The sequence below is a fragment of the Hevea brasiliensis genome, chromosome 6, assembly GCF_030052815.1.
Source record: "Hevea brasiliensis isolate MT/VB/25A 57/8 chromosome 6, ASM3005281v1, whole genome shotgun sequence".
NCBI lineage: Eukaryota > Viridiplantae > Streptophyta > Magnoliopsida > Malpighiales > Euphorbiaceae > Hevea > Hevea brasiliensis.
Genome location: NC_079498.1, coordinates 228,067 through 300,155, shown reverse-complemented (window position 1 = coordinate 300,155; position 72,089 = coordinate 228,067). Strand labels below are relative to the sequence as shown.

The window sequence follows — 72,089 nt, the reverse complement described above, 5'->3', positions numbered from 1 at the left end:
TTGTTGGCCAGTCACTAATTATTAATTTAAAGTGAAAAGACTTGGATAAATTTTTGAATATAATTAAGCAATTTAATGATTAAGTTAATATTATAATAAATACATTATAAAGCAATCCACTCAAATATCAAATATCCATATGTGTTTTTCTAAAATAAAGTTTGCCTAATTTCTATATAAATATTGATAAGTGTTGGTGCAGTGATGAGATTTATTACGTTCTTAATGATGATGGCCACTCTCTCTTGAAATTCTTCATTTTTTCTCAATGTTGCCGAGAGTTTCACACCCATGGGTGTGAAATTCTTCTTCCTTCATGGCTTGGGAGTGAAAAATGCACACCAAAAATGCTCTATGATTACCCCAAATGATGCCCAATCAATTTTCTTCTCTATTTTTCACCTAAAATATAGAAAAATAACAAAATTTATTTATTTATTTTTTTAAATTAACATACCTACTATAAAAATATGAAAATTAATCAAAAAAGGAGATTCAAAATAATTACAAAATAACGAAAATTAATTAAACACTATATTTACACCATATATCAAGAACTTAGTTTTGATATTTGGAGAAAATATTATTGGGAGGGACAGCCACATATTTCGAAGGGAATAGTGCTTTGCAAACTGTAAAAAGAATATAAAGAGATATCCTAATGTATCAAAAAAAAACTTATAGGTAGGCTAATATTTAATGCTATTTTTTTAAAAATATATTTTAAAGTAATTTACTAATTGATGTCTAAGTTGACTTATTCAGTGGTTAAATACATAAATTACTCGATTGTTAGAGTCATATTCAAATCACTACTCTTTTAATTTTTTTACTAAAAAAAATAGACAGTTGATACCCAAACAATTATATATAGAATTGGTTTGAGCTTATAATTGAGAGAATATATATTTTTAGATGTTATTGGAAAAGATAGTTTGAAAAACTTGTTATGCAGTTTTAAAATTCTTATTATGAAAATACATAAATTAAAACTAAAATTTAAAGATTTCAAATAAATATTTGATATATTATTATTTTAATAATAATTCAAATAATAATGCGAAACAAATGCGTATAAGATTAGAAATTGAAACTTATAAGCCAGCTTATTGAATCAAGCATGATTTAAGGGTTTGAATTGAACTTCACATAGGGGTCGATTTTGATCTCTCATCTCAATCATTGACTGAATAAATGATTTAGTCTAATAATTTGATTCTGATTCAAACCATATTTTTTAAAAAAGAGATAATGTAGTGCACATGAGAATGAGAATGTGTTGTATGAATCAAACCGTAAAAAATTGAAACTCAAACTAGAATTATCATTAAGCTAGGCTAAAATAAGCCCTGAATTGCTTTGAATTGAAACTGATTGAAGCCGCTTAAGATTAGTTATCATTTCTTAATCTTAAACAATTAATTTCATAAATTGAAATCTCGACTATTCTTATATTTAAAAAAAAAATTTTTAAAATAATAAAAAAAATTAATTATTGTTGTCGTGAAGAGCACTGTGGAATAACGTCTCGAAACGACGGCCAGAGATGAATGTTGTTTTTGTTTTGGTCTAAATTGTCAAATTCTCAAAGCTCAAAAAAGTGGTACGTAGTACAGTAAATAAGGCGGTCCATACATCCAATTGATTTCTTGGTAAGGACATAAAAGTCATAGGAATTGGGTAAGCATTAAAAATAACTTTATATAATTTAATTATATAATATATTAATTATAAAATAAAATAATTACTTAATTCAATAATTAAAAATATATATAATTCATTTAATAATTTTAAGATTTGAATAATTATTTTTTTTAATTTTATAAAAATAAATTATAAATTAGGTAGAACATGATAAACACTTTCAAAGAGTGAGATAAGATGACAGAAATTTTTTCTTTTTTTAATTAATAGTTTTGAATTCAAATCTTAAATATAAAATACCTTTAACTTAGGAGGAAATATTTTACCCCTTTATGAGTTTATTCAGTGCAAATCTAAATTAATTAGATCAACGAGCTACAAAAACCGACTGATTTCTTAAAAAAACAAAAAAAAAAAAAAAAACATGGTAAGCAGCAACAACTCCAGTGGCCCCTCCTCCTGCAGTTTTCCCATCTTCACAAGCTACTCTGTCCTTGGTTGATTCATTGATTTTTGAATTGAGCCAGTGGTCAGTGATGGACTGGGATGTACTGGCACATGCAATTATTTCTTTGTGCTCTTTATTTGTAATATTTGTAATTCAACCCTTCCTTTTTCTATATTTTTCAATTTCAACCTCACCAACGACGTGACATGTCCTCCAATTCAATAACAACTTCCCATGTCATGCCAACGTGTGTTTCAGTGTGTTTTCTACTTCCTTCATGTGCAATTAGACAAGCTTGGATTTAACAATAATCAGTGAGTTTTAAGAGGCCGTTTCGAGAAAAATATACAAAAATATGGGGCAGTTTTAAATAGTCAAGATTCTGACCGTCTATTTACACATGCACTTCCTGATTGAATGCAATGCTCTCACGTGCAAGCCACGTCTCCTTCTCGTCTTTTTACACCGCTGCGCCTACGCAGCAGGCAGAAACCAATACTCATACTAATTCTCTTGCTTTTTCTTTTCCCTCTCAGTATCTCTGAAACAAAAGCCACCAAAATCTCCTTCCATCTATGTCCTTGTGTTTCTCGACACTTGCCAATCACTTTCTTTTCTTTCTACGACCTTCTTCATCTCTTTAGACTGAATCTTTGATTGCCAGTTGCTTTTATCCTTTGAGCAATTCAAGGCAACAAGTTTGGACTTGCCTAAAAGAGTATACTCAGATGGGTCACCGATATTGCAATATGGTCCTACTCCTATCATCTTTGCCCCTGATTCTCTCCTCCCCACAGATACTTTGAATTCTTTGCATTTTAAACCTTCCTGGTTTTCAAATCTTCGAAATCTTGAATTTTGGGCCAGCACCGATATCACTGCTGCTCATTTCTTGATTTCGTTTCCTATTTCCAAATCATGCCAATCTTAAAAATCTTGAAACCACAGACTATAGTTTAGTCGGTCAAAATCTTTGACTTGTTATATCTTTTTTTTCACACGCAATTCCAAGGAGTATGATCATCCATGAATCTCACACACTAGTCTCTCATTGCAACTCCATAATTCTTGCAAATCTTTCATGATCTTGTAAATACAATAACAAGAATGATGATCAGATAACATATATGCATTAGGCCTTAACCTTTTAGTCAACTCCCACTTATTTGCCAAAACTGAAATTGGGTCGTTGACAGTTGCATATATGGAGGCAAAAAGCAGAGAGCACTGCAAGATCAGAAAGCGAGGAAATTCATCTTCTTCCTCGTCCTCACTGATCCAAAAGTACAGATTCAAGCGAGCAATTCTGGTTGGGAAGAGAGGTGGGTCTACCACTCCTGTCCCAACGTGGAAAACAAGCACCAAATCTCCAACTTTATCAATGCCAAATGCAGAATCCACCAAGTGTCCACCCTCTCAAAGTGGGGGCAAAGCTAAAGAAGCTTCGGTTTCTGCAAGAAAATTGGCTGCTACTTTGTGGGAGATCAATAACATTCCTTCACCGAGAGTTAGAAAGGATTTAGAAACGGTAGCAGATACTAAAGAGCTGAGAAGCAGAGAAAAAGTTGCAAAGTTCCCACATTTGTCAGATCCATCTTACACTCCAATTCCAGAGGTTTTTCTTCTTTCGGGTGTCTTATATACACTTTAATTTGTTTTTGTATTATTAATCTATCTCACAAAAATCATTGTCTCTGGGTTGGGCAGAAGATGGATCGATCTAGAGGAAATGGTCATAGGAGAAGGGCATCATTTGCTAGAAAGAAATTTGGGGTGACTGATTATAATGTGGGAGGCTTGGACTCTGTTAGTAATGCAAGTTTGATGGAGGTATGTTACGTTACAAGTATAGTTTTGGGTCGTTTTCAAATAATGTTTCCCTGTTTGAAAATTTTGTAGCATGATTAGGATAGAACAGGGAACATGTCCTTAGTGCATGTTTTGTAATATGTCCCTGAAAATGGCTCCACCATCTGTAGCTTTCAAAACATTATCATTTCAAATGAATTTTCTTTTTCAAAAAATAACTGATAATTTATGTACTTCGAAAATGTTATATTCTTCCTATCAGAAAAGGGAAAGAAAAGTTCAATGCTTTTGAATTTCGATCACTGCATTTCAAAAGCTCTCATTTTGTATGCTTTTGTATTACCTGACAATCTTGAGGTTGTTTTAAGCAAGTGTTATAATTCCACAAAAATGCAGATTGAAACTCATACCAAGGGCAAGACTCACAAGGAATGTATAATTGGAATTAAAACCCGTTTGAAGGATGTTAGCAATGGCTTGACCACATCCAAAGAACTTCTGAAAGTTCTGAACCGTATCTGGAGTCTTGATGAGCAGCACTCTTCAGGCATGTCCCTTGTCTCAGCACTTCGTGTTGAGCTTGATCGAGCCCGCGTCCAGGTCGATCAATTGATTAAAGAACAGCGCTTTAACCGCAATGAGATCGAGTTCCTTTTGAAGCATTTTGAAGAAGAAAAGGCAGCTTGGAAAAGCAAAGAGCGAGATAGGATTCACAATGCCATAGCATGCATTGCAGAGGAGCTTGAAGTAGAGAAGAAATTAAGAAGACAGACAGAGAGGTTGAATAAGAAGCTTGGAAAAGAATTGGCAGATACAAAGGCATCTTTGTCACAGGCTTTGAAAGAGCTTGAGAGTGAGAAGAGGGCAAAGGAGATATTGGAGCAAGTCTGCGACGAGTTGGCCAGAGGCATTGGAGAAGACAGAGCTGAGGTCGAAGAATTGAAAAGAGAATCTGCAAAAGTTAGGGAGGAGATGGAAAAAGAAAGGGAAATGCTTCAGCTCGCTGATGTGTTGCGTGAAGAAAGGGTCCAGATGAAGCTCTCTGAAGCTAAATATCATTTCGAAGAGAAAAATGCAGCAGTTGAGAGGCTAAGAAATGAGCTTGAGTCCTACCTCAAGGAAAAAGTAGCAGGTAAAGAAAATGATCGTGACTCTCCAAATTATGAAAGAATTAAAGAGCTTGAGGCTTATTTGAAGGAGATACAAAATGGATCATCACAAAGGGCTGAGAAAGAAGCAAACGTTGGGGTAATAGAAAATGGAGAAGTTCATGATGGAGATGATTCAGCTGATAGCGATCTTCACTCCATTGAATTAAACATGGACAACATCAGCAAAAGCTACAAGTGGAGTTATGCTTGTGATAGTGATGCTTTAGATAATCTGAAGCGGGTCTCAGTAGATAGAGATTTTAAGGGGAGAAAGTCTATCTCTGAGAACATTCAATGGGGAAGCATCTGTTTGCAAAGAAAAAATTCCTATAGCATGGATGGTCCTGACTGGGATTTCATTAGTAAAAGTCAGGAAAAATCAGATGTGCTTGATAGGGAAAGATTATCTGAACTTGATTTGCATTCTCAGACACGGGATCCTGAAGATGAAATTATGCAATATAGATCAGTGAAAAGCCTTAGAGACCACGTTTTATCTAATTCTAAAAGGCAACCTATACAAAACTTTGCCAGTCCAACAAGGCAGTGGGAGCCTTTGCAGGATGCTGGAAGTGCGGTTTCAGATAGTTCACCAGTGCTGCAAGGTGATTTTTTGAAACCCTAGTTAGTGGGAACAAGAGGCGAACGCCGGACTTTAACAAGTTCAAGACATTAAACCCTTTACCTATCACATTTTGCTTGCAGAAATGTTGTGCTTGCATTTCCTTTCTTCGAGAAATGTTCAAAATCTCCCAGTAGCTAATTCATTTGTAAATAGAATCATATGCAAAAGCTGTATGAATCTTACTTGCCAAGAAGCACTTTATTTATGCTGTATGTGTTGGAATTTTGCTGGTGTGATCTTGTGTTTGGTTTATTTACAATATTGTTGCAGTGCTGTTTAGTTCATGAGAATGGATGAACCTTCCCCGAATCAATGTTGAAACATGTTGAGCCCTGTGACCTACAAATAATTTACATCCAAGAATACTGCTAAAACTATTAGTAAAATTAGGTTTATTTGATCAGAAATCCCTAAAATTCACTGACAAGCCTATCATAGACATAAGAAGGTGTCAAAGATTATGCCTTTTTGGTTCAAGAATAGCATATTGCAGTTAGCATGCCGATTGCCAGGTCAGTGCCGCTTTGAGTATAATTACTGAAGTCCATTATGTTAGAAATGATGTTTAATGACTCCTAACATTCATTTGACAATTCTTAATACATACATGTTAGAAAAAGTCTCCAAGAACAAGTTTGGTGAGCTTTGTCTGCATGCTAATTGCTAGGCTAGCTACAGTTGTAGTTTCACTTTTAATTTTTGTTTAAACTGAAAATAAAAATTCTTAGCTAATAATTTCCAACATCTGGTTTAGTTGCAAGCAGGGCCACAACTTGGCCATGTAGCTTCAGGGTTCATCTGTTTTGTCATGTATCAATTAGGGAAGCACATGGTTGGCTCCAACTAATGTGAATTATTGTGCATATATAATTAAAAAAAAAGAAACACCAACCTCTTTTAGATAAAAGGGTAAAGTTTGAAGGGATTGATTTACTGGGTTAAAAAAATAATATGAAGAATTTATTTATTTGTCAGATGAAAATATTTAAATATATATTTTTTTAAACAACAGTTATAACAATAATATTAAACAAATCTAGCATGTTAACACAAGCAAAATCCTCTATTATTTCTGCCCCTACTATTTTTTTTTAATTATGATATTCTTAATTTTAATTATATTAAAATGTATATAAAATGTTATATAATTATTTTTATTACATAAATACAGCTCCATCCCCTTCTTGTCCAGCATGGGTTAGATCCCATAGCAAAGGCAAACCCTTAAATCAGGTTTTTTTTTTTATTTCAAAATGCTCATTATTGCCCATTTTATAGAGATTTTAGCCAAAATCTTAATATAATCACTACAATAGAAAATTATTATTATTATCATTATTATTTCTTATCATATTAAAAATTTGGATGAAATTCTATTAAAATATAATAATACTGATCTTGTTATAATAATAATAAGATCATGTAGAGCATAGAATGATTTCACGAGAATGCCAACAGAAATGGATTGGCCTGTTGTGTTTGGCTTCTTTGGGAATGGAGGAGCAAGGCTTAGTGCAAGATTGGAATCTTGTGGCAGACATTATTGCTGCTATGACAGGCACGTAAATCTAACACATATATATAAATCGCATAATTACGTAGTATAAAAAAGATATAGAAAAGAGAGAAAAATAACATAAGATTTAACATAATTCAACCGTAAGGTCTACGTCTATGAGCAAGATAAGAGAAAAAGTTTCACTATGATAAAAAAGAGTAAAATACAATCACTTAGAACTCTCAAACTCTAACCTCAATGTGTTTCTCAAATATCTCACAACTCGCTAAGGACAGAATATTACAATATTTATATTGGTTCATACCGCGGGGGCGTTGTCCCCACACCCCCAAGAAGATCAATGGTAGGCTTTAGGCCCAAGCCTACTACCCTGTGCCTTTCGCTATCGTCACAGATCTCACTTTTTTCCCAGTTGGGTCGCAGCGCAAAATTTTTCAGGTCGGGTCACAAAAATCCATATTCATGAAAACATATCTAAATTTCAAGTTACATGAAAAATAACAATTGCTATTGATATATGACTGAGTATTCAGTTTAAATCAAAATTGAATTATTAAAATTGAATTATCATATTTTAAAAACCAAACCGAACCGAAATGGATGAAAAACTGAACTGAATCGCTCTATTTCGGTTCGATTCAGTTTGAACAAATCAGAATTTGAATTTAAATAAATTTTTTAATTTAGACTTTATTTGCAAGTTATTTGATCTGATTTTAACCTTGATTTGAACCTAATAATCATTAATAAATAAAATTAAATAATATATATATATATATATATATATATATATATATATATATATATATATATATATATAAAATTCATATAATTCATAAATTTTTTATAAAAATAAATTAATTTAAAAATCAATAAAGCAATTCGATTCGATTTGGTTTAATTACTTTTTTTCTCTTAAAAACCAAAGCGAATTGAAATAATCGAAATTCTTAAAATGCAAAATCGAATCGAACCGAATTATTTTAAATTCGAATTGAATTACCGAATTAAGACGTTTCAGTTCGATTTATTCAGTTAAAAGGGTGGCTACTTGAAAGAAAGGAAAAGATGAAAGTTATTTTGATGGAGCTCTTAAGTGTTGCTTCGGTGAAGCTGAATAATGGGCTGCTCTTGCGTGGCCTCTCGATTTCATGGGAAAGAAGATAAATGGCAATAGAAGAGGTCTAACAAGCTTGTTCCCTAATGCTGACTGCTGAAGTTAATGTAAATGGAAACTTCAGTCTGGTCAGGGACATCCGCAGGTTGATTAACCAATAAGTGCATGCTAATATTGCTCTGACCTTCCTCTTGGATTGCATTAGCTTGGGCAACCTCCTCCTGAAGCCATTAGAGATATTCTTTTCCAGGATATGATGGGTATAGCTTTAACTAGTATGCCTTAGTTGTTCGGATATCTTTCCCCTAGGGAGAAAAACAATCAAAGACCTCATCCTTCAGAAAATGAAGGATATGCAACTGATAATACAAAGCAGAGTCCAAAAGCAGTCAATTTTTAGGGCCTTCCAATATGGAAATTTCAAGTCAAGGTCAGTCGGCAAACATTAAGACAAAAGAATATGTTGTTGAAAAAAGAAAGAACTAAGAGCATTCTCATATTAATTCTTAGTTAATTTGTTATCATAATTTTACAACTTGCATCCAATAACTAGAAGAACACAAGATATTTTCCAAACAAGAAGAGACTCGTCAATAAAGGCAGATATGAGGCATTTACACCTCTGTAATGAAGATGGTGTTGCCCATTCAATTATTAGTGAAGGCAATTGCTTGCTGTCGCTGATAAGAGGGTAACTATCTATTAGAGCTTTCAGCTTTTGCAGCTGCTGATTTGAAGGTAACTGCATTTGTTGGATGGTCCCTTACAGTCAAGCTAAGAACTTCAGGCCTTGAACAATGCCTAACCACATCAAAGTCGAACTTTGCCCATGCTATTTCTCCAAGATCTAGGCATGATTTGATTTTTATCAAAATCAGAGCTCCAGTGGCAAAATGTAAACACAACCAAAATTAATCCTATGCTACAGTCAAGCAACATAAATGTAGCATAGGAGGATAGGAACACTCTCAATCATGATCTTCCAAAAGACATTCATATTTACAACAAAACTTACAGACATAGACAGGCACGGAAAGAAAATCTGGCCAATTAAATCATACTTTTTTAGATAATAGTTGAAGTTTGTGCCTTCCTTTTAACAGGCAACACTATAGCAGAATAGATAATGATACAGACTACTCTAGAATCAAACAATGAACAATGATATTAAGATACAGGTAGTAAGACTCTAAAATTGCATCATTTTCCTTCAAGATGTATTCTCTATCTCATGTTTTTGGAGTAACTTCCCATCCCAAAGTACCCTAGCCTCTATAATTTTCTTAATTGAAATATTTTAATCTTAAAAACATTAAACAAATTAAGTATTGCAGGAAATTCTGCAAATCAACAAAGTACTCAGTGCAGGTGATACTTTGATCTACAGAAACATATAAACTACAGAAAAATGAGAACAGTGGCATACCTAGGTCTGCTGAGATTAGTGCCTCCCCATCAAAACTGGGTCCCGCTAAAACAGTCCCCAAGGGTGAAATGATAACACTGCCTCCAGCACAGACAACAAAATCTGGTGTGAGGTCTTCTTCTATTCCAGAAAATATGTACTCTGGAGTAGGTGGGTAATCTTTCCTTCGGCAGAACTGATTAGCAGATAGCACAAAACATCCACCTTCAAGAGCAATGTGCCTCATTGTTGCTTGCAAGTGTCTCTGGCATCCGCAGTTGGTGCACGATATATCTCAACGCCTAAACAATAAATTATCACAAAGTAAGATGGGATGGGATAAAAGATTAGGGTATAATTGTTAAGGGTATAAAGAATAGAGCTGTCTAATTCCAGCCAAACAAAAATGTTATGCATTTCATAATCATATGTCAAGCAAAATAATGCATGCTTTCAACCACAATCACCTTGGTGCAGAGCACCTCAATTATTGAGATGTAATTACAAGGACTGCATATCATTTAACAGCACAAACCTAAACAGATGTTATGGATATAAGAGATCTTGGCTACAGTTGATTCTTACACTCCAACTTTACAGGACTAAATATGCAAAAAGTGAATAGAAGTATACGAAAGGCAGGAGACAGAATAATGAATATTAGGGCGAGAGGGCGAGCGAGCAGGAGGAGAGAGCCTTTTGAAGAGAGGCGCTATAACCTTCAGCGAAAGAGTAATCTAAAAACTAAGGCAATAGAATACTCCCTGCCTAGCAGGGGAGAGGCGAGGCGAGGCGAGGCGAGAGCCTTTTTGAAGCGAGGCGCTATAACCTTAATTGTTTAAATTATATATATATATATATACTTTTAAATAGTTGATAAGTAAAAAAACATATTAAAAAGAAAAAAATATGATTTACACTATGTTTATATCTAAATAAAAGTGCATAACCGTATTTCCAAATTTAATATAAGATACAAAGGAAAGTATGAGACTCAGATAAGAGAAAAAAAAAATGCAGCATATAATATTTTTTTTTAAGTATAAGATACAAGTGAAAGTATGAGATCAGAAATTAAAATATATAGCATAAGTAAAAACATACATAATAATAAGAGATGTTAAAAAAAAAAAATAATCATATATTTTTTTTTAGATGTGTATATGAAAAAGTGACGCTATAAAATTATACATAATAAATAAAAATTAGAAATAAGTCATAAGTCACATAATAGAAAATATAAATTATAGAAGTTCGGACATTAATACATAAAAATAAGTTGTAAGTCATAATAAACAAAATGCAATAAGTACATAAAAACTTATAACTAAAACTACTCATAATCAAGATTTCCAAAATCATCTTCATTTTCAACAACGGCCATCACAAATTCTTTCTCCTCTTCATCATCAAGGATGGATCTGCTGCATTGAGGCCAGGCCTGATGATGATGGGGTTTCGGTGGTGGTGTTGATCTTTTGCTCGATCGAATCATAACGATTTGGACTCCAACGCTTCTACCAACATCACCCTGTGTCAAATACGTTCCCAACTGATGAAGGATGCACCTCTCTACGAGGCCTAAATGATGATGGGGGTTTTGGTGGGTGGTGTTTGTCTTCTGACGGATCTCGATTCGATTCGATTTTGGAAAAAACTCGGCTCTACCAACATCACCCCAGTCAAATCGTTATTCATGAAAACAAGAGAATCATCATCATCATCATCCCCATCACCTTTTCTAATTCACCAAGCAACCATTCATTACTCTCATCAATATTTGCCAAATCAATATGTGTTGTGATATCCCAAAAAAAGTGTGTGTGTGTGCAACGCCTCTATTGTACTTCATATATATAAAATTGTCAAGCGTTCTTAAAAAAAAGATTTCTTTTCTTACTATGAAGTCATTCATTTATTTTACAAGAACAAATAAGTTAAACTTCAAACTCAAAAGGTTCAAGATAAAATAACAAATTAAGATATATATATATATATATATATATATATATATATATATCTATATATATATATTACATGCTCAAAAATACTCCAATTTTTTTTTGCAACTTCACTACTACATGTTAGACTAACCCCTACAAAAAAAAACTTTTGTAGGTTTGTTGAAGAGAACCATATTTTTTCCCCAAGCGGCTATTAAAATATAGAATCAATGATTGTTAAATTCATGATATAAATTAATAAATGAGCAAAATGAAAAATTAATAAGAATTAAATTAATAACGATTTGGTTTTTTTTGTTCTTGCTAATATAGAAGGAAAAAAAAAAAAGGTCCTCGCAGTACCTTGTATTTCTCAATTTCATCAAGAATTATATCAACTTTTGCTGAATTTTTTCCATTTTATGAATGCATGAAAGCAATCTGTATTTGACCTCTTCATCGATTCAATTCTCATCTTATTTGGATAAAAAATTCATGATTCAAAAGTATCCAAAGAAGATGCAAAGGATGATGCAATTGAAGTGACCATCTCGCATCAATAATCTCAAAAATCTTGTATGTTCTTCTCATTGCCATTTGTGAGTTGGCAATGGCTTCTTTAGCCCTGCTTTATTCTCTTCATTGCCATTTGAGAGAGTTGGCAATGGCTTTTAGCCCTATCCATGGCTTCATAAATATATCCCATATTTTTTTTTTTTTTTTTTATCATCACAAGCACAACACAAACAAGAAGAGGAGAAACCTTAGATAAACAAACAACATGATTCAAAAAAACTCAAGAAAAACCTCTTTCCTTTTTTTTTTTTTTCTCTCTTAGCCCATTTACTAGTTGTCCAACTTTTCGAAGTAAACATTTTTCTAATGTTGGCTTTTGAAGATGAATCCTTCCCATTAGTAAACTTCCACAACATATTTAGAACTCAAAGAGCCATATATATGAAAAACCAAGCTCAAACGACTTTGCAGAATGTTTCTTTGAAAACATGGATCTTAAAGATATCCTCCAACATCAAATCTATACAATGAGCATGCACATGAGTGAGTAGATAGAAAAAAAAAAAATTGCCAATATTCTCTCTGTCATAAACAAGTAGAAAAATTCATTCCATTAATAATAAAAATAAAATGATATTTTTTTAGTAATATAAAAATTAAATAAAATTTATTTAACAAAATATTATTTGATGCATTTATAGAATAACTTGAACTACTTTTTTAGGATTATTTCTTTCAGCAAACATTATTTGATGCATTATCTGTAACAACTTGAACTACTTTTCGGGATCAATTTCCATCAATTCTTTCTATCAAACTAGCAAACAAATGCATTGTCTTTGATTCATCACTTGCATCAACTGATTTAATAAATACACTTCCTTTTTGGACTATTACAGAGATTAATCAAGGTTCTCCCTTTTCTATCTATCCATCCATTACACATCAATGTACATTCATAATTTTCCCATTCTTCTTTATGAGACTCGAGAAGATCATTTATGATTTGCACTTCTTTGTTAAGTACCGAACTCTAACCTCATGAAAACTTGGAGGTTTCATTTCTTTCCCATAATTTCCTTTGCTCATCATTTCCCCAAAGCTACATAATTCACAAGATTAAAAGCTATTCCTACATCATACATCCATCATATGGGCACACACACACACCTCAGCTCTCTTTAACTTTTTTTTTTTTTATTTTTTCAAATCAATAATTTTTTTTTTTTTTTTTTCAAAACAACAAGGTCTAAAAAAAAATAGCCAATAGCCCTCTACTACTGGTGGGTGGGTAAACTTTTTTTTTTTAAGCACTAGTAATTGTGAACTTCCAAATTTTGCCTTTTCTCTTTCACGCCAATTTCTTGCATCAACTCTTCCTCTTCCTCATTTTCATCTAATCCCGGTACTTCAACATCATCAAATTTAGGTGGTCTTTCCATATTCATAATTGATTTTGCTCTCTTTTTTTTTAAAAAAAAATTCATTTTGATTTTTCACATCTCTGACATTTTTTTGGACAAAATTACATTTTTGTAACTCCAAAGAAGATGTTGCTTGATTCTATTAATTCCTCCTTTATAAACTTTCATACAGTACATGCATTGAAGATCATTGGTATTGTTTTCACTAACTTGAATTACATGTGCCTATTCTGGGTCCGTTCTTCTACTACTAGCAGAAGATCCAGATGTATTATTCTTATCACCCATTTATAATCTAACAAAAAAATTAACAAGAATAAAAAATAAATTAATTAACAACAAATTAACAATATCCAATATAAATTAAATAAGTAATTAACAAGAATAATAAGTAAAAAGTAAAAGAGTAAACTAATTAACAATGCCCATATAAATTAAACAATTAATTAATAAGAACAAAAAGTAAAATCATAAATTAACAATGCCTATATAAATTAAACAATTAATTAATAAGAACAAAAAGTAAAATCATCAAATTAATAATAAATTAATAATACCATATAAAATAAACAACTAATGTCTAATTAACAAGACAAAAGTAAAACTAACTAATCTAACAACTAATTAACAATGATAAGAAGTAAAAAGTAAACTAATTAACAACAAAGTAATAATGTCCATATAGATTACACAATAGAAAAATAATCAAATTAACAATAAATTAATAATACCCATATAAAATAAACATCTAATATCTAATTAACAAGAAAAAAGTAAAATTAATCAAATTAAAACTAATTAACAATAATAACAAGTAAAAGGTAAACTAATTAATAATAAATTAACAATACCCATATAAATTAAACAATTAATTAACAATAATAAAAAGATAAAAAATTAAATTAACAATAAATTAATAATACCTATATAAAATAAATAAATAATTAATAAATAATGTCTAATTAACAAGACAAAAAGTAAAACTAATCAAATTAATAAGAATAACAAATAAAAATTAAACTAAATACCAACAAATCAACAATACTCATATTAATTAATCAACTAATTAAACAAGAATACAAAGTAAAATAATCAATTTACCAATAGCCAAAAAATTTAAATAATTAATTAACAAAAATAAAATAATTAAATAAATAAATAAATAAATAAATAATAATAGCTAATTAATTAAAAGGAGGAGAAGGAAAAAAAAAAAAGAAAATAAGAAGAGAGAGAGAGAGAAGGAGAGAAAAAAAAAAAAAAAAAAAAAAAAAAGGAAAGGGGAAAAGAAAGGGGAGTGAGATCGAAGAGAGAGAAGCAGAGAGTAAAAAAGAAAAGAGAGAGAAAAAAAAAAAAAAAAAGGGAGGAGATCGAAACGTAGCAAGCGCACAGCAAGGGGAAAGAAAAAAAAAAAAAGGAAGGAGAGAGAGAGAGACAGGAGGTGAGAGGAGAAAAAAAAAAAAAGAAAAAAAGAAAGGGACATAAGAGAGAGAGAGAGAGATCGAAGCGGGAGAAGAAGAAGAAGAAGAAGAAGAAGAGAGAGAGAGAGAGAGAGACAGAGAGAGAGAGAGAGTACCTGTTGTCGTCGTGTCGTGAAGAGAGTCGTTGTGTGATGAAAAAAAAAGCGTGAGGGTGAGGAGAAAAGTGTCTCTCTGGTGGAATGATGTCATCAGTGCACGCAGTACGCAGATAGGTTTATTGACTTTTTAATTTAAAAAAAAAAAAAAAAAAAAAAAAAAAAAAGCTTGCTCTTTCGTCGCGCCGCGCCGCGCGCGCTCTGCGCCCGCCGCCTCTCTCACCGCTCCTCCTCCCAAGCAGCGAGCACGCGTTCGGGCGAGGCAGCGCGCGCCTCGCCTCGCCTGGGCGCCTTTGATAACACTGGAATAGATGAAAGTAAATGTGTCATTTTTGTCTGCTTAATACAACTCAACTCAACTAAACCTTTATCCCAAAAATTTGGGGTCGGCTATATGGATTGACTTTCTTTACTTTAAATGATTTTGGGTTAAATCCTCAGAAATGTATAATGCTTCTAGGTCATGTTGTGCTACTCTCCTCTAAGTCAATTTAGGTCTACCATTTTCTTTTTTTCTATCCTCTAACCTAATGTGCTCTACTTGTCTAACTGGAGCCTCCGTATGTCTATACTTCACATGACTAAATCACCTCAATCTCCCTTCTCTCAACTTATCCTCAATTGGCACCACTCCTACATTTTTTTTAATACTCTCATCACGGACTTTATTTAGTCTCGTATGATCACTCATACAACTTAACATTTTCATCTCTGCAACTCTTATCTTAGACGCATACGACTCCTTCAGTGCCCAACACTCACTACCATCGCATGGCTGTACGGTAAAATTTTCCTTTCAACTTATTGGGAATCTTGCGATTATATAAAACTCTCATGGCACGTCTCCACTTCAACCATCCGGCTTTAATCCTATAACTAACATCCTCCTCACATCCCACATCTACTTGAAAGACTGAGCTGAGATATTTATAGTGACTACTTTGGGACAGTACCACTCCATACAAACTAACTGCTTCCCTATCACCAGTTTGGCCTTCATTGAACTTGCAGTGCATGTATTCTGTCTTCGTTCTACTTAACTTAAAGCCTTTTGACTCTAGAGTACTTCTCCAAAACTATAGCTTTCTACTGACTCCTCGCGTCTCATCTATCAGAACAATATCATCCGCAAATATTATGCACTAAGGAATACTCTTTTGTATATGTTTCGTCAATTCATCTAAAACTAATGTACAAAGGTAAGAGCTTATAGCTGATCCTTGGTGTAATCTAATTGAGATCGGAAAATCTCGTGTCCCCTTTCACTGTGCACACAATAGTAGTTGCTCCTTCATACATATCTTTTAACATTTGTATGTACCTAATAGATACCCTCTTTTGTTCTAACACACTCTATAAGACATCTCTTGGAACACTATCATAAGTCTTCTCAAAATCAATAAAAACCATGTGTAGATCTCTATATTTCTCCATCAAGCTTCTAATGAGAAAGATCGCTTCCATAGTTGAATGACCAGGCATGAAGCCAAATTGATTGAGAGAGATAGAAGTATCATGATGTAGTCGATGCTACACAACTCTCTCCCACAACTTCATAGTATGGCTCATGAGTTTAATTCCCCTATAGTTCGAGCAACTCTATATGTCTCCCTTATTTTTAAAAATAGGTACTAAAATACTCTTCCTCCATTCATCAAGCATTTTCTTTGAGTTTAGAATCTTATTAAATAATTTAGTTAACCATGCCACTCTCATATCTCCCAAACACTTTCACAATTCAATTGGTATTCTATCGGGTCCACAGGCTTTACCCACTTTCATTCTCTTAACTACTTCCTTTACTTATAAAGATCTAATCCTTACAGTATAATTCACATTCTTTTCTATTGTTCTATAGTCTATATTCACGCTATTACCATTTTGACTATTATTAAAGAGATCATTAAAATAATTTCTCCATCTTTCTTTAATATCCTCATCTTTTACCAATACTTTTCCTTCTTTATCCTTAATACACCTAACTTGATTGAGATTTTGACATTTTCTTTCTTTCTTCTTTGCTAATTTATAAATATCTTTCTCCCATTTTTTAGTTTCAAGTTTCTCATATAACTTTTTAAAGGCTTGTGCTCTTGCTTGACTAACTGTCTTTTTTGCCTCTTTTTTTGCTATCTTATACTATTCATATGCCTCATTATTATCACATTTAGGTAATTTCTTATACCATTCCCTTTTTCTCTTCATTGCCTTTTGTACTTTCCCATTCCACTACCATCTCTCTTTTGAGGGTGGTCCATGTCCTTTAAACTCTCTAAGTCGAGAAGCTCATTTTTGAACTTCACTTGCTTTACTCCTCTGAACTCCCACTACTTTGTTCGAGCTACACTATTTCTTCTGACCTTACTTGAATTGTTCCTAAACTTGACATCCAAGACCACTAACCGATGTTGACTTGTTAAAGTCTCTCCTGGAATGACCTTGCAATCCTTGCATAGAGCTCTATTTGTCTTCCTGATTAAGAGAAAGTCGATTTGGCTTCTATGTTGCCCACTTTTGAAAGTCACTAAATGTGAATCTCTTTTTATAAAGTAAGTATTTGCTAGTATTAGGTCGTATGCCATAGTAAAATTCAGGATGCTTTTTTCCTCCTCATTTTGACTGCCAAAGCCAAAACCTCCATGAACATTCTCATAACCTTGCCTATCACTTCCTACATGTCCATTCAAATCTCCACCAATGAAAATATTCTCTTTATTCGGTATGCTTTGTATTAAATCATCCATATCTTCCCAAAACCTTTGTTTACTCTCACTATCTAGTTCTATTTGTGGGGCATAAGCACTAACTACATTTATTGTTTCTCCTTCTAGTACTAGCTTTACTAGTATAATTCTATCTCCTACTCTTTTCACAGCTATTACAGCGTCTTTCAATATCCTGTCTATGATTATGCCCACTCCGTTCTTATTTCTCTCTTTTCCGGTAAACCACAATTTGTAAACCACTTTCTTGCTTTTCTCTCCTACTCATTTACTCTCCTGAGTGCAAGCAATATTCACCCTTCTCCTTTCCAAGGTATCCACAAGCTCCATTAATTTTCCTGTAAGTGATCCAAGTTTCCAAGTACCAACCCTGATCCTCCTTCTATCCTGTTCCTTCCTAATTTGTCTCATTCTATGATATCTTCTATTATTTTCTATGTCTATCTTGTATTTTGTTCTACAATCTATTCTACTATCTGTCCTATGGACTAACTTCTTTACCCACACCTGTCCATAATGTGGGAACCTTGCTCACTTAACACCACACCCGGGAGCCAGTATGGCACGTCGTTTTCGGTGAATGCCTTACACCTTTGCATATTTCTCACTACACCTGGTGAACGCCTGATACTGCAGAAAGCCAAAGAGCAATTCTAGAGCATGGGCATAGGCTTTGGAGCTGAATCACATTACTGATACACATTTCAAAGAAATCTTAGCAAAGCCTTAGTAAGTGAAGAGAGGGAGAGAGAAGAGCGGAACATTAATATACATAAAATAAAAAAGGATCAAAGCTAAGAACTTAACCAGGACACAGCACAGTATTAACCTTGAACTTGTTGTACAACATGACTGGATAAAATTGCCATTTCTAGTGAGGATTCAATGCTTATATTAACAGGCACGCATAAATCACAAATGCATAATAGTAAAGTAGGCATGCAACACAATCATAACGAAAAGTGTGAACCTAGGGATAGACACCTGATTACATTAAGCATAAAGTACACACATGAAGTAATTGTCTGACAAACTACCAATCTACAGAGGAGCTATCTTTCATATGATGCAGAATTCCTGTCCTTCGCACATGCTCACAAAAGGTTCAAGCATAAAATGGGAAGAAGGCAGACGCATACAACACATGAGATAAAGGAAAAGCCATAAGATAAATCCTCCAACTTTGTGTAGAAGAGGACAAAAATTCATAAAACAAGCACCATGACTATTGACAAATGATAATTGATAGCAATTGCTGATATGGTCTTATAATGATATTAATAAGGTAACTGGATTGTTTGATTAAAATAGCTTACCTTTACTATACATAGCTGTCCTCAGAAGTGGCATTCTATTTTCCTAACAAATGGCGCCACCAATTTTCCCAATTGGACTGTCAATAACAGGAATTGTTGACCCATCTCCAAATCCCCAAACTATACGCTCGGTGCCTGTTGGCATGAGTTTTCGATGCTTTCCCAGGTAATGACCTTGAGAATCAAAGAACAGCATAGTGCAATAGAGAGTATATCCATCCCTCTCTATTACAGCCATCACTAAATATACCTTGTACTTTCCAGCCATAGTGGCCAAGCGATCCACTTCATGACCTGCAATTATTAGAATCTTAGTTATCCATATGAAGATTCATGAAAAGCTTAAATTAAAGTCCACAAGTTATGAAGATGATGAGGTAATTGGTTTGTTTTTAGAAGATGCAAAGAAATTTAGGCTCCATTTGTTTTAAGACAATAAATTGTCCGTGAAAAATATCTTGTGGAAAATATTTTTAAAAAAATATAAATTATTTTCTGTTGTTTAGTAAGATATTAAAAATTAATTAGAAAAAAAAATAGCATTGATTAGCCAAAAGCCTAAGTGGTAAATAATAATAATAATAATAATAATAATAACAACAATAATAATGATAAGAATTGAGGAAAATGAATCTGTAGTTTTTCAATGTCCAGACAAATGAACTCCTCCACATAAAACATGTATGATATTTTTCTAAAAAACGTCTTTTTTTTTTTTTTTTTTTTTAACAAAGGGAGCCTTAGAATCAAATCCATGCTCATCCTATGAACAGTGAATAGAAAAGATGTTCAATTTCCAGCTGTTTGTATTATTAAAGAAAATAAAAGAAAAAGAGAACAATAGAACACAATAGTCCTCCTTCCTTTAAGAATGATATGAATGGAATTGCAGAAAGAGTTGATTAGGACAAAAAAAAAAAAAAAGTAGAAAGCATGGAAGCAGCGATAGTAAAAAGAAAAGTTACCAGTGACATCAATGGCTGCAGCATGATACTTGCGGAACTCTTCTCTGCCTTTGGGAGTTCTGTTACCAATGGGAGCACCAAAAATAGAACCACGAGGGTAACCGCCAACAAATGCTTCGGGAAACACAACCAGCTGGGATCCGTATCCAGCTGCTTCTGCCAATAATCTCTCTGCCTTATCTGCATCCAAGCATGCGTAAGATTTAGATAGAAAAAAATTGTTGAAGCAGCGGGTGCACGTAGAATAAGTTTTGAATCGTGGTAAATTATTAATTTTAAAGTATTAATTATTTTTATTAAATTGTTATAAGTTTATAATAATATATTTATATGATATAATAAAATCTGAAACCTGTAGATAGTAATTCTTGAAGATTTCTCTTAAAAACTCATTATATGAATCAAACTTAGAGAGAGTAAAAGAAAAGAAGAAGAAGAAATAGAAGTAGTATATTAAAACTCATTCATATTTATAAATGATGAAAAGTCATAGCTATTTTAGAGAAATATATCTATTTATTTTCAATAGATATGACTATTTATTTAAATTGGTATATCTTCTAACAGATTTGATTATCGTTTGTTAAAAGATATATCTTCATCTATTTATTAACAAACGTATATGTTCGTAATTTATTTATGAAAATTAAAATAAGATAATTATTTTATTTCACACACATACGTGCCATAACCAAATAATATATATATATATGATTTTATATATATTTTCACTTTGTCCTTTTCATGTATTTCAACAATGTACGAATTCTTTCTCTCTCTATTATCTAACTGTTGACCCCATGTAGCTCAAAATAAGCATTGATTTTGATGATAACAAAACTCAACTAGAATCTATCTAACTCAATTTCAAGTGATGTGTAGATTCTTTATCTTATTCATAAAAAAATCTTTGAAGTTGCATCTAAGGAGGAAGGGCACTCAAAAGCATCTCAAGATGAATCTAAGTTGAGAAAGAACAAGATTATGAAAGCTAAGACTCAAGTTGAAGGTATAAAAGTCATAGAGTTTGGAATTGAGTTTTAGGATTTGTGTAAAAAGAATAGATGAAAGTTTTAATTAATTGGAGCTCAAAATTAATTTTTCTTTCAATTACTTTATAAAATTTTGTCTTATCATAACCTTGGATATTTCTATTGGAATATATATTTTCCTCAAGGTCTAAATCAGATTTCTAAAAATTAATTTTTTTTTGAAAAATTTGAAACAGGTATCTAGTAAATTAGTTTGCTAAAATATTAGTTTGTTAATGTTTTTGTTAAAATTATAGTTTGCTAACTAGTTTGCTACAGTTGCCAAAATTTTATTAGTTTCTAAATGATCAGAGTTATTATACTTCGTGCAAAAGACAAAATAACGGCTAATTTGCCTAAAATAATGTGTGTAACATTCTAAAAGGTTTCAAACAGTTTAAAATGATTTGGGATTATAAATGCACTTTCTTTACTTCATTTTACACTTAATGAAAGTCTACAATTGCTCTCCAATATTGATATTTCATTTATTACTTTCATTCAAGAGCTTTAAAGTGTTTGAGCTACCATTGACAAATCAACTCATCTCTTCTTTATAGTTTGATTTGTATTGAGTGAGAGTGAGTGTTAAAACATTAAATTGCATTTAAGAGAGGTTGTACAAGCACCTATTGAAACTTGTGGGTGTGAGTGCTTGAGATAACACTTGTTAGGATTTCAAGTTACCTTTGTAAAGGCTTGGTGTTAAAGAATTTATAAAGGGTTTTTGGTCTCTTGCCTTTAAAAGAGTAAATAGAGGAGAGAAGACTCAAAGATGATTCTTTGAGAAAGTGGATATAGGCTAGTTAAACCGAACTACTATAAAAATCATTGTGTTTAATTTTTCTAACTCTAATCTCTTTAGTTTTGCATAATTTACTATCCATACATGATATTGGATGTTGAGAACATTGATGATAGATTGAGTTGATATATTTGAAGATATATTAATTAGGTTGAGAAATTAGTTGAATATTTTTTTATGCATGTTGTGTTAAAAATTGCTATGAATATTGATTGAGGCTTGAATTGTAATTTAGGAATACATTCTTGAAACACATATCACTTTTACTACATATAGGAGCACCTAGTAGAACAAAGCCATAATTTTTTATTAGGCCACAAGCAATGATCGTAAAATTATTTTGGGACAACACAAACATGCAAGCTATTTATAACAATATCCCACTTAGCATGTATTGTTAGATCCAATTGTTTCATGTATAATAAAAAGTATCTTTCGATTTAAACTTTTCCTTAGTATAAGTATTTCAAAGTTCTAAAGAAATTATGGTGGCCTTAGTTTAAACCTAGATTCTTATTAAATAGAATCAGAAATACTATACACATGAATCAATTAGTTCAAATTAGAAAGTTCACCAAAATTTTAGCATGGATATGGACTTGTGCTACCTCCTATTTTCATGAATATTTACAAAAGTTATTCTCACTTTTTGTTGAAGCGGCACCACTTTCTATGTTCATATAGGTGAAGTTTCCTTTGTAATAATATTAAACTTTATTAAGAGTGTAAATACTCATCCTCATTCTATTAACTTAGTACATTAAGTACTTAATTACAATATTTACTAATGACTTGTTGTTACCCTTTAAACTTTATTTAGTAATAATACTATAAAATAGGGTTCTCATCTTTAGTAAATTTAATGGAATATTTTTAATCCTAATCCAGCACATGCATTTTTTTATCATATCTCTCGAGAGCCTTTTTGTAAACGGATCTGTCAGATTATTATAAGACTTGACATAAGTAATAGTAATAATTCTTTCAGAGATTAATTGTCTCACATACTCATGTCTTAAGCTAATATATCTAGACTTTCCATTATAAATTTTATTATAAGCTCTAGACATTGTTGCTTGACTATCACAATGTAAGGAAACAGCAGGTATCGGTTGTGGCCACAACTTGATATCTAGTAAAAAATTTCTCAGCCACTCTGCCTCCTTACCAGTTGCTGCTAGATCTATAAATTTTGATTTCATTATAGAATGGGTTATACAAGTTTGTTTCTTTGATGCCCAAGAAATAGCACATCCTCCTAAGGTAAAAACCTAACCGGAAGTTGATTAATTATCATTAATACTAGTTATCCAGCTAACATCTGTATAATCTTCTAATATAATTGGAAATTTATTATAAAATAAATCAAAGTTTATAGTTCTTTTTAAATAGCCAAGAACTCTTGAAATTGCTTTCCAATGTTCAATACTAGGCTTGCTAGTGTATCTTGACAGTTTACATACTGCAAAAGTAATATCAAGTCTAGCGCAATGCATAACATACATTAAGCTACCAATAGCACTAACATACTCAATTTGTGCAATTGCCCTGCCAAAAATTTCAGTTAATTTGGAAGAAACATCATATGGAGTTTTTGCTTATTTGACTTTTAAATAATTAAATTTATTTAATATTTTCTCAATATAATGAGATTGGCAAAGAGTAAAATCCCCACTATGTTTCTTTATTTTGATACCTAAGATTGTATCTACCTCTTTTAAATCTTTCATTTTAAATTTTGAGGTTAGATACTTCTTTGTATCATTCATACCTTCCATATTTGTTCCAATTATAAGCATGTCATCAATATAAAGATAAATTATTACACCAAAATCATCTGTAAACTTGGAATAAATACATTTATCAGCACTATTATGTTTAAAGCCATATTTCAAAATTGCATAATCAAATTTCTCATGCCATTGCTTCGGTGCTTGTTTTAAACCATATAAAGATTTAATTAATTTACAAACTTTTCTTTCATTCCCTGAAAGAACAAATCCTTCAGGTTGCTCCATATATTCTTCTTCTTCTAAGTCACCATTTAGAAAGGCTATCTTAACATCCATTTGATGTACATATAAATAATTTATTAATGCTAAAGATAAAAGTACTCTAATAGATGTTATTCTAGCCACTAGTACATATATATCAAAGTAGTCAATTCTCTCTTTTTGTTTAAAACCCTTTGTAACCAATCTAGCTTTAAAAGTTTGAATCGATCCATTGTGTTATATTTTCTTCTGAAAACCAATTTACATCCTATTGGTTTGAAACCAGGTGGCAAATCAACTAGAACTCATGTATTATTAAATAATAATGAATCCATTTCATCATTGATTGCCTCTTTCCAAACAGTTACATCCCTTGTAGTCATTGCCTCTTGAAACGTTTTAGGATCATCTTCTACATTTAACAAAACTGGTATTTTATTATGCACAACTAACCTATTGTCTTCTACTAGAAAAACAATAGCTTGAGAAGATATAAAATCTAGATGTAAATTCTTTTCTTTTCTAATACGTTGTCTTCTTCTAATGAAATTAGAAGAATCTAATTTTCTTTTGTTGCTAGAAGTCAATTAAAAATTAATATCAATACTAGAACCATTGCTTTGACTTGAACTATTAATGGGCTCTTGTATAGAGTCATTATGAAATTTATTTTCAAAAAATTCTGTCACACCTTACCCCTCCATAAGGCATAACATGATCCCGTAGTATACCTAATGAATTATCGAACTTTACCTACTGATAACCCATTAAATATACTACAAGGGATTTTAAACCAATTTCCAATCATTTTAAAATGTAAAGTAATATTGAATAATTATTAAAAGCCTTTAATTGAAGTTGTAACATAAGCTACAATTTTTAATTAATTCAATGTTACGAAAATTTTATAAAAATTTCGGCAGAGTGCCGACTAAAAATAGAGAAAATAATTCGTCAAAACCTGTTAAAAATACTTCAAATATGCATATAAATACCCACAACTCCATTTAAGGTCAACACAATACAACACATTTTCAAACAATCTCAATCTCATTTAATTTAGTGCAATTCAAATATAAAATTTGTAATTCCAAAAGGAGAGAACAAAATATTATTATTACAATTTTGATTGTAAACTGCTCATCTAGTTCAATAGATACATATGAACAAAAATTTACATCAAAAGAAATTTATAAGGGTATAAAATGTTATACTCGTACAAAACCCAAAAATAGATTTTTGTCCTGCAACTTTAGCAGCTCATTTTGCCGCTTTATCCTTCTCCCTATCTGCGACAGCAAGAAAAAGCCATCGCTAAGTAATTTTACTCAGTGGTGCACAATAATAATTTCTAAAGCCATAAAAAATATAATCATTCATTGATAATAAGAAGTTAATATTTTTACAATCACAGTTCACAAATGTTGTCAAGATTTTTAATAACAATTTATTAAAATAAATTGTTAACCATGGTATTGCCAATAAATACACAACTTAGGTCATGATACAAAATTTCATGATTAATACCGTGTTGTACACCATGACAAAGCAATCTACAACCTCACTAACCGAAATTAATGAGGGAGGTGGCTAGCTAGCTATATGAGTACTCATCCGATCTCGATCTCAACCTCAAATTGGCAAGCCAGAGAGGGAAGAATAAAATCAATCTCAACTCCATAAATGGAGGAAGAACACAATGAAACTGTCATGCCAAGTGTGATTTCCAAATCACATTCAAATCACATAATTCAAATATTTCATATCAATCACAAATCATATTTTATTTCAAAATTCTCATTTACAAAGTAGGCAATACACTATTTTTCAAATAAAATTCTCAAAGCCAAAATAATCACAATTTATTTATAACATTTATTCAAATGGATTTTCAAGTAGAAAATAAAGAATTAAAATTATTGTGCACAAACCTCTTATGTTTGCCTTGACTTAGTTCCCTCTTCCTCCTTCCTTGGAGGGATTCTTTTCGATTGAAACACATAATTTGAAAGTGTTTCAATACCCATTCAAACCATTTCTAATACTAAATCCAACAATTGAATTTTTTCCTACTTAATTTTACTCATAATTTTTCCTAAGGGTTGAGTTCTTTACATTTGGTGTATTTGTGATTACTATTTACTTAACTATTCATGTGAAATGTTGACTTTTTCATAATTAATAGGTATACCATTTCTAAACACATGGTCATGCCACATTTTGGGTCATAAATTTATTGGCGTTGGTTGCCAATTACAATTCAAGGCCTATTAGATGAAATTTCAAAATTTCAGATTTGGTCACTTAGGTTTATTGTTCCATTAGACTAATCTATAATGGAAATTTGACTAAACTTTATTCATCAAAGTTGTTTCTTAATGTGTCTAGTTTAATTCTCTTTTTTAATCACTCCATTTGGAGTTTTGTAGGTCAAGTTATGGCATTTTTACCATAACTGGCGGGATTAGTGATTTCCAGATTTTCTGAGTAAATTTTGGTTTTGGTAGTTTTGGTGACTTAACTTTGGTTAGTAATTTGACTAGGTTATGGTCAAAATTTGAGTTTGTATTCTTCATAAAAGTTATTCTACTACGTCTAATCTTTTCAATGGTTCAAAAATCAGGTCATTTGGACCTCTCTACATAAAGTTATGACTATTTGTATATGTACTGTTCATTTAGTCAATTTTTCCCAGAATTAGGACACCAATTATGGATTCAATCTAATTTTAGACCAACTTGTGGTCACTTTTTAGGCAAGGTTCCTTCATAAAAAATTGCAGCACTATAACCCTAATTTCATCTTCAATTTACCTCACACCAATTGGAGCAGCACAATTCAATTTAGAACCTCTTAAATGAATAGAGGTCAAGCTGTCCAGAATTCAACAATTTCATATCCACAACTCAACTCAATTCCAATCATAAATTCACAATTCAAAACACCCTAAATGATAAAAATTGAGCATCATACACATTAATTGGTCATCAATTCTCAAAATCCCCAATTTTCTCCCAAAACCCTAATCTCCAATAACCCTAATTTCCCAATTCCCTAATTCATGCAAATTCAAACATACTAACCACTTATTCTTACTCATTTAAGATTGAAAATACGTTTAATTGAATTAAAACACAACAAATCCTCACTATACCATGGCTGGTCGAAAATTGATTTTAGGGTTCATTCAAAATTTCCTTTATTTCTTCATTAATTTCTACTTATTCAACTTAAACTCAACCATTTATACAAAAAAAAAAAAAAAAACTTGGTATCACTTACCTTTAATGGAGCTTTTCAATCTTCAATTTCTTCTCCAATTTCTTCCCTTCAATTCTTCTCTTCTAGGGTCAATTAAGAGTTTTCTATAGGTTATTGTTAGGGTTCATGGGATGAAATTAAGCTTTGAAAGCTTGAAATTGCATGGCTATAGTGAAACTTTGAGAGAGAAAATGAGAGAGAGTGGGACGGCTATTTGATGAAGAAGAAGAAAGAAATTTGTTTTCTTTTAATTCTCATTTATTCCCTTTTATACTTATCCAAATAATTAAATTAAATAATAAATTTTTTTATTGTGTCATGCTTGTGTCATCATGATGTCATAAAGCTTTTAATTTTGAAATTTCTTTCCTTTTATTTTCTTTTCTTCCATTCAACTATTCACTTTTAATCTATTTTTCATAATTTTAATTTTCTATATTTTAATGGACATTTAGGCTAAGAGTCACCTCTAAGGATGAATTGACCAAATTGTCCTTTATTGGTCTGAGCAAATTTTCCAATAGTACTAGGTTGCTTCCTGAACTCTGATTTGATTATTTGAACTGGTTCTCTATTCTTTTTCTGTGGTTTTCACAATACCATTAGTTTCGCAATTATCCCTTGGCGTGGAGTGTCACAAAGTCCCACACGAAATTACGGCAGCAACTGAGCTAGCAGTCACTTCCCAGTTCGGTCACCCATCGCTAGGACCTCGGCTCAATTAACTGATTATGCTTTATTTTTCTTATTTGTATTTCACCTTCTTATAATTTCTATTAATTTTTATTTATGACTTTTCTAGATAACACAAATATAGTTCTAGACATCCTGACTGTCCGGACAGACATTAGTCACCGAAACAGTAAAATGTATATACTACTTAATATGGGGTTGTTACAAATTCAACATCTCTAGATTTTATAATTACATTAGAGTCTAAATTTAAAATTTTATAAGCTTTGAAATTTTCGACATAACCAACAAAAAATCCTTTTAAAGCTCTAGGACCTAATTTAGTCCTTTTAGGATTTGAAACTCTATAATATGCTAAACATCCCCATACTCTTAGATAGTTCAAGTTAGGTTTTCTATTTTTCCATAATTCATATGGAGAAACCTTAAATTTTCTAGAGGGAATTCTATTATGTAAGTGATAAGCAGTAAGTAAATCTTCTTCCCATAAGTTTGTTAGCAAATTAGAATTCACAAGCATAGAATTAAGCATATCCACTGAGGTTCTATTTTTTCTTTCTGCCAACTCATTTTGTTGTGGTGTATAGGGTGCACTAATTTGATGTATAATTCTATTTTCTTCACAAAATGAAGAAAATTCAATGGAAAAATACTCACATCCTCTGTCACTTCTCAAAATTTTGATCTTTTTTCCTTTTTGATTATCAACTTCAGATTTATAAATCTGAAACATTTGGAATGCTTGATATTTATTTTTATTAAATAAACATAAGTATATTTGGAGAAATCATCTATGAAAGTTATAAAATACCTATTCCCTTCTTTAGTTAATATTCCATTTAATTCACAAATATCAGGATGCACAAATTCTAATAACTTAGAAGATCTTTCAACTTTTGAAAAAGATTTCTTAATCATTTTTGCTTGTATACAGATTTCACTAGATTTTTTATTGTCATCTATATATGAAATTAAACCATATTTAGCCATAAATTTTAAAGATCTAAAACTAATATGTGTTAAACGATCATACCATAAAGATAAAAATGACTCAACAATATAAACAGAAATATTCATATTATTATGAATACTGAGTTTAAACGTTTCATCACATGAGTAACCTTTTTCCACAAATAGTTCATTTATGGACACAATTATTTTATCAGACTCCAGAACAGCCTTATAACCTTTCTTATACAATAGACTTGTAGACACAAGATTTTTCCTTATTTCTGGCATATACAACATATTTACTAATAATAGCTTCTTTCCAGAAGTGAAGTTTAATTCAACACTTCCTTTTCCCACCACTTTAGTGGAATTATGATTGCCCATTAGAACTTTTTGCCCATCTACAAGTTCATAATCTTTAAATTGAGTCCTGTCATTGCAAACATGAACAGTAGCCCCAGAATCATACCACCAATCATTGGATTTGGTTATTGTAGCCATATTGAGTTTTGTTACCATTCCAATATACAAATCTGATATCATTGCAATCAATTCAATAGTTTGTTCAAATATATTTGCTTTATTGGAATTCTAAGCACTATTACTCATATCTTCTTTCTTATGTTTCTTTAGAAACCTGCATTCACGTTTGTAATATCCTTTCTTGCCACAATTGTAATAAGTTCTTCGTTTCTTTGATTTGTTGTTGCTGCCATAAATAGTACTGTTGCCTGCTGTTTCAGAAAACTTTCTCTTACTTCCAAAATTTTTCTTTTGAAAATTCTGACTTCCTTGCATAAAATTAACTTTTGTAGTAGATTCAGATACAAATTTCTTATCACGATTTCTTATCTCTTCTTCAATGCACAAGTGTTTTTGAATCTGTTCAAGAGAAAAATCTTCTGTGGTATGTAGTAATTTCTTCCTATAATCATTCCAACTAGGAGAAAGTTTTGCTATTATTCATCCTACTTGAAGGCATGGAAGCATGGGAATTAGGGCATTTAAGCATTGAAATTTAAAACTTTAATATAGGGTTACATGCAACATACCATATGTTTTATGTGCCTAATCAATTTCAATACTCATAAGCATATCAAAACACATTTTAGCATGCATTAAAATCTTCATTTGCCATTTAAGATTGTGAATTAACAAATTAATTCATTAATCCCTAATTAAAAAGAGGGATTTTGAGTACTAACCTCTTAATGCACAATTGATGCAATTCCCACTCTTAGGATGCTCTTGGGACCCTAAATGTTGTCCCTCTAGCTTATCCACCACAAGAACACTGGCATCCCCAATTTGACTTCCCAAGCCTTATCAACTACTTGAAATTCAAGGTATATGCTTCAGTGAGGGTGTATGAATGTATGGAAGACTAGAAATATTTTCTAGCAAATTTAATTCAAAGGAAATGGAAGGATTCTCTTTGAATTAATTGAGAAAGCAAGAAGAGGAAGGGGAGACTATGGCTGCCGTCCACTTTAAAAAGAGGAAGAGAGAGTGATTTTTGTTTCTTCTTCGTTTTGCTTTTATACTTAGATCAAAGTTTCACTAACTCTCTTGCCACATGTTACCACTTGATTTAATCTTACTTTTGTTGACTTAATCTCATCAAGCCAAGTGTCAAAGGTAGATTGAATCTTGACTTTTATCATCTTGCATGATTAGAAGACAAATGACAAACTTATATGGTGCCACATGTCACCATCTCATGCTGCCACATGTCACCATGTAAAATAACTAATTTTTGCTTACTTTTAATTTGAGTTCTCAACCCAAAATTATAGTTTCTCCTCTTCAAGTTAATTTATATCAAATAAAAATTAATTGATTAATTAGTCTTCATTAATTAATTTCTCACAATTAAATTCATATTTAAACAATTTAAATATAAATTTAATTTATGCTATACATCCAATAACCTAAATTTGATTTCAAGTCATGCTAGGGACTTTACAATCTTATTACAAACCAAACCTATTTAATTAATTAAACTCTTTAATTAATCAATTAAATCACATTTTACTTTGTGATTAACTTGTGTAGATGTGTGACTTACTAGGCTCATTACTTATTGGCAATGATAAATGATATCATCCCATAATATCATTAGAACTCTTTCTTACCTTAAATGATTTCTTTAAATCATTTCAGGCATATCATAGACCATGGTTGACACCTAGCATAGCATGCCATGGTCACCCAATTAGCGATAAGGAATACCTTAAATGAACTTTTAATCATATGTTACCATGCACTAGAATCTCTCCATTAAAAAATCCCAATTCCAGCTGGAGTCATGGTTAATGTCAAACTCCATTCGCTATGAATATTATGTTCTCTTTTAATTTCAAATCTTGATTAATTAGATTTTCTTGTGAGAAACTCTTTTCTGACTAAATCTATTTGTCCTGGCTAGGAACTTAATTCATTAAGAACAATTAAATGAACATAGGATTTTATCCCTATTTACTTAGGGTAACGGATTCTATCTTGATCAACACCTATCTCCATATATAACTAGTAGGAGCCAACACATGCTTATGTACCCATACATAGTACAAGTATGAAAGTAGTATCAAACTCAAACCACCTATATACAAGATAATTGTGTTATCTCAGGTCTAAAGATTATATGCACTAATATGATATATGACAATACATTGACAAGAGTAAACTCCATGTGCTTGTCATAAGCATTACTGGTTCGACTTACTTATTATGTATAAGTGCCTATCATGTTTGTTATGTGGCATGAAACTCACCACTCCAACTTATTTATATCTCATATTAATACTTTGGGAACAAACATTATTATAATCTTTCTGGATAAGTCATGTCATTTGTGAAGTATCCTTAATTGTGAACCAATTTATGATACTTTGTACTAGAAATACTGTTACTCATATTCTTAATAACTTAAGAATAGAATTTCTAATAAAATATCGAATGACCTTTTCAATTACACATAAATGGATTATGTAAATAAAAAAGTGAAATTACCATTTATTAATAAAATATGTACAAGATACGTACAAAAATGATATGCTCTAGGGCATACTACTAACAATCTCTCACTAGCACTAGAGCCATTCATTACAATATCTTAGACCCATCTTCTCAAGATGTCAATCTAACTGAGTTTGTGACATAGGCTTTGTGAATGGATCATCTGGATTTTCGGTTGATGCTATTTTTTGCATGGCTACATCGCCTAGCCCAACTATCTCTCTAATAATATGGTAGTGCCTTTCTATGTGTTTAGATTTCTGGTGAGACCAGGGTTCCTTAGCCTGTATGACCGCTCCATTGTTGTCACAGTAGAGAGGAACTGCTAACTCAATGGAAGGAACTACTGCAAGTTTTGTCACGAACTTCTTTATCCAAACAACCTCTTTTGTAGCATTTGATGTAGCAATGTACTCAGCCTTTATAGTGGAATTAGCAGTCGTACTCTGTTTGGAACTCTTTCAACTGACTGCACCTCCATTACAAATGAACACAAAACCATAGGTAGACTTTCTATTATCGATATCTGATTGAAAATCAGAATCAGTATAACCATCCAATTGTAGGTCACCATATCCATAAATCAAGAATAAATCCTTAGTTCTTCTCAAGTACTTAAGGATATTTTTGACAGCTATCCAGTGTTCCAAACCTAGATTGGATTGAAACCTGCTAGTCAAACTAACAGAATACGTGATATCCTGCCTAGTACACAATATTGCATACATCAAACTTCCAATAGCCGAGGCATATAGAATCCTGGCCATCTTATCTCTTTCTTCAGGTGCCTTTGGAGACATTTTCTTAGAAAGATGGATACCATGTCTTACTGGTAATAATTCTCTCTTGGAATCAAGCATGTTAAACCTCTTTAACACTTTTCCAAGCATAGACTTTGGGATAAACTAATTATTCTTTTTGCTCTATCTCTATAGATGCGAATTTCAAGAATATAGGTTGCTTCCCCTAAGTCTTTTATGGAAAATGTGCTTGACAACCATACCTTGACAGTTGTCAGCATACCTATGCCATTGCCTATCAACAAAATATCATCTACATATAAGACAAGGAAAGTGACAACACTCTTACTAACCTTCTTATATACACATGGCTCATCCACATTTTTAATAAAACCAAATGATTTAATGGCTTCATCAAAATGGAAGTTCCAACTCCTCGAAGCTTATTTTAACCCATAAATAGATCAGTTTAGCTTGCACACCTTAGAACTATCTTAGGATTCAAAACCCCTAGGTTATTCTATGAAAATGTTTTCATCAATGTTTCCATTGAGAAAAGCTGTTTTGACATCCATCTGCCAAATCTCATAATCATAGTATGCAGCTATTGCTAATAAAATACTAATTGATTTAAGTATGGCAACAGGCGAAAAAGTCTCCTCATAATCGATTCCTTGCCTTTAGAGAAACCCTTTCGCAACTAGCCTTGCCTTATAGGTCTCTATCTTTCCATTAGAACCAATCTTCTTCTTGAAAACCCATTTGTTTCCTATAGGTACAATACCTTTAAGTGGGTCAACAAGATCCCAAACTTGGTTTTTATGCATGGAATCAATTTTGGATTTCATAGCTTTAATCCATTTAGAAGAGTCTATATCTGATATAGCTTCTTCATAGGTAAAAATATCATCTCCATGATCTATTTCTTCATGAGCAAACAACTCTTGTTCATCTACATGAAGAAAACTATATCTCTCTGGTGGATGAGGTATCCTGGTTGATCTGCGAGGAATTATTGTAGATGTTTCATCAATAGGCATAGGTTGACTAGATGGATCTATATCCATCTGATTTGTTGGTTGGTCAGAATTCTCTAATTCTAACTCTATTTGCCTTCCTTTGCCACCTTCTTGAATAAACTGTTGTTCAAGAAATATGGCATCTCTACTTACCACAACCTTTTGTGATGTAGGCAAGTAAAAATAATATCCAAAACTTTCTTTTGGATACCTAACAAATCGACCCCTTTCTGATTTGGTTTCTGATTTGGTTTCTAATTTATCAGTCTTCAGCTTTTTAATGTAAGCTGGACAACCCCAAATATTAACATGTTTAAGACTTGGTTTTCTTCCATGCCATATCTCATAAGGTGTGGAAGAGACTGACTTTGATCGAATCCTATTCAGGATATGAAAAGTTGATTCTAATGAAAATTCCCAAAAGGAGACTGGCATATCAGTATAGCTCATCATACTGCATACCATATCAAATAGGGTATGATTTCTCCTTTCAAAAACACCATTTAATTGTGGCGTTCCTAGAGGAGTCAGTTGGGAGATAATGCCATGCTCTTTCACGTATTCATCAAATTCAGTACTTAAGTATTCACCTTCACGATCTGATCAAAGAGTTTTAATATTTTTTCCTATTTGATTTTCTACTTCAGATTTGAATTTTTTGAACTTTTCAAAGGATTCATGTTTGTATTTCATCAAATACAAATACCCAAACCTTGATTTATCATCAGTAAAGGTAATAAAATAATGAAAATCGCCTCTAGCCATTTCTTTAAATGAATCACATACATCACTATGTATAAGTTCTAAATATTTTCAACTCTTAACCCCTGTCCAATAAAAGGTGATCTAGTCATTTTGCCTTGAAGGCAGAATTCATAAGTTGGAGTAGGTTCAAAACCCAATGAGAATAAAATCCCTATTTTCTTCAGCTTTGCAATCCTATCTTCTGCAATATGACCTAATCTTAAGTGCCAAATATATTTTAAACTTGAGTTGATTTTCATCATGACATTACATTCATTTAAATTGCTTGCATTAGATTTGTATTTAACATTATTATCCAAATAATAAAGTCCATCATGCATATAACCCGAGCCAACATATTCATTTCCAAAATAAATATTGCAAACATCATTTGTGAACTGAAATTCATAACCATTTACAGTCAAACTAGATACATAAATGATGTTCTTAAAAGCATCAGGTACATACAAAATATTATTTAAATACAAAACATGTCCATACATGTACAAAGATTTAGATCCTATGGCTAAAGCTTCAATAGTTGAGCCATTGCCAATCCAGAGTCTAACATCTTGTGTCTGCAAGCTGCTACTACTTGCTAGTTCCTGCATATCAAAAGTAATATGAGAACTAGCACCAATATCTAAAACCCAAGCTGTAGATGAACTATGAGCATCATCAGAATCTAAATAACAAGATATAGACATACCTTCTGAAGGTTTATCTTTCTTGTCATTCAAAGAAGCAAGATACTCTGAGCAGTTCCTCTTCCAGTGCCCATCCTTCTGGTAGTGAAAACACTTTCCTTTGCCTTTGTCAGCTTCAGTCTTGCCCTTCTGTTTGGCTATCTTCTTGGAAGGTCCAGGAACTTGAGGTTTCTTTTTCTTATTGCCCTTCTTCTTCTTGGACTTTCCAACAGAAGAAGAAGATGTAACCAAAGCTATTTCTTTTCCTTTATTGCCCGACATATTCTTTTGGGCAATAACCAGCATGTTAAGCAAGCCAGTCAGAGTGCATTCTTGCTTAGTCATATGGAAATTTGTCACAAAATTCCCAAATGACTCTGGTAGGGACTAAAGGATCAAATCCGTTTGCAGTTGGAAATCCATGTGAAAATCAAGATGTTCCAGCTGCTCAATGAGCCAAATCATCTTATGGACATGATCGCCTACATTATGTCCCTCTGACATCCTCATGCGGAATAACTGTCTAGATATCTCATATCTAGCATTCCTGTTGTGCTCACCATACAACTCTTGCAGGTGAAGAAGGATCTCATTCGCACTTTGCATATTTTCATGTTGCTTCTGTAACTTATTAGTCATAGAAGCAAGCATGTAGCATTTGGCTCTCATATCATGCTCCTTCCACTTGTCCAAAGTCTCTGATTCCTCTGGAGTGGCCCCTGGAGGTAAGGGACCAGGAATCTTTAAATCTAGAACATATCCAATACGTTCTAGGTTCAGGACAAGTTTTAAATTTCTGAGCCAATCAGAAAGATTAGGTCCTATTAACCTATTATGATCAAGTATACTCGCAAGGATATTGGATGGTGGTGGTTGGTGTGTGCTCATTATTATCATAAAATAAACTGTAGAAATAACAAGATTAATTAGTAAATATATCAAGTAATTAACCGAAATAATTATGGCCTTTTAATCAAATTGGTCCTCCCACTAACTTGGCGAATCCTACACTTCTAAAGTAGGAAACAGAAATCCTAGTTGGATGGATTTCTAGTGGGTAATTGAATTCTTATAGTCTTATTGATTATCCTCAGGCATATCCATTATTGGAATTATAATAAACTATAAGTGAGCAACTCCTTGCCCATCACATCTCATGTGAGGTTCAATCATTTATTTAGCCCCCAATGCTCAAAATCTCAAGCATATCCATTATTGATTTATCTTGCATTAGTTAAGTTGATCCCATTGAGCTAGTAAGCATGCAAATAATTTTAATGACCTCAGGCACATCCATTATTGGTCACCAACAATTTACATACTTACAACATCTTATGCTTAACAATTATTCTTAAAAAAATCTCTTAAACAAATGCATCATTTTCAAGCTCACATAGCTAATAATGCAAGTATTTAAAATTTCTTAAAATAATTGTCTTAATGGAGGGCCATGATATAATTACCATAATTATACCATTTCCAACTTAATCATTTGTTTGGAAGATTTTGTGGTTGGTTTAATTACTATTATGGTCTCACTTTGCATATTATCCAGTTGGCATACATATATCATATACTTGCATACATTCATACACATCTCATGCATACATGGATAAACAAATAATATGGTATGATCATGGACTTTCTAAGGGATTCAATTCTGAGCCACCAAGAATTGAATCAAGGCATTCCTAGGTGTATTTCATTCATTCATTTTACAAGAGTTGCTGAAGGAGTACATAATCAACCCTTGATCTTGATTTCCTCCCACTGGTCCCACCAATGCTCTTGACCTCCTTGTTCTTCTTGCAATCCAATTACATTGTAACCCTTGGTATACCAAGGTGAATATACAAGAATATGGACTTTAAAGTCCTTAAATAAATGAAATTACATCCTAAGTTATCATAACATTTATGATACATACCACTAAAATAAATAATTATTTTACATTCCAAAAGAAAATAAAAAAAATAAATCCAATCACATTGGTCTTTTATTGTCCATGATCATCCATCATGCATATTTAAAATTTAACAATTAAATAATATACATGATTAAAAATTAAATTGAATATCACATATTCAATGAAAATTTAAATTTGAATCTTATTCAAATAAATTTAAATTTAGAAACCTTCTTTCCAAATTTAATTCCATGAAAACAATTTTCATAAATTAATTGTGTGATTGAAATTCCTAATTAAACCATTTAATTAGGTTTGGGCTTAATTATGGGCCTTAAATTACACAACATTTGCATAATAGGCCTAAAAAATCAAGCCCAACACGCCCCTTAAACGAAGCACACGGCCCGTGTAACATTTACACGGCCTGAGGTACACGAAAACACGGGCACCCCGTGTAAATGCTGTCTTCGGCATGGGGTGAGGCGCGCGAGGGACATGGGCCGTGTCGTTGAGCGACACGCCCTTGGGCGCGTGTCAACATGCCCTGTGCATGCTGAAACACGCCCTGGGCCATGTAAAAACCCAGAACACAGTCCAGGTTGTATTTCTTGCTACAGTTTGGCAATTCTAGGTTTTTCTTGATCCGAACCAACTTCAAATCAACCCAAACTCAACCCAATCACACAATTAAGCCTCATAATCAATCTAAATGGCAAATATAGTGGCTTTGATACCAATTGAAGGCATGGAAGCATGGGAATTAGGGCATTTAAGCATTGAAATTTAAAACTTTAATCTAGGGTTACATGCAACATACCATATGTTTCATGTGCCTAATCAATTTCAATGCTCATAAGCATACCAAAACATATTTTAGCATGCATTAAAATCTTCATTTGCTATTTAAGATTGTGAATTAACAAATTTATTCATTAATCCCTAATTAAAAAGAGGGATTTTGAGTACTAACCTCTTGATGGACAATTGATGCAATTCCCACTCTTAGGATGCTCTTAGGACCCCAAATGTTGTCTCTCTAGCTTATCCACTATAAGAACACCAATAGAAGCCCCAATTTGACTTCCCAAGCCTTATCAACCACTTGAAATTTGGGGTTTATGCTTTAGTGAGGGTGTATGAATGCAAGGAAGACTAGAAACATTTTCTAGCAAATTTAATTCAAAGGAAATGGAAGGATTCTCTTTGAATTAATTGAGAAAGAAAGAAGAGGAAGGGGAGACTATGGCTGCCGTCCACTTTGAAGAGAGGAAGAGAGAGTGATTTTTGTTTTTTCTTCCTTTTGCTTTTATACTTAGGTCAAAGTTTCACTAACTCCCTTACCACATGTCACCACTTGATTTAATCTTACTTTTGTTGACTGAATCTCATCAAGCCAAGTGTCAAAGGTAGATTGAATCTTGACTTTTATCATCTTGCATGATTGGAAGACAAATGACAACCTTATATGGTGCCATGTGTCACCATTTCATGGTACCACATGTCACCATGTAAAATAACCAATTTACCCTTACTTTTAATTTGAGTTCTCAACCCAAAATTATAGTTTCTCCTCTTCAAGTTAATTTATATCAAATATAAATTAATTGATTAATTAATCTTTATTAATTAATTTCTCATAATTAAATTCATATTTAAACAATTTAAATATAAATTTAATTTATGCTATACATCCAATAACCTAGATTTAGTTTCAAGTCATGCTAAGGACTTTGCAATCTTATTGCAAACCAAACCTATTTAATTAATTAATTAAACTCTTTAATTAATCAATAAAATCACATTTTACTTGGTGATTAACTTGTGTAGATGTGTGACTTACTAGGCTCATTACTTATTGGTAATGATAAATGATATTATCCCATAATATCATTAGAATTCTTTCTTACTTTAAATGATTTCTTTAAATCATTTCAGGCATATCATAGACCATGGTTGACACCTAGCATAGCATACCATGGTTACCCAATCAGTAATAAGGAATACCTTAAATGAACCTTTAATCATATGTTACCATGCACTAGAATCTCTCCGTTACAAAATCCCAATTCTAGCTGGAGTCATAGTTAATGTCAAACTCCATTCGCTATGAACATTATGTTCTCTTTTAATTCCAATTCTTAATTAATTAGATTTTCTTGTCAGAAACTCTTTTTTGACTAAATCTATCTGTTTTGGCCAGGAACTTAAATCATAAAAAATAATTAAATGAACATGGGATTTTATCCCTATTTACTTAGGGTAACAGATTCCAACTTAATCAACACCTATCTCCATATATAACTAGTAAGAGCCAACACATGCCCATATACCCATACATAGTACAAGTATGAAAGCAGTATCAAACTCAAACCACTTATATACAAAAATAACTTTATTATCTCAGGTCTAAAGATTATATGCACTAATATGATATATGACAATGCATTGACAAGAGTAAACTCGATGTGCTTGTCATAATTGTCACTGGTTCAGCCTACTTATTATGTATAAGTGTTTATCATGTTTGTTATGTGGCATGAGACTCACCACTCTAAATTATTTATATCTCATATTAATACTTTGGGAACAAACATGATTACAATCTTTCTGGATAAGTTATGTCATTTGTGAAGTATCCTCAATTATGAACCAATTTATGATACTTTGTACTAGAAATACTGTCACTCATATTCTTAACAACTTAAGAATAGAATTTCTAACAAAATATCAAATGACCTTTTCAATTACACATAAATGGATTATGTAAATGGAAAAGTGAAATTGCCATTTATTAATAAAATATTTACAAGATACATACAAAAATGATATGGTCTAGGGCATACTACTAACACTACTTGCAATGATTCAGGAACTATCACTTTCAAATCTTTAAGTTTTGAAACAAGGACATGTAACTCATGGACTTGATCCATAATAGATATATTATCAACCATTTGAAATTCAAAATATATCATGGTGAGAAATTTATCCACACCTTGTTTTCTGAGTTGTATTTGAACTCCAGTGATCTCCAGATTTCCATTGGAGACTTGACAGAAGTAAATAGATCATATAGCATATCTGACAAGCTGTTAAGAATATGACCTTTGCATAACAATTCATCTTCTTCATGTTTTTTCCGATCTGCTTTCACTTGTTCAGAATCTTCTGGAGTTGGTGGTGAAATGGCAAGCAGACTTGGATCAAGTATATAAGAAATCTTCAATGTGGTGAGTAAGAATAGCATATTGTCTTTCCAGCAAATATAGTTAATCCCATCAACGATCAAGTTTCACGAACTCTTGATTCATCACGAAAACAGTCTTGGACTCAATTGCGATTAATACCTTAAAATTGTTAAAGCAGTGGGTGTATGTAGAATAGGCTTTGAGACGTGATGAATCACTATTTTTAAGATATTAATTACCCTTACTAGATTGCTATAAGGTTATAACAATATACCTCCAGGATACAACAAAGCCTAAAATCTCCAGACAGCAACTTCTGAAGATTTTTCTTAAGAACTCTTTATACGAACCGAATTTAGAGAGAGTAGAAGAGAAGAAGAAGAAGAAGGAGAAGAAGAAACAGAAGTAGTATATTTCTGAATTAAAAACTCATCTATATTCATAGATGATGAACAAATCATTCATCAACCAATTTTCTCAAGTCACTCAATATGTCCACAAATTTATCAACTCAATCTATTTAATCAACATTCAATATTATGTATATGAGAAAAGAAATTTAAATTGCTCAAAAGTAAAGAGGTAAAGGTTAGAGAGATCAAACACAAGGATTTTATAGTGGTTCGGCAACTAGCCTACAACCACACTCTCAAAGAACCCTCTTTGAGTCTTTTCTCCACTATTTGCTCTTTTGAAGGCAAGAGACCAAAAGCCCTTTACAATTTCTCAACACCAAGCTTTTACACCAAGGTAGCTTGAAACCTTCACAAGTGCTATCACAAGCACTTACACTCCCAAGCTTCAATAGGTGCTTGTACAACCTCTCTTGAATGCAATTCAATATTTCAACACTCACTCTTACTCAATACAAATCAAACTATAAAGAAGAGATGAGTTGATTTGCCAATGGAAGCTCAAAATCTTAAATGCTCTTGAATGAAAGCAATGAATGAAAAATCAATGTTGGAGTTCAAATGTAGGCTTTCATTCAATTGTAAATGAAGTAAAGAAGGTGTATATATAGTCCCAAATTATTTTAGACCGTTTGAAACCCTTTTGGAACGTTATACACACTGCCTAAGACAAAATGGCCGTTATTTTGTCCTTTTGTGCGAAGTTGAGCTTCCGAATGCTAGCAAACTAATAAAATTTTAGGAGCACAAGAAACTGGTTAGCAAACTAATGTTTTTAGCAAACATATTAGCAAACCGAAAATTTTAGCAAACCAGTTAGGAAACTAAGTCAACAGCTGCATGTCTCAACTTGCAATGCAAAATGATTTAGACCTTTAAAAAATATTTCAATAATTGTGTTCAAGGTCATGATGAGAAAAAGTAATCAGAAAATAAATTTTCATTTTTGAGCTCCATATGACTAAATTCTCATCTATTCTTTTTCACAAAAAGGCCTAAGACTCTAACACTATACTCTTCATACCTTTTCTTTGAGTCTTGGCTTCCATAGTCTTTTTCTCATTTTGGATTTGTCTTGGAATGCCTTTGAGTATCTTTTCTTCTTAGATGCAACTTCAAAGGTTCTTTATGCATAAGACAAAGAATCTACACATCACTTAAAGGTTAGGTTAGATAGATTCTCTTTGAGTTTTGTTATCATCAAAATCAATGCTCATTTTGAGCTACACGGGGTCAACAATCTCCCCCTTTTTGATGATGACAAAACTCAACTGAATCAACAGTAAAAAAATAAAAGTGTGTGAAAATTTATGTGAGTATGTAAGTCCAAGTATAGTATACCGAAAATGCTCCCCCTAAATATATGCACATAATTTCCAAGAAATCCATTTTTCAGACATAAGCTCCCCAAATTATGCTATCAAACATATTCACACTTCACAAGTATCAATCACAAGTATAAGCATATATCCAAAGAACACAAGTATCATCACATATATATATCTCACATACATAAACACATATTCACATATCATCACACTTCACAAGTATATCAACACATTTCCATAGTCTCATGTTCATCAACACATATTCACATATCCAACCATTCTCCCCTTTTGTCATCAATCAAAAAGGAAACAGGAGAAAATACCCAAAAAGAATCATGTTAGCCAAAATGGAAATGCAGAAGGTAGACAAAGAGCAAACTAAAAACCAAAAGTAGCACACAGACTAGTAAGCTAAAAATGCAATCAAGAAACTAAAAATTCAGGATGAGATGCTATTTAAGTCTCATACTCTGCGAGTGGATTTTGAAGGCACCATTTTCTTCCTAGGCGCTTTAATAACAGAGGCTGAGGTGCTTGGTCACCACTTCATCATTTTTCTCGGCCTCATCATCTTCGTAAGGGGTTGAAGAGCAAAGAATGAGGGTCTGGTACGGATTTGATACGGTTGACTTGTACCTTTCAGACCTTTCTTTGCAGGGCAAAGAATCGCAGATTGAGTTTGAGCACCGGCTTGGTGGTCTTTAAGGGAAGGTTCCCGTGCCGTGTAGGAGCAAGCAGCTCAACTAGTGGAGCAGGAGGAGGTTCAACTAGTGGAGCAGGAGGAGGTTCAACTAGTGGAGCAGCAGGCTCAATGGGTTCAGATTCTGGAACCTTTTCACTTTCCTTGGGTAACTCACTTGCAGCTTCTACAACCTTGGGATCATCAAGTGCAGTGGGTACATCAGCTGTAGGATCAATCTTAGGTGCATCATGGTCACTAGCTTGCGCATCAGGGGCATCCACTACAGGTTCAAGTTCTGCTTCAGCAAGTTTACCACTTTCACATGCTATATCAGCAGGAGACTCTTCAACTTTGTTGCTTTCTCCCTTATCAGTAGAAACCTGAGTGCCAACCTCAACTTTAGTTGGAGCTGCAATTTCCTTGGCCTGCTGAAGGTCCATTATCAACTTCTTTAACTCCTCATTTTGAGTGAGTAGGTGACTCACTTTATAGTCAACAACATCTACAAATTTTCTGAGAATATCAAGAGATTGAGTTGTTGAGCTAAAATGGTCATTAACAGCAGCTCTTAGCCCTTGAATTTCATTCAAAACTTCATTACGTAACTAATCAACTTTAGCATTGAAAGAACTACCCTTTTCAAATCTGGTCTTTCTCCCATCAGTGTCTGAATGGATTTCTCTAAGCACTATCAAGTCAGCCCTAGAGCTTTCCTTAGTGACATTCACCTCTAGCTCTTTAAACACAGCAGTCAACAAGTGTGCATAGGGCAGTTTACCAATTCCATAGGCCTTGCACATGTTTTTGAAAATTAAGTAGGCTAAATTTAACCTAACTTTACTCACAATGTGCCACATAATACACATATCCAAGTGACTCAGATAGCCATAACTGCCAGATTTCGGACAGAACACATAGTTTACCATACTGTGAATAATTTTGATATCTTTGGAGGGCTTTGCATCTGGTGGATTTCTCATTTTGGCAGTGCTAGCAGGAAATACCTCATTCTCAAACTCAACCAGATTAAAACCTGCTACTCTAGCAACATCCTTATGTGTGGAAATTCTATTTCCATCAGTGGGCAAATTTAAAGCCGTGGCTATCAATTCAACAGAGACACTATATGTATTTGTATTCAAAATTACTTCAAATCGATCCTCATCATCAACAGTGCGCAAGGTTCTATAAAATTCTTGTACAAGCCTAGGGTAATATTCATTTGCGCATTCACAGACACCCAACCAACCTTGAAATTCAAAAAGCTCTTTAAAGTGAAAGTTTACCTGATTAAAGTTCTCCCATTTGATGAATTTGCAATCCAACAGTGCTTTATCCACTGAACCCGAAAGCTTTGCGATACCCATTTTCTTTTGAGCACCCGTCCCTTGTTTCTGTATCGTCTTCTTCTTTTCTGGCGTCGATTTAGAGGATTCGACACCCTTGGACGAGTGAGAAGACTCACTAACTGACTTTGATTTCGACACGTTTTGCTGTCCTTTCAGTTTCTTCCGCAATGCCGCAACAGGGACATCGTCGGAGGCTGACGAGGAAGATGAAGCGGCCCAGCAGGGTATTTTTGTTTTCGTTTGGTGAGATCCATTGAGACAAAATGAAATCGGATTATGGGAGTTCGGTGAGGTAAGTGTGAAAGAGGAAAGGAAACTCGAGATTTTTTTTTTTTTTTTTGGTGAGTTAGGGTTTGTTTACTTTGAAGGAAGTATCGGGTATGGTGTTTGGGGATGTCGGAAATCAAACAGAGAGAGAGAGAAAATGTGAGGTTTCGTGTGGCGGAGGATTTAAGTCCTCTTGAGTCCCGCTTTTGGTGTCACTGTACTTTCAATGAACCAGCTTTTCCTTTTCTTTCCCCTTTTTTTTTATTTTATTTTGCATTTCAAACAAGTTTACCTATACCTATATACACAAAAAAATTCTACATGTCCGACACATTCGAGAGTATGATATCAAATGTGGAAAGATAAATGCATTGGTGAACACGTAGAAAACTTCAAGAACAATCACCTTTTGGTTTGAAATTTGAGCGATTGCTTAATATAGCAAACTAATTTTAAATCACGCAATATTAGCATACAACCTAGTAAACTAATTTCATGAGTACACAAACAAGTTAGCTAATATGCTTTAAGGATTTTTCAAAGAAACTAATATCACAAAGAGATCAATTACACATTCAATAAAATGTAGATACATGAAGTTATTATGACTTAGATTTTAAGCAAGTGATTCACACATACCAATTTCCCTTCTAATTCTACAAAAGGTTTCTTCATTAAGAGGCTTTGTAAAAATGTCGAAGTTGATTTTCAGAGGCAACAAACTCTATTTTGATATTTCCATTTTGAACATGATCTCTAATAAAATGATGTCTAATCTCAATATGTTTAGTTCTTGAATGTTGGACTGGATTTTTGACCAAGTTTATGGCACTTGTGTTGTCACACTTAATTGGAACAAGATTATATTTTAAACCAAAATCTTCCAATTGTTGTTTCATCCATAAAATTTGAGCAACACAACTACCAAAGACTATATATTCGCCTCACCAGAGATAAAGCTATCAAGTTTGTTTCTTCTTGTGCCAAGAAACTAGTGCATGACCAAGAAATTGACAAGTACCGAGGTACTTTTTCATCGATCTACTTCCAAAGAAAATCAGAGTCACTATAGCCAACAAGATTGAATGATTCGCACTTGGGATACCATAAACCAATTGATTGTGACCCTATGAGATATCTAAAAATTCTTTTAACTGCACTTAGATGAGATTCTTTTGGACATGATTGAAATCTTGCACACAAGCAAACACTAAAGTGTATATCAGGCCTAGATGCAGTAAGATATAAAAGAGAGCCAATCATACCTCTATAAAGTTTGGTATCTACTTCTTTACCTTTTTCATCACTGTCCATTTTAATTGTTGAACTCATAGGAGTGCCCATGCTCTTCAAATTTTCCATCTTAAATTTCTTTAGCATATCCTTGATGTACTTTGATTGATTTATGAAGATGCCATCTTTCATTTGTTTAATTTGAAGTCCAAGGAAGAATGTAAGCTCACCCATCATGCTCATTTCAAATTCATTCTGCATAATCTTAGAAAATTTCTTGCAAAGAGATTCGTTAGTAGCACCAAAAATTATATCATCAACATAAATTTGCACAATGAGCATATCATTATGATGCTTCTTAACAAAAAGTGTTGTATCCACTTTGCCTCTTTGAAAATCATTTTGTAAAAGAAATTTACTAAGCCTTTCATACCATGCTCTAGGAGCTTGCTTTAAACCATATAAGGCTTTAGTAAGTTTATAAACATGATTTGGATGTTCATGATTTTCAAAACCTGGAGGTTGTGCAACATACACTTCCTCATCAATATAACCATTTAAAAATGCACTCTTGACATCCATTTGATAAAGCATAAAATCCTTGAAACATGCAAAGGCACACAACATTCAAATAGCTTCAATTCTAGCAACCGGAGCAAAGGTTTCATCAAAATCAATCCCTTCCTCTTGGTTGTAGCCTTGAGCCACTAGTCTAGCTTTGTTTCTAACAACATTGCCTTTTTCATCCATTTTGTTTCTAAAAACCCATTTAGTACCAATAATTGAATGATCTTTTGGTCTAGGTACTAAATTCCAAACTTTATTTCTCTCAAATTGATTTAGTTCTTCTTGCATAGCAAGAATCCAACTTTCATCATTTTGAGCATCTTCAAAACATTTAGGTTCAATTTGTGAAACAAAAGCAACATTACCAAAATATCTTCTCAATTGTGCTCTAGTCATCATCCTTTGAGATGGATCATCAATAATGTCTTCTTGAGGATGGTTTCTATGGAATCTCCAATCTTTAGGTAAATCTTCATGTTGGGGCTCATTTACTTGTAAATCTTCCAAATTTGGCATTTCTTCATTAGTTTGATCTTCATTGGCATCATGGACATCTATTGTAGTTTCTCCTTGAGTTTCCTCATCTTTGTCATCAACTTGTTCCAATTCTTCACTTGATATTATATTCTCTTTTCCAAAAACCTGCTCATTTTCATCACAAGCATTTTTTCTTCTAATAGAAGGGTTAGTCTCATCAAACAAAACATGAATAGTTTCCTCAATAACCAAAGTTCTTCTATTGAACACTCTATAGGCTTTACTCTTTGTTGAATACCCAAGAAAGATTCCTTCATCGGATTTAGCATCAAATTTCTTTAGGTTATCCTTCTTGTTATTTAACACATAGCACTTACAACCAAATGCTTTAAAATAAGAGATATTTGGTTTCCTTCCTTTCCATAGCTCATAGGGGGTCTTTTTCAAAATTGGTCTAATCAAAACTCTATTCAACACATAACAAGATGTATTAACAGCTTCAGCCCAAAAGTACTTTGGCAAATTATTTTCACTCAACATAGTTCTAGTCATTTCTTGCAAAGTCCTATTTTTCCTTTCTACTACCCCATTTTGTTGTGGTGTTCTAGGAGCTGAAAAATTATGATTGATTCCATATTTATCACAATATTTCTCAAACGAATGATTTTCAAATTCAGTTCCATGGTCACTTCTTATAGATGAGATGCAAAAGCCTTTTTCATTTTGAACCATTTTACCAAACAAGGTGAATTTTTCAAAAGTTTCATCTTTGTGAGCAAGGAAAAATGTCCATGTATATCTTGAATAGTCATCAACAATAACTAAAGCATATGACTTTCCACCAAGACTAGTAGGAGTTACGGGTCCAAATAAATCAAGATGAAGCAATTCTAATGGCCTAGTGGTAGACACAATATTCTTAGACTTAAAAGATGCTCTAGTATGCTTTCCTAGTGCACATGCTCTACATTGAAATTCATTTTCATACTTAATCTTAGGAAGACCATTAACAAGTTCTTTCTTAGACAGTTTTGAGAGTGTATGCATGCTTGCATGACCCAGTCTTCTATGCCATAAATAACTAGAGTTATCAAGAGATACTAGACATGTACCATGATTAGTTTCAAAATTATTCATGTCAAGCAAGTAAACATTATTTGATCTATTGGCAATGAACAATGTGTCATTATCTAAACTATTGATTGTACATAGAGACGAAGTAAATTTTACCTCAAAGCCTTTATCACACAGTTGGCTTACACTTAGCAAGTTGTATTTCAAACCTTCAACAAGCGATACATCTTCAATACAAGGTTTGGTGCCAATTGTGCCATTTCCAATTATTTTTCCTTTCCCTTTGTCTCCAAATTTTACATATCCTCCATCTTTCATTGCAATTTTTGAAAACTTGTCTTTTTCACCAGTCATGTGCTTTGAACAACCACTATCTATATACCATTTATCACTTTCCTTCATTCCTTTGCAACAAACCTGAAATTTAATCATTTAGCTTTAGGTACCCAAGCAACTTTGGGTCCTTGGGGGTTAGTGACCTTAGGTAAGGTTCCCTTTGGTACCCATACCTTCTTTGTCTTAAGATGACCTTTCCTAAATGCACAAGAGCTAATCATATGACCTCTTTTATTGCAGTAATAACATGTAACATTAGGCAAGGAAGATGTAGATGCTTTAATGAAATGATTCTTATATTTGTCATAGTTCATGAAACCATCAAAACCAATTCCATATTTTTCACTCGGAATTCTTTGGTTTCCAAGAAGTACATCTAGAGTTTCTTTTCCTTTTGTGAATTTTGCTAAATCATTTGTCAAAGACTCTACCTTAGTTTCAAGAACTTTATTTTTCTCAATGAGCATCTCACATGTTTCTTTTGATATTTTCAACTCTAAGTCTAATTCTTTAAACAAAGCAATTTGTCCTTTGTAAAATTCATTTTCTTTATACACATTGGACATGGCAGTGTTTTGTGATCTCAATGATTCAATCTCTAAATTCATTTTAGTGCACTTTCTCTTGTAATTTCTATACTCATCATATACTCTAGCAAATGCAAGTTCAAGTTCTTCTACATTAGGAGATTCATAAGAATTTACCTCATTGTCGCTTTCTTCATCTTTTTGTGAGCTCTCAACTTTCTCCTCACATGCCATCAAACAAAGAAGAGCAGCCTCTTTGTCACTCGATTCATCATTTGAAGACTCTTTACGTTGCTCCATACTACTTTCATAGCTTTCTTGCTCCTATCTTCTTTTCCTTTCTTCTTTTTGAGCAATGGACATTTGGGCTTGATATGTCCAGGTTTGTGACACTCATAACATACAATTTCTTCTTTTGAATCTTTAAAGTACTTGTCCTTGGGAGTATGCTTTTTCAAGAATTTCTTGTATTTGCTTCCACCCTTCTTGAAAGCTCTTTTAAATTTTCTTGCAAGCACAGCCATTTCATCTTCATCATCACTTGAAATACTTGAGTTGTCACTTGAGTCAACTTTAAATGCAACACCTTTCTTCTTATCTTCATCCTTGTTTGACTTGAGAGCAATGCTTTTCTTCTTCTTTTGCTCATTTTCAACTTCACCCTTTTGTATACCATCTCTTGTGCAATAAGAGAGCCAATGAGTTCATCATAGGTGAAAGTCTTAAAATCCTTGGTATCTTGGATAACTGTAGTCTTTGCTTCCCAAGATTTTGGAAGTGATCTAAGAATTTTCTTCACAAGTTCTGCTTCCTCAAATCTTTTACCAAGCGCTTTGAGAAGATTCACAAGATCAGTAAACCTTGTACTCATATCCGCAATTGATTCTCCTGGCCTCATTTCAAACAGCTCATAATCTCGAATAAGAAGGTTTGCTTTGGACTCTTTAACAACATCAGTTCCTTCATAAGTCACTTCAAGCTTATCCCAAATTTCCTTAGCAGATTGACATCACAAACACGATTGTATTCATTAAGGTCAAGTGAACAATGCAAAATATTAATAGCTTTAGCATTTATAGAGATTTTCTTCCAATCATTGTCATCATATTCATCTTCATGTTTTGGAACTTTTGTAGTTCCAGTACCATTCTTTTGAGGAACATGTGGACCATTTTTAATAATTCTCCATGCATCAATATCCACAGATTGTATGAAATTTCTCATTCTTACTTTCCAAAATGAATAATTAGTGCCATTGAAAAGTGGCGGTCTAGTGATTGAGTAGCCTTCAACTAAAGGTGCAGGTATACCGGCAGTATTACTAGATGAACTAGCCATTATGGATCACTCTAAGGTTGTAATACCCTAAGCAAGAGAGTCAGGCTCTGATACCAATTTGTTGTCCCAAAATAGTCCAAGAGGGGGGTGAATTGGACTTTAACAATTTTTCGGCCCTTGCTTATAGCCTAATGAAAAATTGTGGCTTTGTTCAACTATGTGATTCTTCTATGTAAAAAGAAAGTAATATGTGCTTTAACAATGTGTTCCTAAGTTGCAATTCAATTCTCAATCAATGTATATGGCAATATCTAACAAATCATTCATCAACCAATTTTCTCAAGTCACTCAATATGTCCACAAATTTATCAACTCAATCTATTTAATCAACATTCAATATTATGTATATGAGAAAAGAAATTTAAATTGCTCAAAAGTAAAGAGGTAAAGGTTAGAGAGATCAAACACAAGGATTTTATAGTGGTTCGGCTTAACTAGCCTACATCCACTCTCTCAAAGAACCCTCTTTGAGTCTTCTCTCCACTATTTGCTCTTTTGAAGGCAAGAGACCAAAAGCCCTTTACAATTTCTCAACACCAAGCTTTTACACCAAGGTAGCTTGAAACCTTCACAAGTGCTATCACAAGCACTTACACTCCCAAGCTTCAATAGGTGCTTGTACAACCTCTCTTGAATGCAATTCAATATTTCAACACTCACTCTTACTCAATACAAATCAAACTATAAAGAAGAGATGAGTTGATTTGCCAATGGAAGCTCAAAATCTTAAATGCTCTTGAATGAAAGCAATAAATGAAAAATCAATGTTGGAGTTCAAATGTAGGCTTTCATTAAATTGTAAATGAAGTAAAGAAGGTGTATATATAGTCCCAAATTATTTTAGACCGTTTGAAACCCTTTTGGAACGTTATACACACTGCCCAAGACAAAATGGCCGTTATTTTGTCCTTTTGTGCGGTTGAGCGGACTACGGGCGGTTAGCAAACTAATAAAATTTTAGGAGCGAACAAGAACCGGTTAGCAAACTAATGTTTTTAGCAAACATATTAGCAAACAGAAAATTTTAGCAAACCAATTAGGAAACTAAGTCAACAGCTGCATGTCTCAACTTGCAATGCAAAATGATTTAGACCTTTAAAAAATATTTCAATAATTGTGTTCAAGGTCATGATGAGAAAAAGTAATCAGAAAATAAATTTTCATTTTTGAGCTCCATATGACTAAATTCTCATCTATTCTTTTTCACAAAAAGGCCTAAGACTCTAACACTATACTCTTCATACCTTTTCTTTGAGTCTTGGCTTCCATAGTCTTTTTCTCATTTTGGATTTGTCTTGGAATGCCTTTGAGTATCTTTTCTTCTTAGATGCAACTTCAAAGGTTCTTTATGCATAAGACAAAGAATCTACACATCACTTAAAGGTTAGGTTAGATAGATTCTCTTTGAGTTTTGTTATCATCAAAATCAATGCTCATTTTGAGCTACACGGGGTCAACATTAATTACCCTCACTAGATTGCTATAAGGTTATAACAATATACCTCCAGGATACAACAAAGCCTAAAATCTCCAGACAGCAACTTCTGAAGATTTCTCTTAAGAACTCTTTATACGAACCGAATTTAGAGAGAGTAGAAGAGAAGAAGAAGAAGAAGGAGAAGAAGAAACAGAAGTAGTATATTTCTGAATTAAAAACTCATCTATATTCATAGATGATGAAAAGTCTTGGCACCTGTTTAGACAAACATATCTGTCTATTTCCAACAGACATGACCGTTTATTTAAATTGGTATATCTTCTAACAGATGTGATTTTATTCATTTATTAAAAGATATATCTTCTAACAGTTATAACTGTTTATGTATAACAAGCATGTCTTTTTATTAATAGACACATCTACTTATTAACAAACATATCTGTTCATAATTTATTTACGAGAATTAAAATAAGATAATTATTTTATTTCACACACATACATGCCAAGTGTCATAACCGAGTAATATATATATATATATATGATTTTATATATATTTTCACTTCTTTCTTTTCATGTATTTCAATAATATGAAAATTCTTCCTCTTTCTATTATCTAATATACAAGCTATTTATAACAAAAATATCCCCCAAAAAAGCAACGAGCTTGAAGTGAAGATAGACAGTACCAAGAGTGGCGGGAGTGTCATAGAAGACCGTGGACTGGACGACGGTGGCTCGGACAGAAGGTAAGAAGGAGTCAGCTTCCATACCGACGTTGGCGAAAAGAGACGCATCGGATGATGGGGTTGGAGTGCTGGGACGAGCGTCATGCCCTCTCGTTGGTGGAGTGGTTTTGGTCAGTTGTGGTTGGTATCGACTACTATTTGCTGCTCAGATGATTGCATGATTTTTTCCTTTTTTAAGAAAGTTTCCAAATAAAATTAATTTTAAACTTTTGTTTAAAATAATCCAAATCTATACATTTAAGTCCATTTTAACTATTTTTTAACAGCATTAAAGCGAACAACAACATGGCATACACTGCTTTTACATTTAAAATTAAATTAAATCTTATTTTTATTAAATATTTCAACTTTAAATCATTAATTATTAATATTTAATAAGTAATAATTAATAAAATAATATATTAAAATATTTAATACCCTGAATTCTTCCACCCGCCCTCTTCCTTTTAAAATTGGTTGGTTTATTTTCCGACTTCAATTTTCTTTGCTTCGAGTTTCCATTAATAGTAACTAAAACCATATATGTAAGAAACAAAAATAAAAGAAGTAAAAAGAAAAGCCGAAAAGCCATGAGCAAAGGCATTAGAAAAGCCAAACAGCGATCTGCAATTAATAATCATGCTTCCATAAGCAGTTCAGCTTCAACATCATGTATCTTCATTGTAAAATTACTTCCACATATATTTTCTACAATTCCCTAATTATAGCGTGCAATGATCCAATGTTAACTTGTCTCATAATTAATATTTTCTCTCATTTAATATATAGTGGACCCAAGAACATGAAGGAGACACTATTTAAGAAAAATTACTGCATGGTAGAGCCAACACGTTGATAAGTTTGATCCCCCAGTCTTCCTGCATGGGAAAAATGGGTGGCTTTATTCTTCTACTTGCTTCTTCTTTATTGGGTATTGCCCTCGTCAAATCCAACATCTATTAGACCACCTCTGTAGTTTTAAGGCCCATGGCCTACACCTCATGCTTCCATGGTTCTGGTTCTGGATTAATTATTAAAAAATTTGTAAAAATAAAAACTATTTACAAATCAATCATCCATTTGAAGCTATTTAAAAAATAATATTTATTTAAAAAAAGGTCACTAGAAAGTTAATAACTTTTTAATAGAAAGTACAACATATGCTGACTGTATAATTTTAAAATGTTACCTTTAATCATATTAGATATAATTATTTAAGGTTGCCAATTATTTTTTCTATTTATATATATTTTTATTATTATTCAATATTTTTCCTTTAATGATATATATATATATATACATATATAATACTTTATTCATAATATGTGTATATATTATATTTTAAATTTAATATTATTATTTAAATATAAAATTTATTAGCTAATTGAATAGAAAGTTTAAATCAAGATAAATCTAAAAACTTAATTGCTTTAGATTGAAAATGGAATTAAGAGTATATTAATATGTTTGTTATAATTAACGGTAAATTAGATAGAAATTGAGCAAATAAATCAATCTATCAATAAAATAAAAGTGATAAATTAACTTATTTAATTTTTAAAATATAAGAACTAAATTATAAATTTTATCAAATTTTAGAGATTATATTAGAATTTATCCTAAAAAAATCAAAGACACAATAAAAATAAAATAAAATTCCCAATTTGTCTATTAGGTAGAGTCCTTGTGATATTATAATTGGTTTATCTTTCATTTGATTTTAGTTTTAAATAATTTTAAAATTGTAAAAATCATTTTATTTAAAAATTTTAAAATATATATTTATTGTATACTTATTAAAAGGAAAATGATTGAATAAAAATACAAAAATAATATAAACAAAAATAAATAATTTTATACTTTTAAATAATTTTATTTTTTATTTCATGTACTTTTAAAAATACCACTAGAAATGGCGCTTTCAAAAGTATATGGCTACGGCTATCTAAAATGTTGTTGATTTAACCTGTCAAGAAAAAAAAAAATTTTATCTAGTGTCATTTTCCTAAGCGAACACTATTTTTAAAATAGTTTCAAATTCATATTAAATTTGTAAATAATTTTTTATATATTTTTAATAATTAATATGTTTGGGATTCATGGCCGAAAATACTAACTTTAAATTTTATAAATAATTTTTATTCAATAATTATATATATTAATACAAACTTGTAAAAAACAATTCATCATTTTTTAATTTAACCGAAATTTTAATTAAAAAAAATATATTGGCAATTTCCATTTTAATTCCGATTTAATTTTAAGGCTATTCTAATTACAATGTGATTTTACATTTGATATAATCTCATTTCATTAAGATAAAGAGTATTACAAGTTAAACACAACCAAATATAAAGAAAGTCTAACATAGAAAAGCACAAGGTGTTAATTAGTACTCCTCTTTTATACAAACCTTGAGAAAAGATTTTCCAACATAAAATAAATAATAAGAGAAAGGTGCATCATCTCATTGCTAAACATTGAGGATGCAATGCAAGCATTTTGATTTCACTCGAGCATTTACAAGAGTTAATTAGGACATGTTTAACTTTTATATATCCTCTCTTATCTTATGACAACTTCACTAACCGATAACTCATTAAGTACCCTACAAAGGGATTTTAAATAATTTTTCTATTTTTAGTATAAGTAATTTTTTTTTTAAAATTAAAATTAAAATTTTTTTAATTTTTATTTTTTATAATTTTTTAATAAATTTTTTATTTAGTTCTAATTAAATAAAAATTTTATACTTCTTCTATTTATTTTTGCAAACCTCTTCAAAAAAATTTAAAAACACTTCTAAATTTTTTTCAAAAAAAATTCAATTTCACAATCAAACTCAAAAATTTTTTAATCATTTCAATTCAATAAATTTCCAAATTCAATCAATTTCTATCAAACTCATATATTATAGTTTCATCTATATTTAATTAGAAACAAAATCATTTTCATACATACATTCAAAATAAAAATTAAAAGTACATCAAAATAAAATTTACATAGAAACAAAACAATTTACAACATATATATTAACAAATACAACAATTTACATTTTTATACAATATATATCAAAATATCAAAATATACATCAAAATATAAAACAATTAGGAATATAAATTTATGACTTTAATTCGATAGCATGACTCATCAAGAATCCTCTACTGCACACTCTCTGCTTCTGCCCACTCTCTGTCGTATTCGTGATCATTCATCAGAATAAGTATCATGAGTATTGCCTTTACAGAAAATATAAATCACATTTATTCAAAAAATATAACTAAAAGGAAAATTAACATTGATTCAAAATAAAAACACAAAACATAAAAACAAAACATGAAACATCAAAAATCAACAAATATCAAAAAAATTTAAAAAAACAAAATCAAAAAAACCCAAAATTAGATCATGCCATCTAAACAAATAGAATCTCAATTCAATAAGGCAAGAGGCTAAAGGCTCCCTAGCTAGCATATATCAAATCAATGGATATCCATTCACATCCTCTTCACTCTTGCGCTCACACAAATCAAGTTCTCAAAGAAATTAAAAAAAATAAAATTATTACCACATTCTTGAATATCTAGGTGTTCAAATTGAAATTCAAAACTTATCTTAATCAAAACCAAATTTACATTTTCTTTTCAACATTTCAATTATCATTTAACGACAACATTTAAATCAAACATCATAAAAATGCCATAATCAATCATTTTCAATTTCAACAATTCACATAATTGCAAATTAAATCATATATAATAAAAAAGCTATATATAAATGCCCAAAAGGCCTTATCTCTTGTCCTCCTGTTCTTTGAGTTCCTGCCTTCTTCTTTTCAACACAATTTTACAGTTTTTTGTATTTTTATTTTTACATTAAAATAAATAATCAAAATTTAAATTTACATTTTTAACTCTAAACCTAAAAAATTTTAATTTCTAATTTTGTGTAAATTTCTTTGTTTTACTACTTTATTTCACACTATTCAATTCACTATTCAAGTCAAATATATGACTTCTTAATATTCAGCCAACTATTTTGGTCACTAATTATTGTTGGTTTTTATTTTTTTTTCACAATTTTCTCTTTTAGGCAAAATTTTTGCAAAAATTTCAAAATTGCCAAATTTCAATTCCTAATTGTTAATGGTCATTGGTCAAAGAATTTAATTTAACATTTTCATCATAGAAAATGTTCCTTATTTCTTCATAAGTTTATTCTCTCCTTTTTTAATGTCTTTTTGTTTTTAGTTTTTTCTCATCAAATTATTTCTTTAAATTAAATTGTTAGATTCAAATTATATTTTATTTATTATGTATTATTTGATTAATTTAATCAAGTTAGGTCCATAATTTATTCTCCATAATTGGTAATATTTTCTTCATATAAAATGTTCTCTCCATGGTTCAGTTCTTCAAGAATCAGAATTCTTCAAATCGGTTTTAGAAGAGAGAGAATCGGAGTTTTCTAGAGAGTTATCAATCTTGAAGCAGAAATGTTCAAATGGCAAATAATTTGAAATCCAATCATCCTTAATTAATAGCATAATTTGATTTGATGTTCTTGTGTTGAAGTTATTTATATATCTATCTCTCTTTGTTAATAATTTATTATCATTTTGATTTGACCTCATGAGTTATGAGTTATGACCAAATAAACAAACATTTTTCACTGTTCATTGTGACTTGGAAGGTTTGTCTTTATTTTTTTACTTTTTTTTCTTCACTTTGTTCACTTGTTTTTTTTCTTTTTTATTCCTGGGTGGCAAAATTTGCCTATTTTCATCATTTTCTTCTTAATCAATTCCACATTCCTAATTCCATTTTTTCCTTCCATTTTGACTTTTGTCATTTTGGTTTTGGTCCATCAATTTCATTTTTGACTTGAATTTGGATTCAAACATTCAAACATTAACACATTCTAACAGGTCACAAATGGTCAAAACAATTTTAAAACTAAGTCAAAGACAACATTTTCATTTCATAAATATTCTCCCAAAACCCCCCTAATTCAAACCCCCTAATCCTATCATGATTCATATTCATGAATTTTAATACATTACTCCTCTTACTCAATCACTTTTAATTACCTCTTTAATTCTTCTAATTTCTATTTAATTTCCTAATAATTTCAACTTTAAAACTTTTTTCATGCTACAACTTTCAGTGTTTGATTTCAATGAGATTTTATTTACTTTTTTAGCTTCATTTCTAGTCATTTTACTCATATTTACTTATTTTTACTTACTTGTTTGTTTTGACATTTGTGATCTAAATTCTCACTTCTTTTTGATCCTCCTCTTTTCAAATCTCTATCAAAGCAAAAGAGCAAGACCTGAGTTTGTGGTAGTTGAAATTTTAAATAAATAATATGAATAAATAATAAATTATGAAGCTTAAATGACCATTAAAAAAGAAAAAGAAGAGAAAAAAGAAAAGAAATTTTTTTAGGAAGATGAATTTTTTTTTCTTTTTTTTTTTTTTACTTTTTTTGTTTTTTTTTTTTTAATTTGATTTAAAAAGAATTTTGAAAAATCAAAAATTTGAAATTAAATTGAATTGTCATGACATCACAATGATGTCATATGTTTTTTTTTTTTTTTTTTTTTTCTTTTTTTCAAATTTTCTTTATTTTTTTTCTTCTTTTAATCTAAATTCAAAAATTTATTTTTTATTTTATTTTATGTTTGATTACTCTAGGTCAATTGACTCAATTGACCATTGACCCCCTACCTCAGTTCGCCGGTTGCAAATAATTCAATATTTCTTCCCTAACGATATAATAATTTGACGACTTAACAATTCTTTTTTTTGATTTTTTTTTCACTATGTTATTAATGGGTCCTATGAGGACCGCACTACATTTCTGAAAATTTGAATTTTAAAAAACGAATTTTCTGCGTCTCGATCACCACTCACCCATGTGACTCTTCAAATTTTTAACTTCTTATGTTCTATTTTTCTTGTTTATGTCTTAAGTGTGGTTAATCCCTTAATTTTGCGGACGATACACTGGTCAGGAATAATGAAATATACCGGGCTATACAAATGGGGTGTTACATCTTATTATTTTATTTTCTTTATTTTTAATATGAAAAGTTGTACAAGTTTTTAGTAAATAAAAAAAAAATGTGTTTAACCAATGCTTTTTAATTCAATCAATGGCATTTAGAGTATTTTTACTATTGTATTGAGGTATGCAAATCTCAATTGTAGCTAATTGTAAAAAAATATACATTTAATTTATGAAATAAAAAAAAGAAAAGAAAATAAAATGTTAATTAATTTCTCATGTTTGAAAATTTTAAGAGTTAATAAACGATTTTTAAACATTAAGGATATAATCATTATGTTTTAAAAATATATTTTTTTATGTTATAAGGATAAATAATTCTTACTTTCTCAAATTTAATTAAAAAATAATGCGATTTTGAAGTTACACCTTATCCCTTCCTACTCAAAATAAAAATTTTTATGATTTTAAAGATTACCTTTGTCAAGACTCGATTTTTTGCCCGGACCGGTATTAAGACTTGGGTTATCATAAAGTCCTCGAAACTAGTAGTAAGCCTAACTATTCTTAGCCTAAACATAAAGTCCATAAATATAGTCCAATTTCAAGAAAACAAACGGATAAAGTTCGGCCATAAATTAGACTATTCAATGGGAAGTATTAACTCACTCGACCTGTAATCATAAAATAACACAATTTGGAGAGCTCACTCATCCTTACAATCCTCAATCTAATAAATAATCCAGTAGGAGCTCAGCTCCCTCATCCAAGGAAATACTCATCTCATACATCCAAGCACATTCATATAATAAGTTTACAGCACCCAAACGATTAAGTTATTACAATTCCAGATAAGATTAATATACTACTAGTACATGCAGAGTTCTAGAACATAAAGAAAATGTAACGGTTGGGCTCCAACCACTAAAGGAATTGTCCGCTTTGGCCATAAGCCTCACAGTTTTATCCCATAGGTGGAATGGAGAACTTCCCAGGAGGTCACCCATCATAGGATTTCTCTCAAGCGAGCGTGCTTAACCCTAGAGTTCTTCTAACTCTCCAGGCCATTCCACCAAAAGGCGCCTCTAGTGATTAGTTCTCCCATTTTATATATCATTACTTTTTGAACCCAAGACCATCTCCGTGCTTTGTCAATGTAGGATTTGTCTAAGGGACCTTTCTCTCCCCCTTTTGGGACTCAGCGTCCTCGCTGAGGCTTGCCCCACCATCGCCCAAGAGGACACGCGAGTGACTCTGATACCAATTGTAACAGTCGGGCTCCAATCACTAGAGGAATTGTCCGCTTTGGCTATAAGCCTCACAGTTTTGTCCCATAGGTGGAATGGAGAATTTCCTGGAGGTCACCCATCCTAGGATTTCTCTCAAGCGAGCACGCTTAACTCTGGAGTTCTTCCAACTCTCCAGGCCATTCTACCAAAAGGCGCCTCTTGTGATTAGTTTCCGTATTTTATATATCATTACTTTTTGAACCCAAGACCATCTCCGTGCTTTGCCGATGTGGGATTTGCCCCCATATGTTCATTAGGCCAGTACATTCCACTGTTTCGGTGACCAGTGTCTGTCCGGACAGTCAGGATGTCTAAACGTATGTGTGTATCATCTAGAAAAGCCCTGAATAAAAATTAATAGCAAATACATGAAGGTAAAATTGAAATAAGAAAAACAAAGTATAAAGGGTTAAATGAGCCAAGGCCACAGCGATGGGTGACCGAATCGAGAAGTGACTGCGAGGTCAGTCGCTGCTCTACTTTCGAGTAGGATCTTATGGCACCACAGGCCTAAGAATTATTGCGAAGTTAATGGTAATGTGAAAACCACAAAAAAGAATAAAGAACCAGTTCGAAAAATTGAACTAGAGTCCCGAAAGGGGGGAGAACTAATCACTAGAGGCGCCTTTTGGTGGAATGGCCTGGAGAGTTGGAAGAACTCTAGGGTTAAGCGTGCTCGCTTGAGAGAAATCCTAAGATGGGGTGACCTCCTGAGAAGTTCTCCATTTTACCTATGGGACAAAACTGTTAGGCTTACGGCCAAAGCGAATAATTTCTCTAATGGTTGGAGCCTGACCGTTACAGGAAATATAAATAAGCTGCTGATGCAAACCTATGAGAAAAGGAAGCAAGTTATTCACAAACAAACAACTTGTCACCTGAGGAAAAATAGTTGAACAAAGGTAAGCATTTGACTCATAAAGTAAGATATTGATTTTAAATATAATTTATATAACCATATAAGCCTAGTGCATTCTTATGTATAAAATATAACATACACACATATTTTCAAACAATTCAACAATATTCACACAAAAGATAATTTGGAGTACTCACACACCCGTGTATCATATCAAAGTGTGTATACATATGGAGGATGATCCTTTATACAACTCTCTTAATTTCAATACCTGTCAGCGAGATCAACTAGAGCCGGACTTTCTCTTAATAATCTAAATGTGGGGATCAGCGAGATCAACTCAAAATCATACTCACTCTGACTTATCCACATATAAGGATTGGGTCCCAGCGAATCAAGCTCCAGCTGCGATTACTCGTCCTTTGCATATCCATAATCACACTATACGCACGTCGACATACGCATACAACTCCAAATTACTTTAAGGCGACATCTACAATAATTTCATCAAATAAAAATGTAACATAAGGCGTGTTTAGTATTTAACTATATACATATATTTATAAGTGAATGCATAAGCATACCTTTAATATATATAATAATATTGAAATTATAAATAAAATCAATATCTACTCACAGATTAATCAGAGATTACTGTGGCGGCTGGGTGGAAGAGGAATGCTGATTTTGCTCACTTAAACAATTATATTTATGAATTATCAGCATTAACACAAAACAAGAATTTTTAAAGAGTTAAAGACATTATAATTTTTGCCAAAAATTTAGCAGAGTTTTCCTTGTACCTAGGACCTACTCAACCTACAAGGCAACCCAAACAATACTTCTAAAACCAAAAGCCTCAGGCTCACATCACAACAATATCATACGACTCCTCCTGGGCCTGCTAATTTAGGCAAAACTTAATTGATTACATAATTCAGGTATAAGGCTTAAAACTAGCATTTTGCCAAAATTATCTAAACTAACCTCAAAAATTCTATAAATATACCCCGCAGTCCTTAACGATGCTATTAAACTATTACAAAAAGAATTATAATTTTTTAACTATCCGCAAATATTTTATGAATTTATTCTAAACCCAGCATTAGGCAAAAAGAGCAATTAGGAGTTCGGCTTTATCTACGCCAATTTTGACACTTGGAACACGTCCGAGGCATCTGAAAATGATGGGAAGCACTGTAATATTGACTCACTTCCAAAGTGGATTCAGCAACTCGCTTGTCTGGCCCGAAAATGCAGTACCGATCGCCGGTGACATTTTCATGAAATGTGAATACCTACGCGAAGCCATAACACCAGGAGTTATAATATAATTTTTATTTAATAAAACATACTCATTAAAGGCTTAAAAAAATACTGCAAAACTTATGAGACCCACTAAAATTTCGGTATCGAAAAAATTCAAAGTTTATATCGTTGTGAAGCTCTCGCTGAGTGGAGCATGCTAGCATTGTCGGAATCTCTGTGGGGTTCACGGTTTGAGAGAAATTTAGCTTAAAAGTCGAAATAGGCTAAAATTTCTTAGGCTTGATTTCCACAAATTGCCTGATGAAAATTGGCGTTCTAGGTGTCTATAGAAAGCTCTCGAAGAGTAGAACACGAAGGGGACTGGACCCGATTCGATCGATGGCCTGATCGACCGGAATTAGGCCGAGAAGATAAAGCATCACGCGGATTGAAGGGAGGACTTTGGGGCAGTTTTTCAGCCAGCTGGAGGGGCGATTGGTGGCGGGGAAGGTGGCAGGGGGAGCGCCGGCATGTGGGGAGCAAAGGGAGATGGTCGGCCGGTGGTGGGGAAGGGAGGAGAAAGAGGAAAAAGAGAGAGAAGGAGAGGAGGGTGATATGCGCGGGAGGGGAAAAGGGAAAGAAAAAAGGGACTAGTCCAATTCGACTGGTCCGATTCGATCTAGTTCGATTTAAAGTATTCGAAAATTGATTTTTACTCTGCCTTGAGATTCAAAACGAGGCTCGAAAATTTCAAAAAAATTATAAAAAACTTAAAAAATTTTGTGGAGTCTAAATATATTTTTAAATTTATCACATGGTCTTTAAATTAATTTTTAAAAAATGATAAAATTAATTACCTCGAAAAATGAAAATCTAATTTTGAAAACCCAAAAAATTTAAATTAATTATCATAATATTTAATACATTAAAATATTATAATTTTACATATAAAATAATTATTTAAAAATATAGGATGTTACAACCTCGATGTTATTGAGCTAAAATTCATTAATTATCCTTCTCAGTTTACACTTCATAAAATTACAAAACAAAATCATTTTTTTGTTATTCTTTCTTATCCCTTCATTCAAACTAAATATTATCGTGTGATGAGTTTCAATGACGGATTCAATGGACTAGCAAGGGTGATCCCTCCCCTAAAATTTTAATTTTAAATTTGAAATGCATTGAATATGAGTATGTATTTAATAATCTTACAATTAGGCCTTCAAGAAAAAAAAATTCTACAAAAATTTAAAATTTTGATATTTATTTATTGATCGATCTAATTAAAAAAAATTAATAAACTTATATTTTAAAATTATTTTTTATTAACCTGATTAAAATAAAAAAAATTTAATGATTTATATTTTTAATTTTCTTTTTAAATAATAAAAAATGTTAAAAAACTTAAATCATGATTGAAGTATATTAAAAAACACTTATGTTTAAAGGTAATATGTCTGTTATTAAAACTTATTGGCGACGTACAAATTTGCTGCTAAATTTATTTACCGACGTATTCACAAATTGTTGATTTCCCCTGAATTTTAGTGACACTTACAAATAAAATAATAGCGCCGCAAAAACCCTAGTACATGTGGCATGGCCTTTGATTCCTAAAAGAGAGCTCTGCCTCTCTACGCACAGAATATTCTCGATGTGTTCTACTTAATTCCTCCCAAAACCAACGGAAGGGCAAAGCAAAACAAAGAATTCTCATTTCTCTCTCTCAGGTATCAGTAACCGACTCAAAATCATTAACAAAGGATGGCTGGGGTCTCTAAAGAGAGGCAGATGTCGATAGAAGCGTCGTCGATGTTTCCAGGATTTCGGTTTTCACTGACGAACGTTGAGTTGATTTCCTGTTACATCAAGAAGAAGATGGAGGGATCTGAGAAATGTGTAGAGGTGATTTTCGAGGTTGAAATATGCAAACACGAGCCCTGGGTTTTGCCAGGTCTTAAGGAGCTCCAAATGACTGGTTTTGCTTTTATTTAAAATGTAGGAGGTCTCGAATATGAGGTCTTATAAATACCATATAGTCCACCAGTGTTACTCGACCAATAATCCTCTATTGAATAACAGAAGCATTTTTGAATATTTTTGGCCTCTTCGATCTAATTCATTTTAGTTTTTGAATAATGATTATGATTCTGCCTCTTAATCATTTTGAATCCTTAAACAATACGTGTTAAAGGTATAATGCTTCTGCTTGAATTCAAATGTAGAATTAATGCTGAAACACGTTTGTGCACTGTATATTGTGATGGTGGATTGGCATCAGGATGCAATTCTCTTAATAAACTTACCTAATGGTCCCCAATTGTAGGAGGGCATCGGAACTCGCTTACTGGAAAGCAACTGGGAGAGAACGAAATGTGAAGTCTGGCTCTCATATTGCATGTATAGGAATCCCAAGTGACTCTGCTATTATAGATGAATTGTTTTATAATTTCTAAAGAACTCTTTTAGAAATAAGAAACATTTTTAACTTTAAATTACTACTTCTTGTTTTTTACTTGACCTTGAGGGAATAAATCATACCTGCCTTCAAGTTATGAAACACTATGGTTGCGGCCTCTTTATTGATAACCTGTAAATATATGTGTTTCAATCACCTAAGATGTCATTATTCTTTCCTCTTTTTGTCCTTCAAATGTGTAGCCAACCTCAGTTCCTATTGCTTCACCAAGGTTTGAGACTCTCCACCACCCATCTCTATCCCTCTCTATAGCACAAAAAAAAAAAAAAAGGAGCTTCTCTATAGAATAGGTGCACAAGAGAAATGCTTCTCTTTAGTGATTGAAATAGAAGTTTGAGATAAAGCTACATAAAAATATCATTCCAAAAAATATTTGAAGGGATTTTCATATTGCCATGATTTTATTAAGGAGCGTGTCTTATCCTTTAGCCCGTGTGTTTATTTATCCATAACAAAGAAAGATTTTCAAATTAAATGATTCAAGTTTTACTATTGTAAATTGAAAAGCCTTGCGGTGAAGTTGAACATTGATCTTATCCATAGTCAGTTGGTTTTTTTTTTTTTTTTTCTATCGGAGAGATGATAAATATATGCGCACTGTGTTCAGTGACGGAAATAGACCACTATTAAAATTATGACAATTTTGATAAGATTCTTGCTCTCATATAAACCAAATGCACACACACTTTGACAAGTGATGTGAGATGCTAAAGCGCCAGCCCACAGAACTAGTAAGAACACACACACTGCCCCCACACGATATACTTTTATTCTTTCTATCAAAGAGATGAGAAATATACGCACAATAAATTTAATAATAAAAATAAATTATTATTAAAATTATAATAATTTTAATAGAATTTTTATTCTTATATATATATAAATTCAACGTATATAGACTTTTACAAACAACATGGGATGACGAAGCGGTGGAATTGGTTTATTAACAACTTGTTCTTTTGCCAACAATAATTGATTTCATCACGATCACTATTATCTTTTTCGTTGTCACTATCCACATGTTAATAATGCATATGATAGGATTGTGATAAATAGATATTCTAATTCATTATAACCATAGGATTTGAAGGCATCAACTTGGGGGTGGGGCCCTTCATTGATTTAACCAAATGCATGAACTTTTGGTTGCAGCATGGGTAGAAGGCAGCCTCTTGTAGCCCTCAAAATTGATATAGCATGACTAGGCTGTTGTAAGCCGCAATGACTTCCACTCTTCCAGTTTCACAAAAGTCAAGTTTTTCCCTGAAGAAAAGGGCGGTATGGTCGGTTGTTGCTTTTGCCGATTATTTTATGTTTTAATCCACAGTAATGAATTATTTTTGTTGATTTTCATGGACGTCATGCGATTGCACACTCTGTTGAATGACTCAATACGGATTGAGAATAAAATTAGCCATATACAGCAGGCTTCACCACCTCTGGTGTAAGCATTTAGTTGGATGTTCTAGAACACCTGATAGCCATTCCAATGGATGTGGTGATATTATTTGAAGCATCAATCTGGGAAGAACTTTAATTGCCTGTTTAAGTTCGTGACTAAAATGATTAACTTTATGATGGAGAGACATTCAGTCTTACGAAATCAAAATGGAGGAATTAAATCATTAATTTTTAAAAATATAGAAATAAAGATATTAATTATGACATAATTTACGGTCTAAAAGCTAATTTACCCAACGTTAAAATTTTAGAATCCGATCACCAATATAACGACAAGCACAGGACAGGCATATCTTATCATGAAAAAAGGTGACAGCTATATTTTTTTGGATTACTTGTTGGAAATTGTAGTAGTTTGTTGACAAATAAATGCATTTTGTTATCTTATAATTAATATTTAAAATTTTATGTTTTAAAAGTAAATAAAAATAATATTTTTAAATCTTCAAATTTCTATTAATTTGAATTAAAAATGAGTAAAATGATAAAATAAAAGAAATATAAACATTGCATTATTGAAAAAGGGTAAAAGCATCCAATAGCCTTTGTCCCTATCTCATCTGCAAACGTAATGCACAGTAAGAAACATTTTGTTCATGTAAACAGTGTAACATTGGAAATTTCTGTATTTAAAGGGCAGTTTGGGTTCCGGACAGGGCAGAGCTATTTGGTCTCGTGGCACTCTGTTTGAGTCTCTGGCCAGCAACACTTTTTCCATACGTTGTTTCAGATGGCCTCTGCCTCACTTGTCTCTTCAGCTCTAAAAAGGTATATATTAGGAATATACTGTGCGTCTTCCAAATATATATATATATGCTAAAATTTTTTTATTTATTTGCAGGCTGCAAGGCAAGGTGGCTCTCGTTACCGGAGCAGCTAGCGGCATCGGGGAATGCACTGCCAGACTCTTCTCCAAACAAGGAGCTAAATTAGTGATTGCAGATGTCCAAGACGAGTTAGGCCGCTCTGTATGCCGAGAACTGGATGCAGATGATGCCCACTGCTCATTCGTCCACTGCGACGTTACCGCAGAAGAAGATGTCCAAAATGCTGTTAATACAGCTGTTTCTAAGTACGGGAAGCTTGACATCATGTTCAACAATGCAGGTGTAATTGGGGCAGCCAAACCCAACATCCTTGATAATGAAAAATCAGAATTTGAAAAAATCATTAGTGTTAATTTAGTAGGTCCATTCCTGGGGACTAAGCATGCAGCTCGTGTAATGATCCCCAATCGCCGAGGGAGTATAATTACAACTGCCAGTGTTTGTTCAGTAATTGGAGGGGTAGCATCTCATGCTTACACTAGTTCAAAGCATGGCGTGGTGGGTCTGATGAAAAATACTGCTGTGGAATTGGGTCAATATGGGATTCGTGTGAACTGTGTCTCGCCGTACGTGGTTGCCACCCCACTGGCAAAGGATTTCTTCAAGCTGGATGATGATGGTGTGTATCGGCTTTATTCTAATCTCAAGGAGGCTTTGCTTAAACCAGAAGATGTGGCTCAGGCTGCTCTTTACTTGGCTAGTGATGACTCCCAGTATGTGAGCGGCCATAATCTGGTGGTAGATGGTGGATTCACTGTTGTGAATCCAGGTTTCTGTATGTTTCCACAATCGGTGTGACATATGACTTCGTGTATTTTGTACTAAGAAAAGGAATTAAAGTAAATAAAAATCTCAAGATCATGAGAATTTTATATCTCTTCGACTATTAACCATTTTAAGGACAGAATTAAGAACGGCCGGTGATTAGAATTTTTAATTTTCAATTTAATTTCAATTTTATTCTTCTCAATTTATTATTTCCTAGGATTATAATTTTTTGAAAAAATTTGTCCAAATTTTAATAAATTAAAAAAATTAAAATACAATTTTTTATAAAAAAAATATAATTAAGAGTTAAAAAAAATATTTATATTTAAAAAATAATATTTTATATCTGATTCTGTGTTCACCTGCAAGATCTTTTTCTAGTTTTCCGCCATTAGCTAAGCTTATTATGCGCTCTGTAAACTCTACACTCTAAACAAAACCATACTTGGCTACATGACAAAAGGAAGAAAAACCCTTCTTCCCTTTTGAAATTCTTCACCTCTCTTCTTTTGGACCATCTTCAACTTCACCAACACCCTGATTTTGGGGTTTTCTTTTCCAATCGATCTGTAAGTTTTCATTCTTCTTAAATTTAAATTCTAGTAATTCAAAATTCCCTATTTTTGCTGGAATTGAGTTCCTCTTTGCTTCTTTCTGAGAAAATTTTACAAGGGAAAATGAAAACTAATAACCAGAAAATAATGCAGAATTTGAATTGATTCTCTTTTTCTCAGCGGCAAATAAAATTTTGTACTTTAGTTTGTTTATGTGCTCAATTTGTCATTTGGGTGATGCTTAGAAATGCTAAATTTCATGCTTCAGTTATTGATTAGATCATCAGAACTATTACTACTAAGCTTAGTTCTGATAAGCTTTTAAAGATAACAAAACCCATTAAAGGTGCCTTTGCGAATTTAAAAAAAGAACATTGAATCCAATTTTCTCAAAGGAAATGCATCCTAATTATTTCATTGTGTTAGAAGAAGTTTTATTTTGGGAGTATCTTTACTCTATTGTAAGTAATTCTCTTACTTATTCTTTAGCTTTTGACCAGATATTGTGAGTACTGCTTATAATGATGTCCAGAACTATGCTACTCGTCTTTCTGTCACTTGTACTCATAATCACCTCTCAGTTTGAGTGGAGACAACAACTTGTAAGTGACATTGATTCCAGTAATGCTGTCACCCAGAAACAGCAACAGATATCAAAAAGGGAAGAAACTGTAAAGGAGAAGGTAAAAAAGTATACTATTTTCCAAGTTTTGTACATCCCTTTGCTGATTGATTTTTATATTAAGTTGGTTATGTTTGATGCTTTCAATTAAATTGAGTCACTCAGGTTGTTTACATTAAGTCACAATTGTTTCAGAATGTTGATTATGATTAAGTTGTTTATTTATTCTTTGCAAAAGTATCAGCACAATGATATGGGCTAATCATTACATAAATTTCTGTTATCAGAGCAAAGAGAACATACGTAAATCATTCCAACTTTTAGCAAGTGCTACAAATATTTAGAGGCCTTTCCTCTTTCTCAATAACAATCAGATTCAGATGTATAAACAGAAACCATGATTAGAATTGGAGGAAGTAAATCAATTTCTATGCATCTTAGTCCAAAGTTGATCAACTGTAGCACAGGGAACTCTCTCTCTCTCTGTCTTTCTGTTTTGATGGCTTGAAACGTTAATACTTTGAAGAATCTAACCTGGAATTGCATGCTTAGTTCACAGATATCATGGTTCAACCCACTTTAGCAGTATTATCATTTTCTTGTCACAACTCGTACAGCACTTTGGCATAATTAGTAATGTTATTTTTGGTTTCTCAACTTGAAATTCATAATTTATGTGTTTATACTGTGTTTAACAGCAGCACTGTCATATGTAGTTAAGGACTGCCTGAATTTTACAGAGAAGAAAAACCTAAAATTTGCTCATCTGTAGAAGAATATATATGAGTTTTGAAGTGAATGACAAGTGCCTTTATAGCTGGAGCACCTTCTGAACAAAACAGAAATTCTCAATAGAGAATTACACTAAGAGATTGAGAGTAAAATCTCAGTAACTTCCATTGTATATTCTGGAAAAGTAAGTGTCTATTTACATATAGCTGTTCACTATTTATACAGAAACAGAAACCTGTTCTACATGAAAAACGATCTATGCCAGCTAGCAAATTCTATCAGAGAATTCCCACCAAAGCATAACCAACTTCTGTTCAATACATTGATCAGCCTCTCCCTTCAATCTCACGCTTCTTTCTTTTCCCTGCTCTGTGTATTTAAAACGCTCTGTTTCATTAATCAACACAGCACACCGGTTCACTGTAGCTCACGGACAATAGAAGCCATGCTTCTATATTCAGAATTTTAGCACCTTCACCTTCAAAATTTTAGTCTAGTGTTTTTCTTGGTTAATGGTGATTGCTCAACTCCTTTGAAATCCACACCTGAAGTTAATCTTTTCTTTGCAGGGGCATTCATATGCTAATGCAAAATTCTGCCTGTTTGTCCTCCCTTTGCATATGTGTGTGCCCATTAACTTTAAATAATTGGCAGTGCCATTGCAAGAGTTTACCATTTTTTTTAAGGCCTAATGGTCAATTTTGGCCAAAACTTCACGCGAATTCTCAATTTTGGCCAAAACTTTTTTTAGTCAATTTTGGCCTATTTTCGCAAATTAGACTCAATCGTAGCTAGGAGAGAGAATGGGGTCTAGTAAATTGAATGGCTGTGTTTTGGGTCAAAACGGAGACCTTTTTTTTTCATGATGTTAACCATGGTATACCCATGGTTGACTAATGTGGGCTCCACATTTAAATATTATTGTTTTGTGCTGACCTAGCTCCACATGTGCATTTCCAGACCCCATTCTCTCTCCTGGTTACGATTGAGTTTAATTTGCAAAAATAGGCCAAAATTTGATTAAAAAAAAAGTTTTTGCCAAAATTAAGAATTCGTTTAAAGTTTTGGCCAAAATTGACCATTATGCCTTTTTTTAACAAGGTCAAGCAACTGCTTTTCTGCATTAATTTGTTCTGGTGAGAGTTTGTGGTGATGGTAATTTTGATAATGCTAATGGTTCTCTCTTATTCTGACTCTTACTTTAACGGAGTTGTGATTTGTTGTCTTCTGAGTTTTGAAACTGGGGCTTGAAAATTTACGAACAAATTCTGCTTAATTGCCCCAATTAGAATCTTCTGACTTCCTGTTGATGTGTGAGATTAACCACAACTTGGTTGAATTTTATGGTGGCACTGTTAGACCAAATCAATATTTCAAAAAGATAAATTTCTTTGCAGATTTATATAAGTGATTAATATTTGTTGTAAGATTTCAAGAATGACCTTGTTTGGGAGGATGGGGAATGAATTCCTGCATGTTCTATTAAAAATTCTGTTAAAAATTTTCGATCATTTTTTTCCAGCTCAGTAAGTGCATATATCATTTTATAATTTATCTGATCTTCTACTTTTTGTAGAAAATGGTTTCTTCCATAAGGGATTCAATCAATCAATTAGCAGGGTACATTTTGATGTTGACACTTTATGTTAGTTCAAAATTCTAATTTCAAATTTTGAATGAAGCAAATTTTTGTTGAACAATTTCAGATTGTGATTTCTGTAGAAAATGGTATCTTTAATAAGGGATCCAGTCAACCAAACGATAGGGTATATTTTGATGTTGAAAATTTGCGTAGTAATGCTCTTGTTATGTTACTTTGCATTTGTTCATAATTTTAATTTCAAATTTTCAATAAGGCAGATTGTTGTTGAACAATTTCAGATTTTGTTTATCAGTAAAAACTAACAATTTACTGATATTTTGTAGATAACAATAAACTAACACATGGTTGTGAATAAGCTTAACATATTTTGTAGAATCATAGTACGCATATGTGGTGTGGTTTATTCCATTTATCACACAGGCTGGTACTTCTATAAATTTCACTTGCATATATTGGTGGAAAAGATGGAGTTCATGGGTGTATTTGGACTTTGTTTCATGTTAACACTCAATAATTTGGTAGCAAAGATGCGTATGGCGTCCATGGGTAGTGATGCACATTTTGGCGGCTGTTTCAATGACTACGGTTTACCATAGTTTTAGAGAATTCAATATATATATATATATATATATATATATATATATATATATATATATATGTAAATGGTTTTGTTGTTAGTTTGAGTGTTTATTTATTTATTTTTTTAACAAGCAAGTCTTGGAAGTTAATGACGTTAACAATGTTTTTGGCAGTGACTCGTACTCTTTATTTGGATATTAATGGGATCTGTGACTTGTTGCAGATTATCTTATCACAGGAGAAGAGTATTTTTAGACTCAATGAACTTGTCCGGACTCTTCGACAGCAATTGTTGCAGTGCAGGTGTAGTAATGAGACCAAAAATAGCACCTTCGGCCCTTTGACTGAACATGTTATTGAGCTTGAACGACTAGCAGATCCTGGAGGACTAGGATAGTGATCTATTGAGCTTTTTGTTCAATGTTTTATGCAGTGTTGAAAACGTAAACCCTTTGGTTTTTTACCGAAAGTGTGAAGTTTTTTATGAGGAACTGCACCTTATTCATTGTGTCAAATGTCTGTTATGCTGTGTCCATATTTATTATTTGACAGGCAAAATTATTTCTGATAATGATTCTTCTTTGTTTTTTATACTGTCAAGTCTGTTAATGATCCATTGGGTGACTGGAATGGCGTTTCTTTGTCTCAGCCAGATTGAGAAAGATAAGAACATGAACAATAACAAAGAGCAGCAGGAGATGGTATTTGAATTTTTATTCTTGCAACGTGGTTTTCCCTGTATGGGAGATAGGAAGGCAAAGGTTTGTTGATTAGCATACAAGTGAAGATGAATATTGATGATCAAATTGCAGTAAAATTCCTGAACTTGGCTAGAATTTGAATGTGTTTGGCATTCCTATTTTGGCTCATTATTTTAAAAATATTTATTAAGGACCTTTAAATTTTAATTTTAATTTAACATAATTTGAGTTATGAGAATTTTAAATAACTAAATAATTTTTTTTACAACATCTAAAATAATAGTACTTTGAAATCAGTTTTTTGCCCTTCTAATCATAATTCCAAACGGAGCTGGAGTCTATTTTAATTGATTGCTTGTTATTTTCAGTGCTGCA

General features: G+C 32.2%; 4 protein-coding genes and 1 pseudogene across 6 annotated transcripts; 3 read left to right on the top strand and 2 right to left on the bottom strand.

The window, feature by feature from the left end:
• The first annotated feature begins 2,513 nt into the window (after positions 1 to 2,513).
• On the top strand, positions 2,514 to 5,889 carry LOC110663108 (uncharacterized protein At5g41620). Of its 2 annotated transcripts, none has more exons than XM_058148100.1 (3): positions 2,514 to 3,707; positions 3,800 to 3,922; positions 4,298 to 5,889. In XM_058148100.1, exons 1-3 carry the CDS (start codon positions 3,297 to 3,299, stop codon positions 5,675 to 5,677), a joined length of 1,914 nt encoding a protein of 637 aa, XP_058004083.1. In that variant the 5' UTR covers positions 2,514 to 3,296; the 3' UTR covers positions 5,678 to 5,889. The 2 variants fall into 2 exon arrangements, with proteins under 2 accessions (XP_058004083.1, XP_058004084.1); XM_058148101.1 differs by having other exon boundaries at positions 2,560 to 3,707; positions 3,803 to 3,922.
• Positions 5,890 to 8,776: 2,887 nt separating this feature from the next.
• On the bottom strand, positions 8,777 to 19,781 carry LOC110663107 (bifunctional nitrilase/nitrile hydratase NIT4A-like; annotated as a pseudogene).
• A 23,467-nt stretch (positions 19,782 to 43,248) lies between these two features.
• On the bottom strand, positions 43,249 to 48,773 carry LOC131180926 (uncharacterized). Its single transcript, XM_058149233.1, has 3 exons — positions 48,651 to 48,773; positions 46,914 to 48,027; positions 43,249 to 44,186 (listed from the first exon to the last, which is right to left on the bottom strand). Exons 1-3 carry the CDS (start codon positions 48,771 to 48,773, stop codon positions 43,249 to 43,251), a joined length of 2,175 nt encoding a protein of 724 aa, XP_058005216.1.
• A 17,163-nt stretch (positions 48,774 to 65,936) lies between these two features.
• On the top strand, positions 65,937 to 67,029 carry LOC110663106 (borneol dehydrogenase, mitochondrial-like). Its single transcript, XM_021822339.2, has 2 exons — positions 65,937 to 66,096; positions 66,170 to 67,029. The coding sequence occupies exons 1-2, from the start codon at positions 66,059 to 66,061 to the stop codon at positions 66,951 to 66,953; spliced, it is 822 nt and encodes a 273-aa protein (XP_021678031.2). The 5' UTR covers positions 65,937 to 66,058; the 3' UTR covers positions 66,954 to 67,029.
• Positions 67,030 to 67,265: 236 nt separating this feature from the next.
• LOC110663105 (uncharacterized) lies at positions 67,266 to 71,604 on the top strand. Of its 2 annotated transcripts, none has more exons than XM_021822338.2 (3): positions 67,266 to 67,492; positions 67,967 to 68,160; positions 71,237 to 71,604. In XM_021822338.2, the coding sequence occupies exons 2-3, from the start codon at positions 67,999 to 68,001 to the stop codon at positions 71,408 to 71,410; spliced, it is 336 nt and encodes a 111-aa protein (XP_021678030.1). In that variant the 5' UTR covers positions 67,266 to 67,492; positions 67,967 to 67,998; the 3' UTR covers positions 71,411 to 71,604. The 2 variants fall into 2 exon arrangements, with proteins under 2 accessions (XP_021678030.1, XP_021678028.1); XM_021822336.2 differs by having other exon boundaries at positions 67,267 to 67,492; positions 67,978 to 68,160.
• The last annotated feature ends 485 nt before the right edge of the window (positions 71,605 to 72,089 follow it).

What these genes read in the sequence shown, in the direction of transcription:
- LOC110663108 (XM_058148100.1), top strand. Translation starts at nt 3,297, where the DNA reads ATGGAGGCAAAAAGCAGAGAGCACTGCAAGATCAGAAAGCGAGGAAAT. An exon ending in CTTACACTCCAATTCCAGAG is followed by an intron (nt 3,708 to 3,799) that starts GTTTTTCTTCTT and finishes TGGGTTGGGCAG; the next exon opens with AAGATGGATCGATCTAGAGG. An exon ending in GTAATGCAAGTTTGATGGAG is followed by an intron (nt 3,923 to 4,297) that starts GTATGTTACGTT and finishes ACAAAAATGCAG; the next exon opens with ATTGAAACTCATACCAAGGG.
- LOC131180926 (XM_058149233.1), bottom strand. Translation starts at nt 48,773, where the DNA reads ATGGAGCAACGTAAAGAGTCTTCAAATGATGAATCGAGTGACAAAGAG. An exon ending in ATGAAGAAAGCGACAATGAG is followed by an intron (nt 48,028 to 48,650) that starts GTAAATTCTTAT and finishes ATTAAATTTCAG; the next exon opens with GTTTGTTGCAAAGGAATGAA. An exon ending in TTATTTTAAAGCATTTGGTT is followed by an intron (nt 44,187 to 46,913) that starts GTAAGTGCTATG and finishes CTTCCTCGTCAG; the next exon opens with CCTCCGACGATGTCCCTGTT.
- LOC110663106 (XM_021822339.2), top strand. Translation starts at nt 66,059, where the DNA reads ATGGCCTCTGCCTCACTTGTCTCTTCAGCTCTAAAAAG. An exon ending in GTCTCTTCAGCTCTAAAAAG is followed by an intron (nt 66,097 to 66,169) that starts GTATATATTAGG and finishes ATTTATTTGCAG; the next exon opens with GCTGCAAGGCAAGGTGGCTC.
- LOC110663105 (XM_021822338.2), top strand. Translation starts at nt 67,999, where the DNA reads ATGATGTCCAGAACTATGCTACTCGTCTTTCTGTCACTTGTACTCATA. An exon ending in AAGAAACTGTAAAGGAGAAG is followed by an intron (nt 68,161 to 71,236) that starts GTAAAAAAGTAT and finishes GACTTGTTGCAG; the next exon opens with ATTATCTTATCACAGGAGAA.